Source organism: Trichomycterus rosablanca, chromosome 11, assembly GCF_030014385.1.
Source record: "Trichomycterus rosablanca isolate fTriRos1 chromosome 11, fTriRos1.hap1, whole genome shotgun sequence".
NCBI classification, from domain to species: Eukaryota; Metazoa; Chordata; class Actinopteri; order Siluriformes; family Trichomycteridae; genus Trichomycterus; species Trichomycterus rosablanca.
Window position 1 is genome coordinate 33,167,147 of NC_085998.1, and position 72,089 is coordinate 33,239,235.

A 72,089-nucleotide genomic window follows, 5' to 3' on the forward strand; every position below is an offset into this window, starting at 1 on the left:
TTCAAAAATGTTCTTTTTGTTGATTTTATACCTAAACATAATAACCTCACATTACCAATTCAACTGGTTATTGTGGAATGTTTCAAAACAGTGTACCCTAAACATTTTACTCTTATTTAACCCCTATCCCAACTTTAAGTGTATTGCCTGCAGCAATTCAAAACGTTTATATTTTGACATAACCATCGTCATTTCTTTGTATTTTTTGTTTGCTAAAAAAGGTTCAAGATAACTAACAGATCACAGATTCTTCTTTTCATTGCACTTTACAAAATTCCCACCTTTTCTGGTAATGGGATTTGTATGTTCAAGTTAAGCACCATAGCAAGATTTAGTTTACAGTAGCATAATGTTGTGAAAGCATTGTGGGCCACCCATAAATGTATTTTATCAGAGACGCAGCAGGTCAGAATAAATTGTTGAAAACAAAACATCACTAGTCCAAACATTTATTATAGGTTAAACAAGTTGTTACGGTATTGAATGGCACCTATTGCAGCTCCACTACCACTGAAAATGTTTAATAAACAATATACTTGTAAGAAAACAAATAATTTAATTATAATGTGGTTTGACCTCGAGGTGTGCTTGACCAGTCTTGCCTTGCTGCAACACTAAAATTTAAGATTTATCGCCCTCTAGCGGCAGCACACCTACAAAACAGCGGTAAAGCTGACAAGAACTTGAGGTACACTGTGGCCAAAAGTATTTGGACATCTGACCATGAGCTTGTTGGATATCCCATTTCAAAAATTAAGATATTAAGATAGTGACCTCTATGTGATTTTTTCAGCTACAAGAGCAACAACTTCAGCCTTCTTCAGAGAAGTTCAGTTTGGTTGAAATTTAGTTTCATCTGGGCATCGAGAGTGTTACAGAAATCAAATTATAAATCAAAAGATATTAATAAAAAAACTATTTATGCTGCTTTTTGTTTTCAGCTGCATTTTATTTACCATCCCAAATTTTTAGATTTGTGATTGTAAAACTGCCTGCTTAAATTAAGCTTGACAAACAGGATTCCAGTGAACAATACATTTAATAGGCAAATTAATTTATTTTTCTTTCTGTTAACATGTGTATTCAATCACAAAACCTTGTCTACATTCAAAAACTGGAAACACAACAAATTACTTTTTTAAACTTTTTTTTAACTCTACAAAACACCTTAATGAGACAGATCATCAAAGCAGCACTTTAATCACTGCACCCTTTAATAATAACCTTATCAAATAAGAGCATGTGTGTAGCATGGGACAGTGATATTCCTAAAGCTACTCTTACATTCACATTGATCATGTATGCGCTTTAGAGAAATACACAAAGCGAAGGTAGTACATAAGTGTGAAAGGAGATAGGTGGATTAGTCTCAGTTTAAAATGTGCACTGCTAATTCAGCAGAGAAAAGGCCAAACAGTTGTGCAGAGCAACTCCTCCTACTGGCATGACCGTTTCATAACAGAATAATTTATAAAAACGCATAGAACAAAGTATATTTAGTTGAAACTGACTGAACTGGCACAAAAAAGATGGCACAGAAGTGCAGTACAGAGCGACAAAGAGAGCAGCAGGACGAAAGTGTAGAACTAAAGTCACGCCTAGTATTACAGTCGTTCAAAAAGAATTGAAAAAGGAACTGTTTGATCTCAAGGGAATCACTTCTGTTGCTGCCGGGCAGCTTTAAACTTTGACACCCTCTTTGGCAGCTCCTGGGTTGGTTCTAAGCCCAGCTCTTCTTGCTTTCTTTCAGGTATTGTTGGTAGAGCAGGAGCTGCGATGGTCAGGTGAGGTATCACTGAGGGCAGTGGATCCTTCTCAATCACTGTGCCTGAAAATGCCTATAAGCCAGAGAAGAGGTAGCATATGAAATTAGTTAGCATTTTAGTTAGCCCTGTACCACCGAAGTGCTTTTTTGTTCATTTTTAAGGGTTAATTAGCATGCAAAAGCATGTCAACAGTATAGTTCAAGTTAAACTGACAGAGCTACAGTGTTCAGTACCTCAAATCGGCCATTAGGGTAAAGGCTTATGTTAGCTGAACTGTCCTCTTCGGTTATGCCGTCACTGTGAGTGGCATCATCATGGCTGAGTGAACGGTTAACAAAAGCGCGACGCTCCTCAAAATCAGCTGTGCTGCTCTCACTGGTATCACTGCACACACTGTTCTCCCGGCTGCGTGATTTTAAAATCGATTTTCTCGGGACTGGCTCACCATTCACCACGTCCACAAATACCCTGCATGCACACAAACACCAGTGATGTTTTTAAGAATTTTTCAATTACTTATTACTAATTACTATGACTAATACCTGACAATAGTGTGTGCCAGTTCATTGCTTTTTTTCCAAATGCAAGTAAGTCCAGTCATAACATTTTTTTTCACTGCACAACAAGAAGCAGTGAAATAAAACTTACCAAAGTTGCTACCTGACAGGGTTTTTGCATTTTGTCAACATCAAGCAAAAACTAGCAGGTTAGATTAGCACCATTAATGATAAAAACAAAAACAGATACACTATATATACAAAGGTATTGGGACACCCATTCTAATTATTGAATTCCTGTGTTTTAGCCACAACAATTGCTAACATGTATAATGAATTATATAAAGGACAGTATATCCTAAGGTCTATAAAGACATAAAAAAGCTTGCTTTAAAGAAACTCCAGTGGCCTTTACAGAGCTCTGATGTCAGCTTTACTGAACAGCTTAAAAATGAACTGTAACATCAGTCAAGGCTTACTTGAGAAACATCAGTGCCCAGCCATTCAAATGCTCTTTCAACAGGCACAAATTCCTACAGACAGTTTTTTTTAGAAGCCTTCTCAGAAGAGTGGCTGTAGCTAAAAATGATCACAAATAGATCACTATTTTAATACCACTTGTTTTTGAAAGGAGATGTCCAACAGGCGTCCATACAGTGTATTTCTGTACATGTGCTTTTGCACTGTGTTACAATAGGTTTTCATAAATGAGACAAAGGAAAATTGAAAAGAATAAAACTAGCTAAAATTAAACTTAGGTATCCTTAAATCCAGTTGCACCTTAGTACTAAACCTTTAGTAGAAAACACATCATTATATAAAAAAAAAAAACTCCCCCCACCACACCCACACAATTTCAGTTTTCTGGCCTCAGTAGTTCCAGTTTTTAGTTGCAGTGGAAAATGCACCCTTAATTCGTCAAAACTAAAAATGGACTCTACCTGTAGATATCAGATGGAGTTGTGATTTTATGATGTTCATGAAGGTTGTGGCCATTGCTTTTGCCATTCTTCTTCTTCCGCTTGGCTTGTTCTTTCTGCTCTTTTTTCTCACTAAACTTCAGAGTCATGTTCTTTCCTGTGTTTATTCGCACCTAAACCACAGAGAAGATAAACACTTCATAACTTCTCCTACAACCCAACACAGTCAATCAGTCAGTTCCTGGTTTACTCTGCATCATCTGACTAGAAAATAAAGGTATTCAAGATTTCTCACCTTTTTAGGCTCCACTGTGTGATTGAAGTAAATAGTTGGCAGACCATTGCTTTCTTCCATTTCAGCTATGTCTTCATCTTGCTCATCCTCATTAAGGTGTGGTATGATGCCATTGACCTGGTCTGTGTGAGAGGCAGGAGCATGGTCCTCGTGACCATTAACCTTGAATGACTCGGCTGAATCTGCCTCCTTCTCTTCCTCTGATGATGAGGAGGAGGAGGAAGTCGTGTCCTCTCCGTTAGTATCAGTGCTGTCTAGCCTAACACACAAAAACAACAAAGAAGAGTAGATGCACAGTGAATAATCAGCAAAACATTGGCACCCTGAGTAGAGATGGGAACAATGAAGTATTTGTGGTTAATTCAAGTTATACCGACGAAGATCGAAACCCTCGCTGAAGGCACTTTAGTGGGACATTGTATGTCATCCTTTAAAAAAGTGTTTACTTTCAAACAGGAGATGAGTTTATCTCACCTGTCTCTTTCATCCTGCTCCTCCTCCAACCGATCCAGCTCATCAAGTCGAGCCCACAGCTCCTCCTCAGACAGTTTTTCTTTAAAGCTTTCACCATTTTGTCTTGTTTCTTCCTCTAGCTGCACCACATATTCCTCCTTAGGCTTAGAGTTGGGCATATGGGCCATCCGATGCTTACCTGACAAACATCACAAATAAGAAACATTTACTGTATAGCAAAGGAAAGCATTTAAGCTTTTTCTATAAGGCGTCCCTATTATGTCTGGTTCCTCTTAAGGTTTCTTTTTTGTAATATTTTATTGAGTCTTTCCTCACATGCAGTGGAAGAAACAGTCCAAATATTCATAATCCATGACAAATATAAACTGTGCGGTTCGGTCCAGCAATTTCATGTTCAGCGTTACCTTTGTTAACTACTTTCTCTTTTCCAACTTCTTCTCTGATGTCAATAAAATCCCCTGTGTCCTGTAAAAAGTGATAGCATTGTTAGACCACAAACACACCAACCAACACACAGACAAACAAACAATCACTTGATAAACTAAGGGGCTTACACCAGTCATCCGTTCAAGATTTTCAGTAAATCCAGCTCTGTCCTGAAAGTTTTTCATTGTTTTGTGCAAATCATCAAGTTTATTCTTGACATCTGAAGGAACAGAAGACATTTGTGCTGTTTTTCATATCTCTCTTTCTGCAGAATAATGTATGTTTCCCATTGCGTATTAAAAATAGTATTAAAAAAATCAAGTCTAACTCACATATCTTTCTGTGTTCTACCAGTTTGTGGGCCTGCTTAGACGAGCACTTTGCAAACCAGTTATCACCCAGAAGAACTGTCAGCTCATTGGTGTGAATCAGCTTCCCAGGCATGAAAGCCAAAGAGCTGAATGGTACCTTACAGTGTCAAAACACAGAGCAAATACCTTACATACGTTCATCAAGCACTTTATCAAGGCACCTCCATAATTCACAGCAGAAGAGTTACATAGGAATGTACATAACATAAAATACAAAGTTATAATTTTGTGTACATTTTATATACCATTATATCATAAGAAAGCTTATCGGGCAAGGTGGTGAGGCGCTCCTGCAGACTGTTATAATCATTCTCCACCTTTTTCCTGGTATAGAAAAGTAAAATGTGTTACATAGGATAGGTTACACAGTTACAATACAGAATATTATTTATTAGACAGCTCATGAAACTGTATCTTTACAAGAAACACCAAACACTTGAACACCTGTGTATGCACAAAAACTTTAAATACATTTTTTATTGTAGCTGGAAACTTAAAACACACTTATTAACCCCTCTAGGAATATGCAATAGCATAATTTATCTACATTTTCAAATGCCACACCATATCCTTATTAAATGTAAAGACAGATAAAAATGCACACCATGCAACATTAATGTGGACCACAAATGAAAGTCTTGTCCTAGAAATGTCTTTTTTCTTCCCTTTACAAATGATAATGTTCTTTGCTCATAATTTTTCACTATAAAATGTAGCCATCATAAATATTTGTTTCCAAAAAAGATCTACACAATATGCATCATGTATACAGGACTGGGTTTACATGCTTAATAAACATAACAGTGCTCAGTAAATAAGAATGATACATTTTAAAAAAGTGATAAAAAAAAAAGAATGAGGGGCTTGAATGACTTACCAGTGTGCTATCTGACTTTTGCAGTCTTTCACCACCTGTTATTGGGACAGTTACACATGGTTTATAAGTAAGTCACTTCTGGGATACTTAAAGCACTAATGGAAATAAATTCTATTTTCCTTACAAAGTAAGCTATTTTAGAAAAATCAGCCAATTGGTAATCACTTACCGCTAGAAAATGTCACATTTACCCTGAAAAATCTAAAATGAAATGTGAACTTCCCAGTAGCATGGTACAATGTAAATGTACAACCAAAGCTGATATTGATTTAAAGAACACAATTAACACTATTTTACTCATTTATACATTTCATTTATGTGAAAAATACCTTTATGTACCTTTGCTTGACCAAAGTGGGTTTATATACAGTATGTTTGGGCACCCCTGGTCATATAACATATTTGGTAATTTTTCTGTATTAAAAGAAGCAAACATAGATGTTAAAATAAAGTTAATTTAACCACACCGCATTTTTAAACACTTATGAAACCAATCAGAAGCTTCATAGATTTGGTTGCATGAAAGTCCAAGTGTAACCTAACATGATCAGGATCAGCATAAGCAATAGCAAGTATTTAGTTGGGGTCATACACCGTTACTGAAATCTGAAGCGAGAGAGAAGCATTCCCTGGAGTTCTGAATCACATTTTATCTGGTGCATAAATCCAATTTTGCTGGATGCCAGAAGAAGTGAAGGTCAAGTCTGGTTTGTGGCAACTTTGATGGTTTAGGCTAAGCCCTCCCGAGTTCCTCTACAAAAACACCCCACACACAAAGAGTAAAATATGTTGAATATGTTGGGGTGTTTTGTAGAGGAACTTAGCCTAAACCCTTTAGGGCTTAGCTTAAACCATCAAAGTTACCTGGTCAACTGGTCAACCTATGAAGCTGGTGTGGTTTTAAATGTTCACAAAACAACAAAACACAGTTTTAAGCATTGCTTTGTACCTCAGATTGATAAATATTAGTAAGTGCAATTATTTATTTAGTATATTTAGTAATCAGAGCTTATTTTATTTTATTTTCTATTTATGAATCAGAGCAGTGTCGAGCAATTGTACTAAGTTAAGGGGCGGCACGGTGGCTCAGTGGGTAGCACTGTCGCCTCACAGCAAGAAGGTCCTGGGTTCGAACCCCAGGTGGACCGGTCCGGGTCCTTTCTGTGTGGAGTTTGCATGTTCTCCCCGTGTCTGCGTGGGTTTACTCCGGATGCTCCGGTTTCCTCCCACAGTCCAAAGACATGCAAATGAGGTGAATTGAAGATACTAAATTGTCCATGACTGTGCTTGATATAAACTTGTGAACTGATAAACCTTGTGTAATGAATAACTACCGTTCTGTCATGAATGTAACCAAAGTGTAAAACATGACGTTAAAATCATAATAAACTAAGTTAAGATTCATTTGACAAACGCCCTCCTACACTGCAAGCACAAGTTATCTGGTAACGGTTTACCTTTATTAAAGCATGGGACAACTGAAATTTTAATGAAAATGAAAATAAGCATTTGTCTTTAACAAGTCTGTGTCCCTTCTGTATTTTTCTGTACTGGTTTCAGTTTTTGGATTGGAGTCAGAATCGGAGTCAGAATCGGAGTCAGAATCGGAGTCGGATCCGAACAGCCCTACTACCCAGCCTGCCTGGCTAACTGTGCAACGTGAGAGTACCTGGAACTTTCCAGAAAATCCAAATCCAGCAAACAACCCGTAAAGTAGCATGTGTGCAAACTCTGACAAAGCTTTTAAAGGATTTAATAATGAACATGTCCAGGTTGAGAAACACACTACTGCTGCAATCTCTCCCTTTTAGAATTGCTTTTAAACAGCTCAAGCAGACATGTGCGTCCCTGCGTGAAGTAAAAGTAAAAATGATGTTACCTCTCTGTGTTCCTCTTTTAATCTCTCTATGCCCTCCGGCAGATTGTTCCCAGTTCCCACTTCTCCGGCCATACTTAACTGTAATCCTCCCTCAACAGAGTAAAAATGTTTAAATATCCGAAATCACTCAGGGGTTTGAAGTCCTATAGAAATGTTTATGAATGGCCTTGAATGTATTCCTGAATCCTGATCGCTGTTTAGTCATCAACGAAGCCGTAGAAGCGATCCAATCCGAGATTGAGACCATTTCACACGTGCATTGTACAAAATCGATCTTTATGAAGAAAAATTCTTTTGTTGTTATCGTCTAGGTCCTCAGCAGCGATCAATCTGCGCCATGTTCGTCTCTCAACAACAACACCGTCACAGCCACGTGATGTTGTATCGAGAAGCGTATAGGTGCGTTCAATTTACGCAGACTTGTGCGCGACAAATTACAATCTGGAAATTGGTCGTGTTGTTTGTATTTAAATATCAACGATTGTATTTATGTTATCTTAGAACTAATCTTAGAATTAAAGTTCTGTACTCAAAAATTGCAAGTAAATATAGCTTAACGACCAGGAGACACATTAAACAAAAACATACAGCCTTCACACCATGTTACAGGCCTACTTTCCAACGTTTATCCATCAGCACATATGGACATGCAGCTATATCCTGGTAATATATTGCAAAAATGACCAGAATAATACCACACATTGCAATACTGTAAAGTCATCAAGTAATTCACCAAAATGTTTGGTGGGAAAGTCAATAATTAAAGTATTGCTGAATCCTGATCGCTGTTTAGTCATCAACGAAGCCATAGAAGCGATCAAAAAGTTTGTTGGGAAAGTCAATAATTAAAGGCTGTTTTAGGGATACACATATTGACCTTTATCACTGGTCTACAAAACCCTAGACCAGTTATGGTTGGAAAAAAAAAGAACACAAATAATTCTGGTCAGGTTGGGTCCAGCACCCTCTGGAAACACTGGGCACAAGCCTTCTCATTGGACAAGACAATAATTCATTACAAGGCATTACACACACCTGTAAATGTATTCACACATTTACATCTAAGGGCACTCTGGATTCACTTTCTGTGTATAATACTACATTTATTAACAAATAATGAATCATTCATTTTTATTCTGATCCTGATAGGGTGCTAATCTATTGCAGGACACCACATGCTTCCACTTTCACTCCCTCACTTTTTCCCTTTACACTATTACAGACAGTAACCAGGATGTTAAGTGCATCATTGTTCATGCAACTTCCTTAAATAAATAAATAAATAAATATTGCATTAATATTGTGATAAAACTAAAATAATTGTTTCGGCTGTTCCCATTAAGGGTGGATTATTTGTCTGCCTTTTTGATGTGGCACAGTGTTTTCCTGTTAATCCGGGCTTGGGACCACCACCAAGTGTGAACTAATATGTGTTCCCCAATGCCTGGGTTCATATAATGTCATGCTGTTTTTTTGAGCCCAGCTTGGAGTTTAAATCCCTGAACTTGGGCAGTGTGGTTCTTATCATTAAGCCACACCAAGTTCCTATACATTTATTGTGATAAAATTATTTTATAATCTAGTAAAATATTTCTAATTTTGGACTGTATCCTGCAACTCTTTTAGTAATTTGAGTAGCTCATTATACAAACTTAGGTACTTTTATTTTGAAAAGTTGAATGACCGTAACCTCTGGCCATGCTGGATATCATGGAAGACATCAGGCAAGGTAAATGAAAGAAAAACGATTTTGCAAATTGCATGCTCACGATTACTCACAGTGAAATAATATATCGTTCTCAGACTTGCAGTTAATTATTTAAGTAAAAACAAAGTTAAATAATCAAAAACAATAGCTTTGTATCTGATGTTAGCTTTTCAGACATGTACAGTTCATTAATGTGAGCCACAATTAAACTAACAGATTACAATTAAAAAGAAAAAGTTTCGTATTTTCATATCGACTTTTCACAATTTATTTTTTTAACAAATAATTCTTAACAAATGTATTAATTAAGATACCGGTTGCACTGTTCTGTTTGCACTGTTCAACCATGTGTAAATATCCATATTGTTTCACCATGTAAATTCACTCATATTTCTTATCATTCTTTTTTTTATAAATCTATTAATCTACACTAGTAAGATAGATGTATGTATGTTTGTCATGGCAGTTTTTAAATTTCCATGATGTCATTGAATAATTCTATCAAAATTAACAAATCTAAATCCTTTTATATGGTTATTGTTGTTTTTTTGAAAATCTGCTGGTGATAAATATACATGCAGCCACTGTCCAAGCAGCAGAGGAATTGTGTTAGGAAATGGGGAAAATAGGCTGGGAGGAAAATGCAACAGCAAAAAATACACAGAACAATGGGCAGACTAAGAACTGTCACCTTATGCTAAGCTAAAATTTGTAATCCAAAATAGTCATACCAGATGGTTTACAATTCTTATTATTTTATGTTTTCTTCATAGTAAATCTACGTTATTCTATTGTCATTTTTATTGAAGTTGTTTCTCTAACTATTTATGAGAAAGCATAATAATGTGTATTATATTTAAACAATACTTTGCCAGTTTAAAGTGGAACACATTCAGGTTGCTGTTTGTAGTTGTAAACGTTTCATATTTATGTATGTGTTGTGTATTTTTGTACTATATCACATATGACCATTGGCATTTTAAATGTGGTATTATCCAGTAGCCATTTTTCTATGTACAGTGGTGTTCAAAAAAATAGCAGTCCAACACCATTAACCTGATAAATCAATGTTTTTAGTAGAAGTGATATTTCTACATAGCAAAAAATTTACTTGAAAGTGTAGTAGAGTAATGAAAACAAAACAAACCCAACAATTAGGACGTGCATGCTGCTCATTCTGAGTAATCGAAGCATTGATTGAAAGGGGCTTGTTCAAAATAATAGCAGTGAGGATTTCAATTGGTGAAGTCGTTCATTCTGCAGAAGAATGGGTGTCAATTTTGTCCCTTATTTAAGGTAGGAGGGTGGCAAATGTTGGTCATAGCGCATTTCCTTCTGAAATACTGGATAAAATGGGTTGTTCCAGACATTGTTCTGATGAACAGCGTACTTTGATTAAAAGGTTGATTGTAGAGGGAAAAACATACAGAGAAGTGCAGCAAATTATTGGCTGCTCAGCTAAAATGATCTCAAATGCCTTGAAGAGACAACCAAAACCTGAAAGATGCAAAAGGAAGTGTGGAACTACTGTTCGAATGGATCGAAGAATAGCCAAAATGGCAAAGGGTCAGCCAATAATCACCTCCAGAAAGATCAAGGAACATCTGAAGTTCCCAGTGAGTACAGAAGATGATTAAGTGCCAGCAAGAACTTCTTGCAAAGTCCCATTTAAGAAAAAGACATGTCCTGAATGGGTTAACATTTGCCAAGGAACACATTGACTGCTCCAAAGAGAAATGGCTCAACATTTTGTGGACTGATGAAAGCAAAATTGTTCTTTTTGGGTCTAGTGGCCGTAGACAGTATGTCAGACGACCCTCGAGCACTGAATTCAAGCCAAAGTTCACTGTGAAGACAGTAAAGCATGGTGGTACAAAATGATGATATGGGGATGTTTTTCATACCATGGTGTTATGCCTATTTATGGCATATGAGGGATCATGGATCAGTTTAAATATATCAGAATACTTGAGGAGATCATGTTGCCCTATGTCGAAGAAGAAATGTCCTTAAAATGGGTGTTTTAACATGACAATGACCCAAAACATCTTGGTTACAGACAAACAAGATTGAGGTAATAGAGTGACCAGCCCAATCCCCTGACTTCAATCCCATAGAGAACTTGTGTTCTGATATCTGAAACACGTTTTTTTGAGGCAAAACCCAAAATTGCAGAAGAACTGTGGAATGTCGTCTAATCATACTGGACTGGAATACCTGTTCAGAGGTGCCAGAAGTTGGTCGACTCCATGCAACACAGCTCTCAGAAACAATTGTTATGCCACTAAATATTAATTCAGTAATTTAAAGTAAAGTGAAACCTCAAACATTTTCAGTTTATACAAAAATTTTTTCATGTTATAGATACATTTTTTTTTAAAAGTTTTTAAAGAAAAATGCTGGCACTGCTATTTTTTTTGAACAGCCTAATATTCTGTAAAGGATTAACACAAACTGGCTAAATTTTGTTAATGTTTTGATTTCAGAATTGGAAATAAAAGTTATTATAATGATTTTGTGCTTTATTCACTTTTTTAAAATCACTATTTTTTTTAACACCACTGTATGTATGTACAGTATGTATGTATGTATAATACTAATTCTTGGATATTTACTGCCTGTAACAGGTGCGACAGAGCTGCAGTGTCGTTTATGATCATGACCAGAAATCTGAGGACCTTTTTTCCTTGTGTGTTGAGGATTCCAGTTAGCAATGACTTTCCCTTCACCTGGAATTCTTCCTCTTTCACATTCACTGCACCTGTACGCGGACAGTCCACAAGCGTGAAAACACGCTCATACCTGCAGTATCTGAAACGAAAAGTCATAGCGCCACCTGCTCCTCCTTACAGTCATGTTTGTCAGGTTGGAGATCCAGTGTTGCGGTGCAAAGCTGCAGCTGTGGACCCTGCAGCTATAGAGGGACCTGAGGTCCAGCGTGTGATAAAAAAGATGGTAACAGTAATGCAAAGGCTAAAGTGTGTGGGAATAAGTGCACCACAGGTCGGTGTTCCTCTGCGCATCATCGCTATGGAATATTCAGATAAGATGCTGCAGGACAACTCGCCTGCTACCATCCAGGCCCGGGGTCTGGTCACGGTGCCACTCAAGATATTTGTGAATCCTGAGCTCTCTGTGCTGGATGGACAGACTGTGAGCTTCCAGGAGGCTTGTAAGAGCATCTCAGGCTATTCTGCTTCTGTGCCACGATACATCTCAGTAAAGGTTTCAGGTAATATATTTTTATTATGGTAGGACTACTATACATGACAATGTACACCGTATGGTCAAAAGTATGTGAACACCCGAACCTTAGTTAGCTGGGCATCCCATTTAAGAACCAAAGGCATGAATATGGAGTGAGACAAGAATTTGGAGGGTTTGTTAAAATGGCTCGTCATTTTAAGTTGGAAACATAAAAGTTTATTAAATTGTTTATTTCATCAGTTAGTAATTTTAGCTACATTTAAGAACTGACAGGGGTGTTCAAATACATTTGGCCATATAGTGTAAATCAACAGCTTGTGATTGATGGACATCAAACACAATCATTTTGCTGCTGTAACAGCTTCCTCTGTTCTTGAAAGTCTTTCCACTAGATTTTGAAACACAACTGTAAATGTATTTTATTATTTAGCTATATGAGCATTAATGTGGTTGGGTGATGAGGCCTGCTACAGTTTAAATGCTTTGATATTTAGTAATCTTGCAGTATAATAATTGTCTCTTTCCAAAGGGCTGAATGAAAATGCTGAACCTGTTGCCTGGCAAGCAAGTGGCTGGCCGGCGAGGATACTGCAACATGAAATGGATCATCTCAATGGAATTCTTTATGTTGACCGAATGGACTGTAAAACCTTTATTAATGTGAACTGGGAGCAATACAATGAATAGCAGTTTTATAGCTTCTATTTTGCCATTATTTTGTCTACCAATGTTCTGTTTATTTGTGCTATATAACTGGCCAAGTTATAAGACATGTTGGGTGATTTTCAAACTCAGTGTTGTGTGTTACATAAAATAAAGTAGGTAAACCAGAAAGTTTTGAGGAATGTTTGATAATTTTAATACATTTTTCAAGCACCTTTAGGGCACTCCAAGATTTACAGTGAGTGACAACAATTATTCTGCTGTTTTTGTTATTTAATATAGTTCCAATGCATAAATCCAATTTACATCTATCAAAGAATATGAATATGAAAAAAGCATTTAGACACTATTAAAAATATTAATGTATGTTACAAAAAAATAAAACACATTCCAGATATTATTTATGTGCAAATTACACCTCATGTTTGGAGAAACAAGAGTTAAGTGCTTGATTCAGAAAACACCAAACCCAAGTTGAAGTAAGGAGGTGGGGGCATGATGATATGGGGCAGCTTTTTCTGCAAATAGTTTTGGGTGGGGCATAACATGTTATCAAAGGAAACATGATTAAAGTGACACACTGAGACATATTAAATAAAACTAAATCTCACTGGCCAAGAAACGGAATCTGGAAAACAGATGAACAATTCAACAAGAGGACCTTAAACATACAGCCAAAATAACTCAATACTGTTTTTGTTAAAAAAATGAATAAAAAACCTAAAGAGGTAAGGTGCTTAAATGAGCCAGTTGTTTAATCTTATTTAACCCTTTTCTCCATATCTATTTATTTGTTTATGCTTACTGATAAATGCTACAGTATAATACTATAGTACTGTACAAAGTAAAAAAAACAAAAAACTGGAAGCATAATACATAAAGTGATTACATAATATATACATACAATTATTAAATTAACCATATAGAAACAAATGTAAGCGGTGTAAATAATATATATATATATTTTTTTAACTATTGTAAATTAACTACATTCATTAAAAAGTCATTTAGAAGCAAAATAAACTACAGGCTTATTATGGCAGTTATTACATAAGCCTTTGTGAATGTTAATCCGTCCACCACGCTCATGGTCATGTGTTCACATACTTTTTGGCCATTTAGTAATTATGTCTGCTATTGTGTGGAAACTGGAAAAAAGAATGCATTTTCAATATATATATATATTTTTTTTTCAAAACAAGAAGCAATGAGATCTTGAGCGCTCAGGTTTGAATCTCAGCTCTGCTATTGCCCGGCCAGGTGCTAGCAGACATGATTGGCTATGTCTGAAGGTAAGAAGGCTGAAAGGATTCCTCATTTGTACTGGCTGGTTGAAGGGGCCTTATTTAATCATATTTTTAATAAAATCTTAAAAAACAGCTATGGAGCAACAATAAGCAATTCCAGGATTAGTAAACATAGGATTGCTATACATAGTGCAAACCTGGTTTCTCTATTTTATAGCTCACTAGTCGCTATGTTGTATATTTCTCACAATCCCATGGTTCTAGTTTAAACTGTAATACAACATTTCAAGGTTTTGTGAAAATCAGTTTCTTCCTGCCATGTCTGCATTTCACTCCTGACTACGTCATATAATAAATTTGTCTCACCGGCAGTACTTTGATCAGCAAGGGACAGCAGAATATTTGACTTTGACTTAACTTTGAGCTTAGCAGCAGGAGGTAAAAGTCCAAGCATCAAATCACAAAACAGCACAATGGCAAGAAAAGCAGTACTGTGCCTCTTCATAGGAAATAATGCCACAGCCAGTGCAAAAGTGGTTTGCTGTCTATCATGTGAATGGGAATAAATAAAGGGAATAAATGCACAAATGAATATACATTTAAAACAAGCTAAATAATACAAGAGTTGTTAGTTTAAACATTGGTGGACATAGAAAGCGGCTTGCCACATTTGCACTGCATGGGGTTTTTAAACCAACAATTTTTACAATATTGTTTGAAGCAGTACCCGCATAAAGTGCAAAACTCATGATTTAAGCATTCTGTGCACATTGGTTTAAGGAACTTCATTTCATGCCCTTTGCACAGACTATCACTGCAGTTAGAGGAATGAACTATTCTGCAAGCAAGGCAAAACAAATCAGGCTGCCTGGAAGAGCAGCACTCGTGATAATGCACAAGCATGGATAAAGCCTGGGTCTCTTGTTTGTTTGGTTCTTTCGGGTATTCTAAATCATGACCAGACTTTTGGCAACTCTCCTTTTCCGGACACAGGTGGTCATGGTATTTGTTACAGGTATTGCAGATAACATAGTATTTATCATCTACCCCAAGACACCAATGTCTTTCTGGTGCTTCTGTCATTTTGTCTTGCGGGGGCAGCTGAAGTTTTCCTGTACTGCAATCATGATCAGAAACAGGCATGGATGGAGCCGTGGTTCCTTGTTGGTTTGATTCTATCAGGTATTTCACATCATGACCAGAATTTTGGCATCGCTCATTTTCTGTACAAAGGCAGTTATGGTATTTGTTACAGGTACTGCAGATTACATAGTATTTATCATCTTCCTTAAGACATGCGTGTCTTTCTGGTGCTGCAGTCTTTTCTTCTTGAGGCAGCTGAAGTTTTCCTGTAGGCTGGATATTATGTCCTTGACTTTCACACTTTAAGAATTCATTGCATTTGAAATCATGGATATAATGGCAATCATGGCATACCAAGAAGAAGTCATTTGTGGGGCTCTTCATACAGCGGTGCTGCTTCAAACTATTTTTTGATGTTTTTTCTTGGCCCTGTGGTTGGTCCTCTGCTGTCCTCAGCTGGCACTTTAGCCTAACATCATGTCCTTGCTTTTGGCAATGTTTAAAACAAGGACAGGACTCATCATGAATTTCTTCACACTGGATACACTGACCAGGACATGAGCTAGATGACTGTAAACAATTACACACATGTCTACCTTTTGATGAAACAGCCCCTGCTGCTGGAATTTGTTTTTCATTTTCAAATTTGCTCTGCTGTGTTAATGAGAGCTTTGAAATTTGATCACAGGCCGCCGCCGTCGAGAAGCAAACAGCCTGGGAAGTGTTTTCATTCTTCTCTCTTTTCGCCTGGGACGTGTTACTGTGGGACATGCTAAATGACAAGGCAGACTCTTTTGGTGGAATGTAAGGCAAGCTAGGTGGTGAAGCTAAACTGTCATCTGTGTATATATCAGGTGCATCTACATCTGTCAAATTATTATTAGAACTAACTGGCACAGCCTCTAACATTTTGAATGCATTATCCAGTGCTACGTGAAGGCTGTGGCCGCCCTTCCTATCCTGAATGAGCTGGAGTTCGGACTTAATTGTGCCACCCAAAGTAACCACTGCAGAAAGCAGCAGCTGGCACTCTATACGAGCAGTAAAAAAGGCACATGCCAGCTGGAGAAGAACATCAGCATTAACTGGTTTAGAGCATAGTCTTAGCTCCTCTTCCTCACCAGGACCTGAAGGCTGGTATCCCAACAATCCAAACAGCTCTTTTGCTTGCTTAGATGTAAGAGCAGGTTTGACACTGTGGGTAAACATACCTGAGTACATCTGAAATGAGAGAAGTTGGACTTTTACTAATGATGAAAGGACACAAAACAATAAAATGTATAATTAAACAAAAAAAAATTTCCAGTAAAAAGTCCTGTGTGGCATCCAGTATATCTAAGGTGTCTGAGGAAAAAATGAAGGTTTTAATAAGGTTTAAACCCTGCTGATGGCACCTTTTGATTATTAAAAATAATTTGGAAATTATTCAGGCCACTTGACTTTTTGCACGCTTTATTGTGGTTTAGGTGATTAGGATAGAAAGTCAGCCCTGATCTAAACACCTTGGAATTCAATTGAAATATCCATTGTGAGCCATACCATCTATCCATTGGACGTGCCAGTTCTGGTGTTCTCTGGTGAATGCCAGTCAAGCTGCACGGTGCCTGGCTGTGAGCACAGGTCCCACTAGATTCTCCGCTCTCATTGAATCTCTTTCCAGCAGTTTGTCAAAAAATGCACACCAGTATCCCACTGGTGGTCATTTTGTTGGGCTCTGGCAGTTTTCGCACAAAGGAGCCGATACTGGTACTGCTGCAGGGTCGATGCCCTTCTACGACCCTGTCCAGCTCTCCTTGTGTAACGGCCTGTGTCCTGGTATCTCCTCCATGCTCTTAGACTGTGGTGGAAGACACAGCCGTCTGCAGGGGGCTGCAGGTACTGCCTTATGCTACCAGTAGGTACAAGAAAACTAGCAAAATGCAAAACTAGAGAAGAATCAGTTAGAAAGGATATGGAAAAAATTATTGTCTGTGGCCACCTGCAAAACCGTTCCCTTATTATGGGTTGTCTTGCTGTTGCCTCTCCAGTGCACCTGTTGTCACTTTCATTTGCACTAAAAGTGAAACTGATTCAATCACTTATGCTTTTTAATTGTACAAACTGATATTACTGAAGTTCAATTGATTTGGTGTTATACAGTGACGATTAGGTGTTCCCTACTTTTTGTAGTGTATAAAAAATTAACAGTCACTCAGTTTTAGTGTGACATTCTCATAATTTGCCAACATACCTTTACCACCTTGTATTCTTTCCGCCATGGACACAGATAGAGATTTAGTGCTGCAAGCTCTAGCACCTCAAATGCCTTGGCAAGATGTTCAAGTTTATTTTGGCCTAATACAGTGGGTGATGCTCTCACTGATGCCTCCACCAATGACAGCGTGTCAAACCCAAGTTGGGGATGAAAGTCCTGAGCATTGCCTTTAGACAGAAGTTCCTCCATTTCCTTACACAGTTCTTCATCCTTGCACACCAGATTCCATTGGCCTTGTCGAATCCGCTGGTCCAGGCTGGCCTGATAACGTTTTATATAGCCTGTTGCGTTTCCTCGAATTCCAGTGGTCATACTTTAAAAGCAGAAAGAAATGATTGAAATTCTAACAACCATTTTCACCAGATTTCCTTGAAACTAACTAAACCATTTTCACCAAATTTCCTTTAAACTAACTCAACCATTTTTACCAGACTTCCTTTAAACTAACTCAACCATTTTCACCAGACTTCCTTTAAACTAACTCAACCATTATCACCAGACTTCCTTTAAACTAACTCAACCATTATCACCAGACTTCCTTTAAACTAACTCAACCATTTTCACCAGACTTCCTTTAAACTAACTTAACCATTTTTCACCAGACTTCCTTTAAACTAACTCAACCATTTTTCACCAGACTTCCTTTAAACTAACTTAACCATTTTCACCAGACTTTCTTTAAACTAACTTAACCATTTTCACCAGACTTTCTTTAAACTAACTTAACCATTTTCACCAGACTTCCTTTAAACTAACTCAACCATTTTCACCAGACTTTCTTTAAACTAACTCAACCATTTTTCACCAGACTTTCTTTAAACTAACTCAACCATTTTTCACCAGACTTCCTTTAAACTAACTCAACCATTTTCACCAGACTTTCTTTAAACTAACTTAACCATTTTCACCAGACTTTCTTTAAACTAACTTAACCATTTTCACCAGACTTTCTTTAAACTAACTTAACCATTTTCACCAGACTTTCTTTAAACTAACTTAACCATTTTCACCAGACTTCCTTTAAACTAACTCAACCATTTTCACCAGACTTTCTTTAAACTAACTTAACCATTTTCACCAGACTTTCTTTAAACTAACTTAACCATTTTCACCAGACTTCCTTTAAACTAACTCAACCATTTTCACCAGACTTTCTTTAAACTAACTTAACCATTTTCACCAGACTTCCTTTAAACTAACTCAACCATTTTCACCAGACTTTCTTTAAACTAACTTAACCATTTTCACCAGACTTCCTTTAAACTAACTCAACCATTTTCACCAGACTTTCTTTAAACTAACTTAACCATTTTCACCAGACTTTCTTTAAACTAACTCAACCATTTTCACCAGACTTCCTTTAAACTAACTCAACCATTTTCACCAGACTTTCTTTAAACTAACTTAACCATTTTCACCAGACTTCCTTTAAACTAACTCAACCATTTTCACCAGACTTCCTTTAAACTAACTCAACCATTTTCACCAGACTTCCTTTAAACTAACTCAACCATTATCACCAGACTTCCTTTAAACTAACTCAACCATTATCACCAGACTTCCTTTAAACTAACTCAACCATTTTCACCAGACTTTCTTTAAACTAACTTAACCATTTTCACCAGACTTTCTTTAAACTAACTCAACCATTATCACCATACTTTCTTTAAACTAACTCAACCATTTTCACCAGACTTTCTTTAAACTAACTTAACCATTTTCACCAGACTTTCTTTAAACTAACTTAACCATTTTCACCAGACTTTCTTTAAACTAACTTAACCATTTTCACCAGACTTTCTTTAAAGTAACTTAACCATTTTCACCAGACTTTCTTTAAACTAACTCAACCATTTTCACCAGACTTTCTTTAAACTAACTTAACCATTTTCACCAGACTTCCTTTAAACTAACTCAACCATTTTCACCAGACTTTCTTTAAACTAACTTAACCATTTTCACCAGACTTTCTTTAAACTAACTTAACCATTTTCACCAGACTTTCTTTAAACTAACTCAACCATTTTCACCAGACTTTCTTTAAACTAACTTAACCATTTTCACCAGACTTCCTTTAAACTAACTCAACCATTTTCACCAGACTTCCTTTAAACTAACTCAACCATTTTCACCAGACTTCCTTTAAACTAACTTAACCATTTTCACCAGACTTTCTTTAAACTAACTCAACCATTTTCACCAGACTTCCTTTAAACTAACTCAACCATTTTCACCAGATTTACTTTAAACTAACTCAACCATTATCACCAGATTTACTTTAAACTAACTCAACCATTTTCACCAGACTTCCTTTAAACTAACTTAACCATTTTCACCAGACTTCCTTTAAACTAACTCAACCATTTTCACCAGATTTACTTTAAACTAACTCAACCATTTTCACCAGACTTCCTTTAAACTAACTTAACCATTTTCACCAGACTTCCTTTAAACTAACATAACCATTTTCACCAGACTTCCTTTAAACTAACAACCATTTTCACCAGATTTACTTTAAACTAACTCAACCATTTTCACCAGACTTTCTTTAAACTAACTTAACCATTTTCACCAGACTTCCTTTAAACTAACTCAACCATTTTCACCAGACTTTCTTTAAACTAACTTAACCATTTTCACCAGACTTCCTTTAAACTAACTCAACCATTTTCACCAGACTTTCTTTAAACTAACTCAACCATTTTCACCAGACTTCCTTTAAACTAACTCAACCATTATCACCAGACTTCCTTTAAACTAACTTAACCATTTTCACCAGACTTCCTTTAAACTAACTCAACCATTTTCACCAGACTTCCTTTAAACTAACTCAACCATTATCACCAGACTTCCTTTAAACTAACTCAACCATTTTCACCAGACTTCCTTTAAACTAACTCAACCATTTTCACCAGACTTTCTTTAAACTAACTTAACCATTTTCACCAGACTTTCTTTAAACTAACTTAACCATTTTCACCAGACTTCCTTTAAACTAACTCAACCATTTTCATTTTCACCAGACTTTCTTTAAACTAACTTAACCATTTTCACCAGACTTTCTTTAAACTAACTTAACCATTTTCACCAGACTTCCTTTAAACTAACTCAACCATTTTCACCAGACTTCCTTTAAACTAACTCAACCATTTTCACCAGACTTTCTTTAAACTAACTTAACCATTTTCACCAGACTTTCTTTAAACTAACTTAACCATTTTCACCAGACTTCCTTTAAACTAACTCAACCATTTTCACCAGACTTTCTTTAAACTAACTTAACCATTTTCACCAGACTTTCTTTAAACTAACTCAACCATTTTCACCAGACTTCCTTTAAACTAACTTAACCATTTTCACCAGACTTCCTTTAAACTAACTCAACCATTTTCACCAGACTTTCTTTAAACTAACTCAACCATTTTCACCAGACTTCCTTTAAACTAACTCAACCATTTTCACCAGACTTCCTTTAAACTAACTCAACCATTTTCACCAGACTTCCTTTAAACTAACTCAACCATTTTCACCAGACTTTCTTTAAACTAACTCAACCATTTTCACCAGACTTTCTTTAAACTAACTCAACCATTTTCACCAGACTTCCTTTAAACTAACTCAACCATTTTCACCAGATTTACTTTAAACTAACTCAACCATTTTCACCAGATTTACTTTAAACTAACTCAACCATTATCACCAGACTTCCTTTAAACTAACTCAACCATTTTCACCAGATTTACTTTAAACTAACTCAACCATTTTCACCAGATTTACTTTAAACTAACTCAACCATTTTCACCAGATTTACTTTAAACTAACTCAACCATTTTCACCAGATTTACTTTAAACTAACTTAACCATTTTCACCAGATTTACTTTAAACTAACTCAACCATTTTCACCAGACTTTCTTTAAACTAACTCAACCATTTTCACCAGACTTCCTTTAAACTAACTCAACCATTTTCACCAGATTTACTTTAAACTAACTCAACCATTTTCACCAGATTTACTTTAAACTAACTCAACCATTTTCACCAGATTTACTTTAAACTAACTCAACCATTTTCACCAGATTTACTTTAAACTACACTACTACTACTACTTGCTCTGCCACGTAATTTCTTGAAAGCTCACCTGTTTCCACAGCTAGTGAGAAAATATGCTACAATCAAACAGGAAATTATCTTAGTCTACATATTACTAATAACACGTGGGTAAAAATTTCCACCTTCAATACAGTAAGAAAATTTATTCGAAAATCTTACACAATACATATCACACACATAAAACTCAATTTACGATAAACAAAACAAAACAAAACTTGATGGTGTGCGGAACACCGTGACCTTACCTTAAGTTTGGCTAGCACAGTTAGCAAAAAACGAAAGTGTGAACGAAAATGAAATTATTTATAATTTTAAGCTCTGACTTCTATCTACAGCAAGAACTAATACATTTATAAACAGTTCTAAACACTTATTTAGCTGTTATACCTAAAAATAGTTTTACGCTTCTGACTTTCTTTCCGTTTTATCAGTTTGATTAAAACCAGCCCGCTGAATCAGAACCACTAATCGATACTGAAAGTGTTTAAAACGTCGCTAACATGATACACGCATAAAATAAATAAAGCACCTGGGTTCCGATTGAAGTAGTCAACTCTTCTAAAAGAAAACCTTCAAAAACACAAGTCCAGTCAGACCAGCTCAAACTGAGGTAAAAACAGAAACAACTTTTTCACAACGCAATTTCCGCAACGCGCGTCACAGCACAGCCGGACCAATGGACGAATTCCAAATCCCTCTGTGTTAGAAATCTAGTGTACTACTATATTGTTATTTTATACATCATGTAGTGCACTAGCGTACACATTGTTAATGCATTTGGAAGTAAACCCAACAACAAGCTAGTAAACTACTTTTTTGTCAGACCATAAATTACTAGATAATTTGGAACAATGCAAAAATAAACAGCATGAATAAATAAAGTACCAATAAACATGACCTTTTATTATTGATAATATTATTGCTATTAAAATGTATATACTGTTTGTGTCAGTTAATGTAGAGTAATCCAAAACTAGTATGAAACATCAAGTTTCTCTCTCTCTCTCTTTGTAGCTTTATTAGCATGACTGTTGAACTAGTTACAGTATTGCCAAAGTATTGAAAAGACTCTCTTTCTCCGATTGTTAGGGTACAAATGGTAACCTAAAATATAAATTTAATTTAGACTAATGAAACTATTCTCCACAAGAGGACGCCAAAACACAGAACGCAGGGTTGAAGTTTATTCTACTTCAAAATAATTTATAACGGCAATCCTCGAACCTCTGTGTAGACTAAATGCAGAACAGAGTCAGTAATGAACTAATGATACCACACACACACACACACACACACACACACACACACACACACACACACACACACACACACACACACACACACACACACACACACACACACACACACACACACACACACACACGGTCAGACAAAGAATTCATGAGATTCACGTCTTCTAGTGGGAAGCCCACCACCATGACGCTTAAACAGAAAGAACATGCAAAACTCGTCAGAAAAAGCCACTAAAAGCTAGGACAGGATCCAAGCTGTTTTGCGGCACCCAATTACTCAGCTTCACCATCGTGGTTATTTATTATTATTATTATTATTATTATTATTATTATAATTATTATAATAATAACAACAATAATGACAATAACAACAACAACAATAATAATAACAATACTACTACTACTACTAATAATAATAGTAATAATCATAATAATAATAACAACAATAATAATAATAATAATAACAATAACAACAACAATAACAATAACAACAACAACAATAATAACAATACTACTACTACTACTACTAATAATAATAATAATAATCATAACAATAACAATAACTATAATAATCATAATCATAATAATAATAACAACAATAACAATAACAATAACAATAACAATAAGAAGAACAATAATAATAATAATAACAATACTACTACTACTACTACTACTAATAATAATAATAATAATAACAATAATCATAGTAATCATAATAATAATAATAATAATAACAATAATAATACAGTAATAATAGTAATAACAATAATAATAATAACAACAATGATGATGATGAGATGGGCAGGGCAGTTCAGTATATGGGCGGGACTATTTTAACAAAAGGGTGTGACTGCTTGCCCACAATCTTTTTAAAGCTCTCCATTAAACTATCATGACCGCTATATTCCTAATTCCACACAAGCATCTGCTTCAGTGTTTCGTGTGTCAGGGTGTGTTTGTGTGAGATGGCTAACGGGGAGCGGGTGGTTCTGGCGCTCGGTGGAGCAGGTACAGTGGGATCAGGACTGGTCAAGGCACTCCTGGATAGAGGTAAGCACAAAAACCAAATCAAACAACCAGTACTACAACAACTGACAGTTCACTGAGTTCACTGAGTTTATACTGCGGTTTAACATAAAGCTGCTTAGGCAGAATCATTACCACTACCACACAATGTCTGAATGAACTTTTTATTGATGCACCTGTACTTTGTATACTGCTAACAATAATTACACTGTTTTTACTTAGCACAGTACTTTAAGTGCACAATTAGAGCTATAAGTATTATCCATTATCAAAACTAACTAAAAAAGAACTGTATATAATTGTTACTATACACATATTACTTGCTACTATATTTTTTGCTACATATATTTTTGGTGTGGCCACCCAGACTTTTATTATTATTTGACCATATAACTTTAACTTAAATACCCACCTTGGCAGAAAAGTATTTCTTATTCTTGTAATATGAATATAAATGCACTTAGCACATATATTAAATGCACTGCTACTAAACTGTGTATTTTAAGTGCTATAAAATTTTGTGGTACAATAAATAATATTGCACGTCCTATTTTTACTCGAATGCATGTTAACATCACTTTTTTGTCAATGTTAAAAAGAATTTACACATAAAATGAATAAAAGAGAAAACTCACACAAACATAGAAAGAACACACAAAACAACTAGGGTCCAGGACCCAAACCTGAGCCCATCATGGTTATTTCAGTACCACTAATACATAATTGATTATTATTATTACATAATGTATATTAATGATGCTACACAAATAAAGTTTATATTATGATTTGTAAAGGTTTAAAGGTTGCTGTGATCTCCAGAGACAATGCTAAACTAGAGAAGCTCAGAGAGTTTGTTTCACCCAATACCAGAGCCAACCTGACCACTCTGGTGGGAAATGTTGGTAAGTCTTTTACTTTCTGTGCATATGTACAATATTCCTCACCAGCAAGAATGGAAGCTAAGTGTGTCTGTCCTCAGGCTCTGAGGAGGGAGCTGAAAAGGTAAAACAGGCTTTGTTACAATCGGTGGGGAGGATCACAGATGTGGTGTCATCTCTGGGCTTCAGCTGGTGGCAAGGAGGACCACCACACACCCAGCCTCTAAAAGAACTTCAGTGGGTATGTTGATATTTTTTACTAGAATTGTAGTCAGGACCATATTAGTTTTGTTCTAGACATATTTCTAACCAAAAAAGCCAAGATCAAGTGAAGGTTAAATTTAAAGAGGTTCAATACCAAGTAAACACAATTTCCTTACCTGTGGACATGCATTGCATGTCTACAAAGCGTCACCATTGTAGCTCATACTGAATGAGGCCGGCAATATCTTGCTGAAATGATCATGGGCTTCTCGGATAATGACGTAGCTCTGATGGCAATATGTGTCTCTATAAAATACCAATATTTGCCTCTGCATCAATAGTACCTTCACACAAATGCAAGTCACCCATGTGGTGGGCACTGATGCACCCCCATGCCATGACAGATGTTGGCTTTTGCACATTTCACTGATAACACCATGGATGGTGCTTTTATTTTTGGCACAGATAACTCGACATTCGTTTTTTTTTCCGAAAACATGGACTCAACTAACCACATCACATGCTTTCACTGTCTTCTGTTCCATCTGAGATGGAAAATAGAATAGAAACATATGTACATGTGTGCCGTATTCATCCTTGACTGAGACTTTTACTGACCTCTGTTTAATAGGTTCTTGAGACACTGCTGTTTAGCACCTTTGTGTCATGGAAAACATTTTTTCCCCTGGTGAGAGACGACCCAAACTGCACCTACACATTTATTACAGGCAAGTTGAACACTACCAATAAACTGGCAGTTTTTTTTTACTTTATATACTGATATAAATGCAAATCATACAGTTGAAGTCAAATGTTTTCATACACTTTTAAAGAACATGCTTGTTATTGTCCTGCACAATTCTAGCAGAACAATAACCCAAAACACACATCAAATCAGATTTTTAGAATGGCTGAGTTCCAAGGTCGTGGTTTTAACCCTATAGAAAATAGGTGGACTGTACTAAAGTGTCAAGTCCGTGACAGAAAACGAACTAACAAATTTGGTTAAACTATACCAATCCTGCATGGTTAAAGGAACATCTGATTTAGATGACCATAGCTAATATAGATATTTGTTCTCTATATATTTTTGTTCAGCGGATTCTGTCATGAGATCAGAAGCAGGAATTATTTAAAAAAAACTTTTTTATTTTATTTTATGCAAACATTTGACATCATTTGTAAATGAAAATGATCACATGCAGATATTAATTTCTGCATCACATGAAATGCACTTCTACATTGTTGTTGTTTAAAATAAATTAAGGAAAATTTTCTGTCCTACAGGGGGTGCTGGGGAGAAACTACTGATGCCAGGCACAGGATTCTTGACCGTGGGGGCAGCCAGCGTCCTTGCATTTTGTCAGGTTCTGCGAGAGGAGTACCCTAAGATTTCCTGCAAACTTAACCAGGTCTGCCTTGCAAAGTCTTACATGCACACTTCTGACTTATATAAATACCCCAGCAATTTACATTTACACATTTGGCAGATGTTTTTATTATTGTGACCTACAGGATCAGTGGCCTTACTTAGGGTCCCAACAGCGATTTGAAATGTCCAACAAGCTCGTAGTCAGGTGTCAACATACTTTTAGCCATATAGTAGGTAATGGCTATTAACAAATTATGAAGACAATATGTTGCAGAGATTATAGGTGGGTTTACAAGTAAAATCTGAATATTATTTAAAATAATGCACATTTTTATAGACCAGCTGGAAAATCTAAACTTCATATACATTTAAAGCATATATGACAAATATACAGTTTAGTGGCTGAATACATGTTTTAAGGTACTGAGAATGGTAAACCAATTTCTTTAAAACACTCATGCAACAGTGTTTAAATACATACTTGTAATGTAATGCAAATTCACATTACACTGCAAAGCCTGGATTATGTTTTCTTTAGATAGACTTCTGTAAGGCCAAACAGATGCTTAGAAGAGAAAGTAGGACAGTGTCTTACCAAAATAAAACCTGCTGACCACCTGTGTGGATTTAACAGTAAAGATGTGCACGGGTGGGAGCTTCAATTTCTGATGAAACATAATTTAGGCTTATGTCTTACACAAGTTGGTCTTATGTGGACTCATCAAACTTTCAAGAAGTGAAGCAATACAAAAAAAGCTTACTTTACTTGCTTAAATAGGATTTCCGGTAAGCATAAGTAATCAGACCCAGTCATTCCAATCTTTGACATGGTAAATCCTTCACAGTTAAAATGCGTGGAACAGGAATCACAAGAGGGAATTTGGAACAACACGAAAAAAGGGGGGAAATGTGGTACTGAACCCACTGCAACCATGACCAGAATGAAGCCACTCTATTTTAAAAATAACCCAAAATATAACATGTATTCCTGCATTAACAAATAATATTTGACTATAAATTTGGTTTCTTTGTTACAAATAAAGTTTTTATCTGACACTGGGTTTTCTGGCTCTTCTTAAAGATCAAGATCAACGCTGGTGTTGGAACCCCAGAACGGATGGGACCTGGGTACATAAATCACGTGGAGTTAGGTGAAGCTGTGGCTACACTGGTGGAGAAAAGGAACCTCTCTCACAGAGTCTTCTCCATCAACAGCCCTGCTGACCTCAAAACAGTCATCCTGGAATGAAATCTATAGACCCCCGTTAACATTTTCAATACTTAAAGCTCTTTTAGATTCTCAGAAATATAGCACAATGGTTATAATCACTTATACAGTTACATGTTTTATTATTTTATATCTAGCATGAAAACCTATGCATAAGTCGCATATGGACAAATCTAAAAATGTAAATTTTACTAAATAATTTCATCTTTGGATAAATAAGTATGAATACAGAAACACTTGAGAATCAGGCACACAATGACAGCCAATTTGCACCGCTTGATGATTTAAATGCTAAATGTGTAAGTATTTAGCCTCTGGCTCATAACCTGTTTCAGGCTCCACAGGAATTTACTTATGGAGCTTCAGATTATATTTTGGTGGTACTTTAAACCTTTATAAATGTTTTTTATACACCCGTACACCACAAACCTCCTGGGCTGCATTTCGTTTTATTCCAAGGTTGAATTTTGTGTTCTTCGTAATGCCACTGTGAGGCTACCAAAACACATTTTTATTTCCACTTTTCACTGGTAAACATTCTTTTGGATTTAACTATTTTTTCCCCATTTTCCTTTTATTTTGGATCACCATAATCTGTTTTATAATTCGCTACATATGGAATCTTAGGTTGCAGGTTATGTCAGATAAGAATTCTGTGTAAACCAAAAACAAGGGCACCTTACAAGGCTGATGCCAGTTATCATGTTTTCGAATAAGTGGCTGACCTGCACTTGCTTTTATGCAACTGTGATGAATAAGGGCCACTGTAAAATTTTGTTTTGTTTTCTTTGCATGTGAACAACTAATTCTTAAAAGAACACAAACCTTTATAATTGTGCTTATTATTATCACTCCAGTACAATGCATTTCAATTGTATCTAGGCTTCTTAACATATCATAACAGCTAAATTATAAAGCTGATGTGGAGAGTGGTGCAGTGCAGAGTAGAATTAGTTTCAAAATAGCAGCCTAACTCATGTCAAGAGATTAAAAGATAAAGAAATAGACTGGACGAGAGGCGGACACAGGAACATGAGATTGAGACCAGTTTTTCATTTTAATCCAATGTTCAGTTCGGTGTGAGAGTAGTGAGAACTGAGGAGGGAACTGATCTCCTTAGCGTGACTCCCTGGCCTGTTCGCAAACATTCTTTGATTCACATCACTGCTGCTTATCTGGCTTTAATTATGTCAGGCCACCCTGTCTGAAAATTAAAGTGAGAGACAAAGTGAGAGGTTATGGCCCATTGTTAAAGAGTTTACAGAGGACACTGTTGTCTTTCTTATTTTCTGTCCTATTCCTAATGTTCTTTAACACCATAAATGTATATGTCATTCCAATAAAAAAAATTATATCACATTAAGAAAGTGGTTGGTGAATGATTTCAGCATATTTATTCATTTAAACCAACTGATTTGTCAAGACAAAACACTGGGTGCAAGGCAAGAATAAACCATGGACAGGGATTTACACAATTACATACTTGCATCCAGGGGCTATTTAGAGAAGTCGGTCCATAGTAAATGTTTTTAGAAGGTAGGGGGTAAGAAAAGTATGCAAAAAAGACCCAAGCAGATGCAGAAATCATGCAAAACTTAATTTATAGACAAGTACCACAAGCCAGGATTGAACCCAGCTTCCCAGGCTTTCTGAATATGATTCAGATGCAACAGAATACTCACCACAAAATTGTACCTGAAGAGAAATAAAGGAATGAAAATACACTTGAGTAAATATACCTGTTTTTTTCCCCATTAATTAGTCTCCATATAAACTTTTATTATTTAAAGTCTATATAACAAAAAGAACAATGAATCCAAAAGATCACAGCCCAATCAATACTACAAGAGTTAAGCCTTGACGGGGGTGAGTCACCTAAGATGGATGAGAGTACAAGGGTGTGACTTCTCTTCTCATCTGGATTTCATTAAATCCGAACCTTTGTGATCTCCTTAAAAGGAACAGAAAGTCAAAATATTGGAGTGATTTAAAAAAACAAACTTCATTCTTGGAGACTCAGTGGTTCCTTTTCCATGAGACAATCCAATGGCTATGCTAACAATGGCAGGACTATGGGTCCGTTTCTGAAAAGTAGCATGACAAAAATAATAGCTGTTCTCTTTGTTAGGTCTATCGGTATTGACAAAAATGAACTATTTTAAATCAAGGTCAACTCAAAGGATCCTTTAAATCACAACACAGATCAAACAATAGAAAAGCTTTAAAGATAATTAAATCACTGAATATACCAGAGCTTAGTCCAGTCTTTAACTGGAAGAAATACATAACTACAGCCATGCTAACTAGGTCAGGTCACCACTTAATCTAGGAAGACACTTGTTAAACCTGCAACTGTGACAGCAACTGCTTCAAAAGTTGCACGTCTGTGGCTGAAAAAAAATATAGTGGTTTTCATAGACAAACCATATCCAAATTGCTACAATAAAATGCCTTTCAAAAGATAGAACTGCAAGAAGCATCTTCTATAGAATCATATCTTGCGCATACCTTTTCCAGAAAGCTTAAACATTTCAGCAAGACAGTCACACCAAAACAAGTTATTAAAAAGTTACAGGGCCATTTCAATTAATTTTGAGTTATAGAAGCATGAATTGACTATAACCTACCCATTGAAAATAGCAGGGCCATCAAGTCCCTCTGTTAAATACCTTTAATTAATTTAAAACAATGCAGAAAATTCATGTCATTAGAAGTACTGAAAAGCCCAACAACAGTATTCGGCAAAATCTCAACCTTGCTGTGTACCACTGCCCAAAATGAATTAAAGAATTTATTTTCTGTAATACTCTCAATCTGTCATTAGAAACCAGCGATGTCTGCTAGCTCTCCTAACAAGCCTGTATCATATCTCTAGTGAGTCAAACATAGCCAGTGAGTAAGAGCTTCAACTCACGCGATGTACTGCAGACAAATGCCCGGCCCGATACATGACGACTTCATTTAAATGGTATGAAAGAATATCAGATTTTATACACAAAGTTCTATTTGCAAGAAAGGTAAACTAAGTGTTGATTACTCTGGCAAAAGAATGTGCAGAAATTCAAAGTTCAAACCTAAGCATGGTAAAGTTCCAAGTTGATTAAAGTTAATATACTTAAAACTTAGCAAAACGACAGACTTGAGATTTAAAGGTCTGCATGATGTTAACGCTTTGTATATGGGTGCTGGTCTGTCTGGAAGTGCAGACTGTTCCGCAATGAGTTGGACAAGCTGGAGCATACATGGAGACGAAACGAGGCCTAGAACATATTAAAGTCTACAAGTTGAAACAGTTACATTACCAACAGCATTAGAGACAGGCATACTGGAACATAAAATATTGGGAGAACCTCCCACAGGAGTGACATCTATCTGTGAGTGCAAAAATCAGGGAAGCAAATGCAATGTGGTGCCAAAAAGTTTGATTTTAGAAAAAAACCTGCATTTCAAATTAGCATCATTTTCAGAATCAAAAAGTCTGTTTTTGAACAAAATTTCCAGTGATTCTTATAGAGTGAGACAAAAAGCATTAAAAAAAAAATGTATATATTCTTAAGTTTAAATTCAAATGTCAGTGAATCAAAGATGCCAATGTACTTTCTGAAGAACCCTGTGCCACTTAGCAATCCTCATTGAAAATAATTCTAACCACTTTCTCCAGTTCTTTCTCCTACATGCTGCAAACCTGGAGGCAGCTGCTGAACCTGGACCACTAGACATTTGTGGAATCAACTGGGCACAAGCTCAATCAACTAGTACACTTAGTTTGTATTGTAAATCTTAAATAAGGACAAACCTAATTTATATGTTATTTGTCTTTATTATTAGAAAACCCAATATACTTTGTCAACTCACATTAACAGTGATTTGCACCAATACAGCACAAACATAACTCATCATTGCAGCAACTGTAAAATACATTGTCACAGAGATGATAAACTGAATAAACATTTTTATAATTTAAACACAGTTTTAGACAGTCCAGTTTTATCTTATAGTGAATTAGTAGCTAGATGCTACAGCAATTACAGGATTGCCCCCAAGCTGTTTTTAAGACTTAAAAAAAAAATTCCCTTACTAATCATTTTGTGACTCGAGTAAAATAAATGTTAACAAAAAGGCATCACATAAAATGTATAAAATAATAACTGGACATAACTAACCTGTTGATTTTTTTCCAGACAACTCTTTATTTTATAATAAATACAAATTTCTTTTTTTTTCTCCAATAGATTCAAAAAAATCCATAAAAGAATATGTACGCATAGTTGGAGTTAAGTTTTGAGCAGACAGTCATTTAAACAGGACTAATTAGATTAGCATATAAAAACCCTATTGCAGCATAAATAATAAAACCTAAGATGTAAAGTTGAGAAATGTGTTTGATGGACTATTATAATTACACCCTGTAAGCCTATAATAAAATGTTCAGTTTAACGACTATTCACTGGTTCCTTGGCTGATCATGAGGACAGGGGCCTTGCATCTCAGTGCTGATAAAGGATCACCCATCATGATGAAAAGGCTGCATAAAAACCACCTTTCTAGATCTACACTTGATATCTCAGTCTGATGTCTGACACTCCCATATCATTGCAGTTTGCGTGTGACTTTCTATTTTTAGTATAAGGCTCTGGCAGAGCACAAGAATATCACTGCGTTCTGTTCCAACCTGCATTAGTGACTTGGCAGATCATTATTCGCACAAATATTTTCCAAACTAAAGTCTGCAAATAGTATATAAATTAACATGGTATACTTCATACAGTCTTATCTGCTTCAAGTTATTTCTCAAGAATACTTCCAACTACATTACATTACAGTGGTGAGCAGTGTACCTGCCTGCTTTTTCATGCATGCAGTCACCTTCATTTATTTTTAATGGCACATTATTCAGTACAGTTCAGTCAGATTGCAGTGTCTTCACCTTGGTGCACACAGTTTATTATAAACAAAGCAACGGTGTTAATACACACCCTGAAAATTCATCAACAGTAGCCCGTTTACTTTTGGGATGACAGCTGCTTTAAATGTTAAAGACTTCCACATACTTCTAGTAAAACATTTTAAATGAGGACTTTATGAGGAAAATTAATAGAATAACAAGAATAAAATCAGATTTCTTGGCACTTCAACATTATACACAGAACTTCCCAACCCAATTCTCTTCCTGGCATAAACTTAAATCCACTCAGGTCTGGGACATGATTTTTTAACACAGCTGGATTCGGAGCTTCTCAGGCTCTCACGTCTCTGAGCCGACTGAGCTCCCAAGTCACCCAATGTAACCTCCATTAGAATTTGTATTTAATGGAAAGTGAAGGTTTCATCTTACAAAACCCTGATGAGGAGCAAGGATGAGCTCATTTCCTGGACTGAAGAACTGAGCAGTATGCAGTTTGTAGAACATTCATCTTCTTACCACTGTTTAAAAACAAGAAAACAAACTGTCACAAAATCAGCTGAACCACAACAACAATTCGTCTACATTGTCTCCATAATAGCATGGCAATTAGACACAATAAAGATTTGCATTAACCCTTTTTTTATTAAGATCAGTGTTTAAGTGCTATAAAACTTTTTACATAGTAATACTGTTTTAATCTTTTTCTGTGTCATTTAATTATCTTGTGACTTGTGAACTATTTGGCCAAAATTGTTGTCTAAAATTCTTTAAAAACTACATTTCTATAGGCTTTTGTTGAATCTGTATAATATTAAGTTGTCTATTTGCTGAATTTAAAATAATGGTACTGGTTAGACAAAAGGTAACTGACTATGCCTTGTGATGATTCATTCACTAAACTGAACTTTTATACAAAAGCACATCAATGAATTTTTGTTTTTCTCTCTATACTTTTCTTTATTTTTACCATTTATAGGTATGTATTCCGAGTGCATTTCCCCTAAAATCAGATCTTTAATAAGGCAAAGAAATGCCAAAATTAATCCCTTCTTTTTCTTAAAACTCTTCTGACATAGCGAATAGTTATTTTTATTTTAATCCAGTTATGTCCAAGGTACTACAAGGTTTTTGCCACTCAGCTGGCCCTGTTGCAAGAGGACTATGATGTCCACAGCAGTGGTTTCTATACATTTCTATGTTCAATGAGATTTGGTTGATGCTTTAATTAGTACCTTATTAAATACAATGAGGTGTGTATGTTGAAATTCAACTTCGTAATTCAGAACAAGCATTAAAATGCCATAATTAGGGGTCCAATACTGGCATAAATTACAGTATTTCAAATACTTTTCAAATTCTCTAGACTGCAATTATTTTATTCAGATCTGCAACTTAATATAAAAATGTAACTAATAATGTTTTTTTACTTTACACCATTCTGAAGTATTGATGTGTACAATATAAACAATACCAGCAGCACAAAAGCATTAAAACAGATTCTACAACAAACCTGGGTTGTAAAATGTAAAGTGCCACTGTGTAGTAATGAACTGAACAAAATCTGGCAACACAAATGATCAGCATAATTAAAAAAAAAAAAAGCACTTTATTTGTAATGGCCAACAACAACAAAGAAGGAAAAGAGTGAAAGTAAACAAAACCGTAATTAAGGCAGGGATGGTATGAGTACTAAACCATAACTGGTTTAGAGTTGACTACACCCTTATAAGCAGCCTGTTACATACTTCAAATGGTGCACCATCTCTGAAAAATTGAAAGATCAAAGAAAACAGATCAACTTTGTGAAACACCTGGCGAAATGTCTTCCTATCAACCTTTATTTTTTATTGAATTTGTATTCATAGGTATAAATTGACGTACTGTTTGTATAACATTATTTAAAGAAACATGTTTAAACATTTTATTTACTTCTTATTATAAACAGCTTTTTAAGGGCTTAAGTGCTTATTGTCTTTGGCATTTTGAGTTGGTCAACTATTTTAAATGTTTAATGTACTTGAATTTAACTTTAAAAAGAGGTAGCAGCAACTAAACACAATAGCTGAATTAAATGCAAGTGTACATAATTACATGAACAATAGTCACCAAGCAATTACAATACAAACAACACTATCAAAATACCTAAGTATAAGTAGTTGTAAGGTACATTCGTAGGTGATCAGATTGCGAGAAGATATCTATACAAAACACTCAAAACAGTTGATAGGATCTTGTAATAAAGCTAATAAATACTGTGTAGATGAAAAACACTAGGTATTCTCAATAGTTTACTTGGTTAGTGCAACAGACTTCACTGTAACTTGTTTGCTATGATATATGTACTGTAGCCAATAACATTCTAAAATGTTCTGTGAGTGCATACAGTGTATCACAAAAGTGAGTACACCCCTCACATTTCTGCAAATATTGTATTATATCTTTTCATGGGACAACACTATAGAAATAAAACTTGGATATAACTTAGAGTAGTCAGTGTACAACTTGTATAGCAGTGTAGATTTACTGTCTTCTGAAAATAACTCAACACACAGCCATTAATGTCTAAATGGCTGGCAACATAAGTGAGTACACCCCACAGTGAACATGTCCAAATTGTGCCCAAAGTGTCAATATTTTGTGTGACCACCATTATTATCCAGCACTGCCTTAACCCTCCTGGGCATGGAATTCACCAGAGCTGCACAGGTTGCTACTGGAATCCTCTTCCACTCCTCCATGATGACATCACGGAGCTGGTGGATGTTAGACACCTTGAACTCCTCCACCTTCCACTTGAGGATGCGCCACAGGTGCTCAATTGGGTTTAGTCCATCACCTTTACCTTCAGCTTCCTCAGCAAGGCAGTTGTCATCTTGGAGCTTGTGTTTGGGGTCGTTATCCTGTTGGAAAACTGCCATGAGGCCCAGTTTTCGAAGGGAGGGGATCATGCTCTGTTTCAGAATGTCACAGTACATGTTGGAATTCATGTTTCCCTCAATGAACTGCAGCTCCCCAGTGCCAGCAACACTCATGCAGCCCAAGACCATGATGCTACCACCACCATGCTTGACTGTAGGCAAGATACAGTTGTCTTGGTACTTCTCACCAGGGCGCCGCCACACATGCTGGACACCATCTGAGCCAAACAAGTTTATCTTGGTCTCGTCAGACCACAGGGCATTCCAGTAATCCATGTTCTTGGACTGCTTGTCTTCAGCAAACTGTTTGCAGGCTTTCTTGTGCGTCAGCTTCCTTCTGGGATGACGACCATGCAGACCGAGTTGATGCAGTGTGCGGCGTATGGTCTGAGCACTGACAGGCTGACCTCCCACGTCTTCAACCTCTGCAGCAATGCTGGCAGCACTCATGTGTCTACTTTTTAAAGCCAACCTCTGGATATGACGCCGAACACGTGGACTCAACTTCTTTGGTCGACCCTGGCGAAGCCTGTTCCGAGTGGAACCTGTCCTGGAAAACCGCTGTATGACCTTGGCCACCATGCTGTAGCTCAGTTTCAGGGTGTTAGCAATCTTCTTATAGCCCAGGCCATCTTTGTGGAGAGCAACAATTCTATTTCTTACATCCTCAGAGAGTTCTTTGCCATGAGGTGCCATGTTGAATATCCAGTGGCCAGTATGAGAGAATTGTACCCAAAACACCAAATTTAACAGCCTTGCTCCCCATTTACACCTGGGACCTTGACACATGACACCAGGGAGGGACAACGACACATTTGGGCACAATTTGGACATGTTCACTGTGGGGTGTACTCACTTATGTTGCCAGCTATTTAGACATTAATGGCTGTGTGTTGAGTTATTTTCAGAAGACAGTAAATCTACACTGCTATACAAGTTGTACACTGACTACTCTAAGTTATATCCAAGTTTCATGTCTATAGTGTTGTCCCATAAAAAGATATAATGAAATATTTGCAGAAATGTGAGGGGTGTACTCACTTTTGTGATACACTGTATGTAAAATATTGACTTAAAAATACTTTATGAACTACATCTACCATTTAAATGCACTGTGTAGGTATACTATTACTGACTGTAACTGCAACAATACTGCTGCATCTTATATATTCATACAACACTCTACTAGGTTATTAACATGTCATATTAGTGTCATTGCAGTAATGGTCACCTACCCACAGGGTATATGGTCAGTAGTGGTGCTATGGACGTCCCCCATTAATAAATGAAGTTGTACAGAGCAACAGATGGGCTACAGCAATTGTATACCCACAATCTACATCTATATGGTAGGTGTAGACCATGAAATGGCCAATAAATGTATGTTCCAAGACAGGTGGACAGAGCTATCTGTAGGGTGAAATATAGTGGTAGAATCATGCTATGGGGGGTGCTTCTTTGTGACAGGGAGACAGATAAGGATTTATGAATGGATCAATGCAGCGAAATACAGGAAACTGTTTGAATAAAGTATCCTCCAGAGGACATGCAAATTCAGACTGGAATGACAAGTCACATTTCAACAAGACAATGATCCAAAACATATGACCAAATCAACACTGAAGTGGCTGCGAGGTAAGTCTCTGAATGTGGTTGGGTGATAGGCTAAACTGCTCAAATGCAGATGTGCAAAGCTTGTAAAGATGCCTCAAAAAAGACTTGCCCCATAAATCACTGGCAAATGGACTTCCTCAAAGTATTGAGAGATAAAAGGGTCTGTATACTATTGTAAATAAGAGACAGTAAAGTGAGCAAAAAAGTTAAGGGGTCTAAATACTTTTAAAATCCACTGTTTAAATTTGTGTTGGTACACTCCTAGTTACACGGGTTTGTAATGCCACGTCATGCTTCATCATACTTTTACCATCCACCTCTACTGTGACTCAGAGTGAAGTGTACTTTGTCTCTTACCTGACTCAGGTGGGTTTGGCAGCCTACTGCAAGGATCCACCCAAGTGCAATGATTCCACATATGTCAGTGCACTCTGCATTGAGGTTAAGCAGTAGCCCTCCTCTCCAATCAGATACCTACAGAACACAAAGAAGAAGGTAAAAATTGATCAAACTGAATGAGTGGAAACTTGCTCCACTGTTTTCATATAAGACCACATAATGTAGTCAAATGCACAGCACCTCCTACATTGGATGCAAATATGATGTTTGTTTGTTTGTTTCCTAATGCCATATCAGCTGCTATGACCATTTGTATGTCCTTAAAAATCAAAGTGGGGGTCGATTTGTTTCTTTACTTGTGTGCGTTGGGATTAGGCCGTTGTTTGCAAGAATGTGAGGGTGTAGAGTGTAACTGATTTTTCATATCTTATATGGCATTTTTAAGTCATGGAGGGGAACTGAGGTGAAGACTTCCTTATAGTTGTTTGTACTGGAGAATTTTGTTCTGGTGGTATGCATACAGGATGTGTTTTAGAGAGATCTTTGATCAGTAGGGGCCTGTAAGAATTATGTAAAAGTAAACTGAGACTTTCAAATGTACTTTAGTCTGTAAAAATCCTGTGCTGCAGGATGTCAACTATTTATCCACTATGAGTATGAGTTGCCTTGTTGGTAAGACTATTTGCACTGTATAGCCATTTGTCTTCACTAACCACTTATCCTGATTAGGGTGGCAGGGGTGTTCAGAGGCCACAGATTAAAAACACTGTACAACAAGTCAGTACATCACAGGGTACCAGACACTCATTAATAAGGACTGTGCAATAATATTTCCCCTGATATTTTTCCTTTAATGTGAATTATTTAATTTTCCTCTGCTGGTGAAAATCACAAATCCTCTTGATTAAATGAAACACACAATTTTCTTTATAGCTTGTAAGTGTTACTTTGGGCTAGTTTCTATCCCCAAACCAGGTTGCGGGCCCATTCAATGTTTATAAACATGATAAATGGTTTATAGAACTCTCCTCGTGCATAAAGCACTCAGAGTTACTGCTGTTACTCCCTTTTTCAAACCACCGAGTTACATAAACATAGACATTTTATTTGTATTTTTATAGAAAGGAAAAAGACAGACCAGAAACTGATGGAAATTCCCACCTCTCTGCCAATTCAACCCGGCTGTAAAAAGCTTGGCTTTTTACGCAGACAAACAGTGCTCTGGGCTGTGGTCTTAACAGGCACGCAATGACACCCATGCAACCAGGAACAGGGCAATGTGCAATTAAGGCCAACAAAGGCAAAAAAGGTTGCACTTAGGGATGTTAGCTGTAAAGGGGAATTTCAATACCTGTTCATATTGATGGCAGATATTGCCTAAAGTAATAATGAAATGTCTTCATCTGAAGCACTTACCATTGAGATAAAACAATTCATAGTAAATGTAAATATTTATAACGGTATTCCCCTTTTTCTTATTATACTATTCATTTATATTTATTAAGTGCTCTTAACCACTGTGCCACCTGAACGTCATTAATAAAATCCTAATCCACAACTTTTGGTCATGTGTCGACACAGACATGACAAACATGTCTGAGGAGGAGGATGGTCTAAGCCCTGCAAAGGATTGGCACATTATTCAGGGTATTCCTGCCTTGCGCCCAGCGTTGAGCACGCTATACTGCCATAGCATTTTTTTTTTTTGCTTGACGTCAGTGAAACCATAGCATCCAAAAGAAGTAAAAAGTTGCTGCCAGCGTGAACGCAGGGTTAGTGTTGTGGATTATTATGGACCTACCCCTCATGGATAAACTCTTCCAGTGCAGCACATTCAGAGACCAGCTGAGGCAGTTCACTGCGGAGGGCCACAAACGACAAGATCGGCAGTAGATCATCAGCCCCACTGCAGGAGACAGAAACAGCAATTTGAGCTTTCTTTTTAATTTTCAGTAATACTCCAGCATTTGCTAATGTTCAGAGGGCAACATGGTTCATTAGCATTGCCTAGGGTGCATTCATGCATCAGTGTTAATACTAGTTAATACTATTCCCTTCAAGCCAATACCACACAGGAATTCACATGCTCCTTCAGCGGTGAAATGCTTGCGTGACAAAGTACCAAGGTGTCCCATTTCCCACTGGCCCAAATGACACCTGATAGCTTTCACCTACGCACTTCAGCGTGGACATAGCAACAAGACTTACACACTGAAGCCATGCCAAAATTAGAGCTATTAGAGCCAGGCCTAAGTAGCTATTCATTTTCAAATGCAAGCCCAAGTTTTGAAGTCATGCCTGAAGATTAATTAAACGTGACAAAACGTGATCATGCAATTTCACATTTTTATGGATCATGAACTAACAGGTGAGCATTATGGTTTGCCAAAATAAATAACAACGTTTTTATGTCAGTCTTTAAAAATGTGGGGTTAAGAAAGAGAGTAAAGGTTCACAGCAGGGTGAAAAGGCCTAAAGGTAGAAGACTAAAAACATAAGAGGAGGGGAAACATCAGAATGTAAATTCAGTGCAGAGGTGTTACATTACAACATTTCTATATTATCTTCACAAAAATATTGTGTTTAAAATTTAGAAAACACATTTAAAATCAGATAAGAAAGTAGTGAAAACAAAAGGGAATTGTTTCAAAAGAAATTTTGTTTACATTTGTGGTTTACAAACCAGGCACATTAAACTTAGGATGGAATGCAAAATAAGTACATCACAATTAATGAATAAAACTGCATCAAATGTTCAAAAACTGTACAGTTTAGTTATTTAAACCAAATTCACATCATAAACCTCCTGTCATGTGACTAATTAGCATTCACAGTATACTCTTTTGGTTTGTTCAACCTTTAATGATAAATTCACGTAAACATGACTTTTTTCCTCATTTGCTAACAAACTAAAGCATATTCAGTTCTTTTATGTTTTATAAATAAATATATAACAAACGCGGTAACAGACCAAAATCTATTTATTTTTTGAAAGCTGTCGCTGAGGTAAGTCATGTCTTATACCATGAATAACACAAGTATAGTTTCCATCACACTATTGAACTATTAAGCCAGTTTCAAACATTTAAGACAATATCCAAGCCACCCACTTGGTTATAAGACATAAAAAGAATGAACAAAATATTAAAAGAAGAAATTCCTGCTGTTCATGAGGAAATCAAGCTGTGTATATAAGTGTGCAAGGGAAAAAATAAGTGATGAGAAACAAAGGAATGGAATGCTTTAGAGAAAATAATCAAATTGTTTGTGTGCAGACATGCATTACGAAAATGTATATGCCCTAACTGTCAAACACAAGCTGAGCTTATTATTTACAGATTTCAGAATAGCAAACAACAGCCATAAAAACTTAAGCAAATTCAAAATTATTTGCATAAGTTTCAGTTACAAAGCAGAAAAAAAATCCTCTAACCATGCCCTTAACATTTCTAATTGAACACAAAATATAACACAGATTTAAACATAATAAACAAGCATTTTTATACAATTTAACCACAGTTTATAAGCTTTTAATCACCAGAACACTTCTCTTAATTACAAGCCATAATTGAAGACGACGCGCACATTTATGACCTTTAGTTTAGAAAAAAAAAAGTTTAGAATAGTTTAGAAAAATGCAGATACTAAAGAGAATAGAATAACAGAACAATACATTCACTCAGGCCTAATTTCAGGCTAGTAATTGTTAACTGATAAACTAAAGTGTTTTTTGTTTATTATTTAACAGGATTCCTGTTGCCCGAGTAATTTTAATTCTACTGTCCTGATACATTGATTAGAGGAAAATAGACTTGAAAAAAGCCCACACAGAAAGAATGCGTGACCTGCTTAAGAATTAACAGACACATCACTCACAACACACAAACATCTCACACACAAGTTTTTTTTCAACAGCCAAGCCTGCAGATTCCACAGGGAGTGTGGAGAAAGTTCAGACACGCTAAAACAATTAAGCACAGCACATGAATTACTGTCTATAGCTTCTCTATCAGAACAATGCTCTATAAACATGAACAAGTTTTATGAAAAGCCTTTAAATAGGTCATTGGATAGCTGGTTTTAAATCTTTAATCACCAATGGACTTTTGGATTTCACTACATAATTATATTATTTGTATATATTAATGAGATTCATGATTGAATTTATTATTAACTCAATTGATGTCACATTACATTGCGTATATAATAAATAGCCAACAGATGAGATTTAAATAAAAAATGGTGCTTTAATCTTAATACAACACTAAGATGCTCTCAGTGCCAGTCTCAAGCCTGGATAAAAAATAAGGTCTGGTTAAGAAGGACCACTAAATACAAGAGCAGCCAAACACACCAAATGTAATGATTTATTAGATATTTTAATACAGGGTACCATTGATACAATATCTCAGTGTCACAGCAGTGTCAATAGATTCCCTATGTAGGAAACATCCCTCTTTTGGGAAAATGAACAAAGGCTTATCTTAAACCATGGGACATAATTTGTTTTAATATTACAAGTCATACTGCAATCACCTGGCAACTTAATTACAATGAATATAGTACAAATAATATAATAGAATTTAAAAAAAGTAATCACTAGAATCATGTCCCCTATTACTGCTTTCAATAGGTTAGTGTATAATAAAAACCAAACTCAATACCAAGTAGATAAAACATTTTACTGGTTACTTTTGTCTTTTTTCATTCCTTCAAGCAGCAACTGACTAAGCCTCAGATGCAAGTGTTTGTGTCATTTTACCCTGGCACTGTCAAGGCTGTTTCAGACAGGGTGACCCACTTGCTGGCTCAGAGCATCCTGCTGGGGGGTTGCAGGCCTGCTGTGCTTTGGTCTCTGCGAGGTCTGATGAAGTCTGACAGCAGGGCCGAGCAAACATGCAAGATCACGCCGGATTAACTAAAACTTCCTCACATCTATGTCCAACTATTATCTCTTTTACATCTTTTGCAATGAAAAGTAAATACCCAAAGAGAGACTAAGCTGCAGCTACTTTCAACATAGTGTGGTTTGGAAAAGCAGAACACTTACATGGCTGCTGTCTTGGGCGTTGGATCATTATCCTGAAGGAGACGGTAGTGCTCAGCACAGGCACAAATAAGCCTCAAGGTTCGTACTGCAATGAAAATGGAAAAAATGGTTTTAGTCTAATTCAACACAGACCAGAACAACTGCTAACAGAACACTGTGGAACGTTGTTTAAGTTGTTTTTTTTTTTTCAAAAGACAACACATCAATTATATAAATTACAGAAAAAAAAAAAATCTAACTAATGTTTACTCAATTTCTATATGGGTAAATGCCACATCCAGTTTACCTATCTAACTCACTTAAATAGAAAATTTAAAAGCAGTTACTGTGGAAATCAGTATTTATGTAAAATACATTTTTGTTAAAATACATTCTTTCCTGATTGGTCTCTGTCTAAATTGCTTGACAATGATTTCACATATCAGATTGCTAATAAAATACTCTTACATATATGTTACACATGCATACAGACCCACAGTAAAATACACTTCTGTATTTATCTCAAAGTCTTACCCAGCTATTGATAAATTGACATATAATAAGGATTTCTTGAGCAAACCCAATCACCACTTCTGTAGCCTGACTTAATGGCCCATTCATCCTGTTAACAAACTGATCAAATGGACCAGGTGTTGATTACAGCCAATCAAAGACTCATTTCTCATTTCTTTCTGGGTGCAGTGAGGACCTATGAAAATTTAACACAGTCAACCAAGCATTCTCCCCTTGTTGTGTATTTTTATCAGTCAAGAAAATCTCACCTATGCATTCCAGCTTCTTTTGTGGACAGCAGTCTGTACACAGCATTTTTAGTTCCTGCACTGCACACTCATATGGATAGGAACCATGCAGGGCAGCTGGTTCTTTAGGGTATAGTTTGGTTGCCACACCAATATCACCAGGTGATGCATTATGGTACAGTTTGACACTGCTCTCGATAGCCAGCTCTCTATCCCGATGCACCCTCCTGAAAAATGCATTGGTAAACTGTTTAACATTTAATATAAATTTAATAAAAAAATATGTCTCTAGAAATGTACATCTCTGGGTTTTTAAATGCACTATTAGGGATGCTGTTGCCAAGTCCGGCTTTTTAATCACTCTTTTATTTTTGTATAGTCCAACACTGTGCTTTTAGCTTAAGTGCACCATCTACTGTTTAGAATAAGTCAACACATTTCAAGAGATTTTATTTTCACTACAGAATTACATTATATTATTATTAAACATTTATAATATGAATTTTTCCGTGTGTCTTGGAGCTTCCTAACATTGACAATTAATAATCATTAACAATAATTAGTATCACTTCTAATCAGGGTTGCAGTGGGTTCGACACCACCAAGAAACATTGGGTGCAAAAAGAAGGTTTATGACCTGGAAAGTGCAGCAGTCGATCACATGACAATTACTTTCACCTAGAGGCAATTTTATAGTAGTCAATCCAGCCTCTGCATGATTTGGAGAGGTGATAAGACACCTAGCACCCAGCAAAACACCACGCAATACGAACGTGTGACAGTGACCAAAGACAAGAATCAAACACTCAATACAATTTGCTTTGGGGCACCATCACTGCTACTAATGCTATATTGTTTATTCATGTTAGACTGCATATTCAGACTAGACTTTTCTGCTACCTGAGCACAGTTTATTTATTTTTATGTTTGGGGTAGAGTGTAATACATAGGTTCAAATAGTTCCTATTTAACTCCTATTTACAACTTTCAAGACATTAAACCAATTAAATTTTTTTTCTCTGCTTGCTACTGATCCAATGGTAGTGCAACTAAACGGGTGTTGAATCATTTAAACAGAAAAAGTTTCCTATTATGGCAACTTTACAAAATGTTATACCTAAAGAGTGCCAAAAGAGGACTCCAGATTGGGGTGAAGAAGACCTCCTCTATGCATGCTACACACTGGTCTTTAGAGCTTGCAGTGTTGAGACATTCAAAAGAAAGCAGGCACAGAGACAACAGCCGATCTGTGCACAAAGAGTCAAGCATTACTTGTGCCATTTAATAGAACAATGACATTTACACCGGCTTAAGATTTAAAAGCTGCATTAATAGGACTCTATTTCAACTCAATTATAAAATCAAGCTGTTCTTACCAATAGCATTATGAATGTCTTTAACAATAACTTTTAGGTGTTCCTTCAGAGCCCGCTCCTCAAGATCCTCAATGTGACAGTCAAAGTCTCCATGCGTTGAGTCAAAGGTCGTATCAGAAATCATCTCATCAGCACCTGAAGCTGAAGTCCAGTCGTGCTGGGTCAGAAACTGCTCCAAATCTTCAAAAGAGTTCTCCCGGTCTGGAGGGACTGGAATTGGGAATTCCTCTGTATCAATCTTGCATGCTGTGTCGTTGGCATTAAGGTCAGGTAAGGATGAGAGGGAGATGGAGGCATCAGACAGGCTGTGGACTAGACCAGGTTTGCGCTGACTGTGCGGGCTGTGGGGAAGCAGCAGGCTCTGGGCGCTGTGTGAAGCCTTTAAGGTCATGGAGTGAACAGGCATTGGACTTGAAGGCACACTTTGACTTACTATGGGGTACAGCCTATTATACACGTGATACTGGAGCTTCTTTAACAGCTTCACGACAGGATGGTCTGGTCGACTAAAAAACAGAAATTAAACAATTTGTTACACCAAACACAGAAAATCTGAAATGATAAATGTGTGTTCTTAAAAACAGCCCAGCAACAGAATTTGTCTAAAGACTAGACTAGTATAAATAAAGCTAAATTACTTGTCATGTTTACATAATTTTACGCAACTTTGCAAATGTGTAAGTGTGTTTACATCTAAAATCCATTTCATGTTTCAAATCCTAAACTTTGAAAATAGAGCACTACACAAGGAAAAGTACAGTGAGACAAATCTGACACTACAAATGTTTACATGCCCATAATAATCAATAACTTAACAGCACTAAAAACTGCATACCACAATACTAAAAATACTATGTAAGTGTACCAATATTTTTTACTATATACCATATTTAGCATCCTATATTGTTTGAACTTTGAACATGTGAAAGACTGCATGTTTATGTCTTATTTACAACACAGTTGTAAGAATCTAATAAATATTCAAGAAGATTCCATGCTCCAGTTAACCCACAGCTGTCCTCTTTGAACAGCTGACCCCCTTGTACTCTTCACAAGACAACTAAAGTTTGACCTCTTGACTAAACACTTAGGTTAAAACTAGCCTTGTGCTCACTAATGTCTAATATTTTTTTTACCTATACTTCTAACAGGGTTCAAACAGGGTTTTATCAGATATATGTGCTTAGACTGTGGTCTGTTTGTACTAGATTAAGGAAATATCTACTGAGGAAGCATTCTGTAAGATGCTCTGGATAAGAGTGTCTGCTAATTGCTGTAAATGTAAACAGATTAAAATCCAGTTCTCTTAAAATAATTTCTTGAAATAAGAGTATGACTGATTTCTGATTCAAATAATTAGTTTAAGATAACTGAAGTTTTAGAATATTTAGTTTACATGACCAAATGCATGATTATTAGTTTGTATGTAAATGCACTTGCCTTTAGTAGCCACCCATTAATAAAGCTGAAAATGTGCACTCCTACATGTATACTCCTACAAAATGTTATTATGTAAAGTTGTTGGGAAAAAAAGAAAGCAAAGCTAAACCCAAGCTTATAAAACGGATAGTTCCGGTCCTAAAATCTGATTGGCTGAGCCGCGTTCGAAGCCGTTGTAAAATCCCCGATAAACGCACACCTAGGACCACCTCACATCATTCCATATTAATACGCCACTGAAAAGAAAAAGTTAATGTTATTTTCGCCCTCATGTTGCCTAGCAACACTGTTAATCGAACTACCTTGCGTCGCGGAAGAACGCTTTATTGTAAGTTTATACACAATAAATACATTTATGAATTAAACATTGTTGTATGTATTGTATTTTATGTTGACCGCCGTTTTATAAAAGCAATAAGCCACTCGAGACTGCTATGATTTTAGCACGGGGAAAGAAGTTTTAGGCACTCTGCTTCGCGTCGTGCCAAAAACGTCATCCCTGTGCTAAAATCACAGTAACGCACGGCCTCTCGTGGCTTATTGCTTTATTAATGAATAATTACAATTGTTTTCTAACTACAGGTTTTTCAAAATATTAAATTATTACAACTAAGCACCTCATACCTAAAAAGATAGCTGACCAGGCCAAACACCAAAGTTGCATCATTTGGGTTCTTTTTCAGGTTAGCTTTCCAAACTCTAGGCCAATCCTGCAGAAATACACATAAAAAACAAGTGTCATGTTTACACATTTAGATAACTTACTCAGATAACAGTAGACCAGTGATACCTACATGATCTTGTTCATATTCCAATATATTTGCGTACAGAACCCGCTGCTCCTGTTCCTCAGGTGTCATAGTTACAGAAGATGAAAACTTCCTTTAATTAAAAAAAATCAGCAAAACTTAGAATAGCTTTATTTTCTCAAACACAGTATTATATACTGTAGGTCCTAAATAGCAGACTCAAATTCAATTCAAGATGTAGCATTTATAAGCAATGTATTTTTTATGTATTTATTTACAAATTTTTGTCTAGAAATAGAAATTGGTAGGAGTAAACTTTTAAACAATCTGCTATCTAACATTTTAATCAACTGACCAATATGTTACAGGCTTAACTATACAAATAAACTAAAAGGTCATAAAACTGACATGTTGGCTTGTTCCTGCAGTCTGAGTCTTCGCTCTTCCATCTTTCTTTGGAGCTATGGCCATTAAGGATAACTGTGTTACTTGTATAACCGTAGTCTTACTTTGCCTTTGTCCAAAGTTTTTTTTGGTGGTGCGTTTTAGAATCATGTGTCACATTCTACTGTTTTTAATTTTACAAAATACAATTAGGTTTGTCAGTAAAAACACTGAAATGTTTTCTTTTGTACTTCAGTTAAATAACAAATGATTTAACTGATATTCAAGACGGTCAGGATGTTGTTGATGTCATACTTCCAACAATTTAATATTTACTTTTCTTTACTGACCGGTCAATCAGTCTGACCTATTATGTCAAACAGATGACTGAACAATATTTACAATGCGTGCTTTGATAGTCAGCATTAAGCATACGTGCTGTATTGAGACCAAATATCCACTTTGCTACTATATTTGGAAGTGTTAATGTGGTTAAAAAATAATAATGTAGCATAATTTACAGCATTTGGACAAACCAAGTTACATATATGTCATTGGATATTTTAAAAGCGGGACTAATTGAAATGTCACAGTTAGAGCTTGTTTTTTCTTTTACTTGTTTTTCTTTAAAGAAATGTAATCACACACAAAGGATACAGCATCTTGTCTGGCTCTGGCTATAATTAGGTTCTCCATCATTTGTCTCTGAAGAGAGAGCGTCTGGTTTAAGGAAAAAAAAAAACCAACAAATATGAAGCAGAAGAAAGCATTCATGCAATTTCCAACAATTCAAACAATCATACAGTGCATTTATTTTTCTGCTTAATTCACAAATGTGCATTATACAGAATTGATTGCACTGACAGGGAACTAATTGTGCGACCTTAAGTTCAGTGACATATTCCATCCTTTGTGGGCAGCCACAGATTAAGTTATGGCAATACTTCTATGCTATAGACCAATTGTTTCTTTAGGGCTAGCACAGTCCTCATCTACCATATGTAAAGTTAATAAAAAGGTAAAGAATCACTATACAAGATTAAAACCTAAAATGCATTCACTTGCTAATTTTGTTGCAATTAGCACAATTAACTGTTTCTTTGTTTAACAAAAAAATCCCACAAATATATTTACTAAAATGACAGATAGATAAAACAGTTTGCATGCTCTTCATACAGTTTCTGACCCAAACACAAATCAGTTTGTACTTATGACTGAATTAAAGTGAAAGCTTTCAAGAAACATTTAAAGACAACATTAACACATTACATTTTATTCCTGCCAATAAATAAACAATTAAATATGTTTAATTAACAGAGTTCTATGGTGCAAGTTAACTGCAAGACCATGTTTCTGCAAGACAGCTGCACATTGCAGCTTTAAAACTGAGAGTTAAACAAGAGAACCAAAATATCTGGATTTTAATACAAGCATGTTGATAAATATGCATTTATATTGGAATATTCTTTACATGTAGAGTTTGATTTGCCATGCCATTATATTCAGAATGCTTTGTTAGAAACAGTAACATGCAAAATGAACTGTTAAACGACTCAGTTCAACCAATGAGTCAACGAAAGTGTCAACACTAAAATCAAAGCAAATTAAAAAACACGGTAATACGGAACGAATTACGCTATAAATCATACAGTGCTGCTTGTTAACATCCTTAGTGAAACTACACACTACCTTTATAAAGGTTTTGAACTTTTTCCAGTAGGCAGGAAGATCCAGTGGTGTATGTTTGCGTCTCTGCCACATCCTTCTAGCTTCGAGGTGAAACGCTGGACTTAAAACTTACTTTAAACTGCGAGTTCAGGTTCCCACATACAAAACGAACCGATATGTGTTGAATTTCATTAAAACTACAACTGAATGGATAAAACCACGACTAATTTAACCCCGGCCAGACATACATAATCCACTACCAACAACACAAAGCCACAAACTGAAGCGCTGACTGAGTGAATCAGCTGTAAATCAATGGCGTGGCTGCTGCGTCACCTGAGAGCCGCTCTAGCCACGTGCTCATTTACATAAACACAGCCAGCTAGCGAGGTGGCAACATGGCATCGAAAATACAAACATGCTAGTCATGGACAAACTTTCAAACCTGTGTAATAACAAACCAATTCAAGTGTAAAACACATAAATCTGTTCACAGCTTATATTTGTTTAATGAATATAATACCTTTATATTAGGTATTTAAAGCAAATGCTTTATGTTTAATTCCAGAGACCAACACCAGAAACTAAACTAGCATTACTTTGCCTAGTCTTGGCTCCACATGAAAACACTCCAAGAACCACCATGCACCACCATGTCAGTTGTGCCAATACATTTGACATTAATCATTCATTTATTTCTATGCCTAAACATTTTATTCTTGTAAGTGTTATGGTTGGCTCGCCCCATTCAAAAAGACCATATAACTAATGCTTATTTGCTCAAATGTTGAAAAGTCCGGTCCCTGTATATGATGTGTTGACTAACTTTTACCTAGCTGAATTGTATTCATCTGGGCGTCTTACAGAAAGAAGGTCCTGGGTTCGATCCCCAGGTGGAGCGATCCAGGTCCTATCTGTGGAGTTTGTGGAGCATGTTCTCCCTGTGTCTGTGTAGGTTTTGTCCGGGAGCTCCGGTTTCCTCCCACAGTCCAAAGACATGCAAGTGAGGTGAATTGGAGATAAAAAATTGTGCATGACTGTGTTCGATATAACCTTGTGAATTGATGAATCTTGTGTAACAAGTAACTACCGTGTCTGTCATGAATGTAACCAAAGAGTGTAAAACATGACGTTAAAAATCCAAACAAAACAACATTCATCCAAATTGTGACAATGTAGAAAATAGTTAATAGCAATTCAGTTCTTATATGGCACTGCAACAGAATGTGGCTTAATCTACTCTACACCTCTCTTTTCATTGTGAGTGTTCTTTAAATTGTTGTTTCTAGGTTTTTAAAGCATGACATGACAATGTAAGAATATTGTAGTATTTCTGATAAAGCAGTTGGCTCTGTTAACAAAAGGAAACACTTTACCAAATAAAAAAGTTTATAATACATGTTGATACTACCAAAGTAAATCAAAAAGAAAATTGTTTGGGAAAACACACTTACCAGTGATGTTTTTTGGGTGGCCTGGCCAGGGGCGAGTCTCGCTAGACGTGCCTCATAACTTGCCTTTAATTTCTGGTTAAGACAGGAAGCCTCCTCAATCGGAGTTAATTCTCTGTAACACATGGTAAATAAGGTAAAATATACAGTCAGGTTCAAAATGATTGGTACGATTTGAAAGACTGGTAAATATTTGTGGATTATTAACTAGAATGTATACTGATAAGTGACTTTTTATTCGAATACATTGATTTTAACAACAAGAAAAAAGATAAGATATGATTTATTGTTCCCTCTGTAAATTTTTTTTACTCAAACAAACACATCATAAATCATTTTTTGTGTTTTTTAGCATTTTACATACAGATTGGGACTTTATTGGAACAGAGGTTTGTACTTTAGTGTATGTTGCTTGGCATCTTTATACTGGGACTAGCAAAGTTAACAGTCAACTGTAGGAACGTTGCACCTTAAACACATTTAAGTGCAAAAGTTATAAAACAACGAGTGACTCACTTTTTGCAGTCTTGTGACTCCATTTCTTGGAGCTTCTGAAACATTTCGGGTGAAAGGAAGGGACATTTTTCACCCCCACCTTCAGAGAGCACTCTGCCGTGTCTAGAGTTCTGCACAGTCAGGCCTGTTTTACTTGGACTCTCTGAGTTCATTGTTGCTTTATGAGGGGTCACTAGGAAAGAAACAGTAAATGCACATTATTTCTGTTCTACAGTATATACAGTGTATCACAAAAGTGAGTACACCCCTCACATTTCTGCAAATATTTCATTATATATTTTCATGGGACAACACTATAGACATGAAACTTGAATATAACTTAGAGTAGTCAGTGTACAGCTTGTATAGCAGTGTAGATTTACTGTCTTCTGAAAATAACTCAACACACAGCCATTAATGTCTAAATGGCTGGCAACATAAGTGAGTACACCCCACAGTAAACATGTCCAAATTGTGCCCAAAGTGTCAATATTTTGTGTGACCACCATTATTATCCAGCACTGCCTTAACCCTCCTGGGCATGGAATTCACCAGAGCTGCACAGGTTGCTATTGGAATCCTCTTCCACTCCTCCATGATGACATCACGGAGCTGGTGGATGTTAGACACCTTGAACTCCTCCACCTTCCACTTGAGGATGCGCCACAGGTGCTCAATTGGGTTTAGTCCATCACCTTTACCTTCAGCTTCCTCAGCAAGGCAGTTGTCATCTTGGAGGTTGTGTTTGGGGTCGTTATCCTGTTGGAAAACTGCCATGAGGTCCAGTTTTCGAAGGGAGGGGATCATGCTCTGTTTCAGAATGTCGCAGTACATGTTGGAATTCATGTTTCCCTCAATGAACTGCAGCTCCCCAGTGCCAGCAACACTCATGCAGCCCAAGACCATGATGCTACCACCACCATGCTTGACTGTAGGCAAGATACAGTTGTCTTGGTACTTCTCACCAGGGCGCCGCCACACATGCTGGACACCATCTGAGCCAAACAAGTTTATCTTGGTCTCGTCAGACCACAGGGCATTCCAGTAATCCATGTTCTTGGACTGCTTGTCTTCAGCAAACTGTTCGCGGGCTTTCTTGTGCGTCAGCTTCCTTCTGGGATGACGACCATGCAGACCGAGTTGATGCAGTGTGCGGCGTATGGTCTGAGCACTGACAGGCTGACCTCCCACGTCTTCAACCTCTGCAGCAATGCTGGCAGCACTCATGTGTCTATTTTTTAAAGCCAACCTCTGGATATGACGCCGAACACGTGGACTCAACTTCTTTGGTCGACCCTGGCGAAGCCTGTTCCGAGTGGAACCTGTCCTGGAAAACCGCTGTATGACCTTGGCCACCATGCTGTAGCTCAGTTTCCGGGTGTTAGCAATCTTCTTATAGCCCAGGCCATCTTTGTGGAGAGCAACAATTCTATTTCTCACATCCTCAGAGAGTTCTTTGCCATGAGGTGCCATGTTGAATATCCAGTGGCCAGTATGAGAGAATTGTACCCAAAACACCAAATTTAACAGCCCTGCTCCCCATTTACACCTGGGACCTTGACACATGACACCAGGAAGGGACAACGACACATTTGGGCACAATTTGGACATGTTCACTGTGGGGTGTACTCACTTATGTTGCCAGCTATTTAGACATTAATGGCTGTGTGTTGAGTTATTTTCAGAAGACAGTAAATCTACACTGCTATACAAGCTGTACACTGACTACTCTAAGTTATATCCAAGTTTCATGTCTATAGTGTTGTCCCATGAAAAGATATAATGAAATATTTGCAGAAATGTGAGGGGTGTACTCACTTTTGTGATACACTGTATCTTCAGCAGTGTCAGGATGTGAAAATAACAGCGTACCTGATGCTTTTATACTGGTCTGGGTATTAGAAAAATGAGTGCTAGTCTGTGGAACAGAAGATGCTTGGCATGTGGTTGCAGAGGTATTAGAGATTTCATTTATTTTTCCTATGAACGACTTTACTCTTTCTAAACACTGCTCAGCTAGTTTCACCATCTTCTCCACTTCCACTTCCTCCAGCTCTCCTTCAGCTGTCAAGGGGAACAAAACATTAACAGAGAACATTTTTTAATGTGTCAAAATGTCAGTACACTGTGCATTGATAAGGCAAGTTTTAGGTGTCTAATATTGGCACTGCATCGAAAATGGTAAGAATGGGAACAATGCCATACCAGAATTGTAAGGGTGTACTACTTTTACTTTCTGTTTGATAAGTACATGCAAAATGAACAAAACGTGTACTCTATCGATAATGAAGGTACATCACTATTTGGAATACATCAGGGGGTACACAAAGGTCAGTTGGGTCATTTTGTTCATGAATTTTGACCACATCAAATATTTCCTTGGTTACCTTTAAAAGCTGCATCCTGGAGTAGAGCATTTGAGATGTAGTTGATACTTCTCAAATATTCACAGTATGCTTCCTGGACAAAGAAAAAGACAATTTATAGCCTGCGATATTTGGAGGTGCAGGCCACACTTCTGTACAATATACCTGTTTGTCTGTATGTAAGACTGGTTTTTGGTCACTATTATGGCCTCAAGATGTTGAACTATAAAACCACAGCCATCTGGTATAGATCAGGCAGTCACTTTAAACTTCAACAAATAAGATCCCAACTTTTACTCTGACTGAGTTGGACAGATAAATAAGGACAGAAAATACTTTTTCAGCAAGACAATACCCACTGCACACTGCTGAAGTAATAATGAAGTAGTGTAAAATGAAGTCGAATTTGCTTCACCCCACTGGGCAATAAATTAACTTTGCCCAGTGGTTTATAGATTAACTTTAAAATGGTTTATCCAAAGGGTCTAGTGGCTGTAATAGTTTCCGAGAATGCCTATTAAAAGGAATTAATTTCTGGAATATAATGCTGAATGTAAGTAAGGGGTCAATTTGCAGTTTCAATGTGAAATATCAATGAGTTTAGACTTAACATTTCTTAATGCATGCACAAACGTTCATCTTTTTTCATGTAATCAGTATAAGGACGTTTTAAGGGTCGTAATGTATGGATTTTGTTTTATAGTGATTAGTTAAAACTTGACTTCAAACAAGATTTAATAATGTTAATAAATGCTATTAAAACAGTGGCAAAGTGCACGAATTTAGAACCTGGAACCAAGAAAAGCGGCAAGTGTAACATCTGTTAATTCTATCTAAGCTGTCGGCTTTATGTAACTGAGGCAGATCCTTCACTGGATGTGTTTGTTTACACCTGATAGGTGTGGCATGAATGCGACAAGGTCCATCCTGCATATTAACAATATTAATCAGACTTAACATCGTTATATAGTTATAATATAATAGAATTATATTACATAAATATATTATAATATATTATATAAAATGGAAAGTAATTTACCTTACATCTGTTACCCACATCCAGCTGTATGGCAGCCTTTACAAGTCGCATAGCATTTTGAAGAGGTCTGAGATTACTGTCATTGACAGATCCAGCCATTATTTATTATGAACATTTAAAACAACCAGAATTACCACCATAAACTATTACACACTGGTGTAAATAAACATCACGGCCAGAGAGAAAAGTGAAGGTACTGGTATTAGCAGATACGCTTCTGATGTCAAACATTTCAAAATAAAAGTCACTTAGCGATTCTGATTTTCACGTTACATTTTACATTTCATTTTGTTTTGTGATTTTACTATTTAGTTTTGTTATTTTAGTTTTGTTATTTTACGTTTTAGAAAACCATTTAGCGTGATCAAAATAAACAGAAAGAATTTTAACACCTAACAAACAGTAACTCCATGAAGAAAACAAAGCCAGGTCCCATGGGCTCATACTGCTATGCGGCACCTAGTTTATTCGACCTAGTAGATTCACATATAGCGTTAAGAAAAGGGTTATACATACTTATATTGAAATTTATAATATAAACTTAAGATTTTTACATAAATGTCAAATACTTTCTTTAATGTGAACTTACCACTAATAAGCTTATACTTAAAGCTAATACTTATTCATTAATAATTATATATTAATATAATTATAATTAATTAATATATAATATATTAACATAATTAACTATTAAAATTAAAAGACAAAATACACCCTAGTAGCAAAAGTGTACAACCCTTTCCCAGAGTTATGCTTTTAAAAAAGCACATTTTGTAATAATATGGCTCTATACATTTTGTAATTTTTTTCTCAAGCTCTGTGAGACATGTACAATACCTTTACATTTAACTTCAAATCAAACCACCTATTTATGGACACACATAACGCAGCCCAGAACAGAATCTTTCCCCAAGTAGTTGCCACCGGCTGAAGTCATTTTTATTATAATTAATATACACATAGTAGGGTATGTGACTGCAAAATGGTGTAAAGTTAAGTTACAAATCGAATGAAAGTCTTCTGTAATAATAATTAGGTGTTTATTACCTGCTCATAATTTACTATTTCCATGTTGTTTTAGGGTGCCCTAGCTTTCCTCTTGTTTAAGTACTCACAGATGTCCAGAGCAGCTATTGTGACAACCAGTTCACAATTTTTTGCTGTCCCTTTTCTGTTTGCTTTCTCTCTTGTGGGTTGTGGATATTTTGTTTCTTTCATTTGTTTGTTCTATTATTTTGGCTACCATATTTGTGTTTATGCTGTTTTTGTTAGTGGGTTTTTAGCCACATTGTTCTACCTTGGTTAAGCATCCTGCTTCTGGGTACATTTTCAATTTCTGCAGGTGCGACCCACCCTGTTACACTCTACATATCCACAGGTCAGCCTTTTGAAGCAGTGTTTTTTTGTTGATGTGTACTGTTGTGTTTGTTTTAACAGAGATATCAACAAGTTCTACAGATTTTGCATTTGCTCGTGGTCCTTGGAGTTCATGTGTTATCTTTGTAGGATAACCACCTGTAGGGAGGTTCACAGCAGTAACAAAATTGATCCCATTTGTAAATAGTGACTGTTATTTTTTAAATTGCCCTTGCACAATACTTTTAACATCCTCTGAATTGTGTTATAAAGGCATATCTTACACAAAGAAAGCTTTGTCTGAGTTTTATAGGGAAGGGTGCATCTGAAACCCACACTGATACCAAATGAGAAATTCATTTGTAGAATACTGCCTATTAATTATTGTTCTTGTTTAAAGCACTGGTAAAGTGTAATCCTAGGCAAATCCATAATCATAAGCCAGGCCGATCATTGGAGTAATTAGGACAGAAACAAAGCAAGCCAATCCAAAACTAAACTGAATAAAAGCTTGTTAGTGCACGAAATACAGGAAAGGTGTAAATAATTAACATGTGGTTAATAACTGACAAGGGGAGTTAAGGAGACAAATTGTACACATTAAGACATAAACAGAAAAAAATACTATAAGCATGTGCAGCATTCCCACTGTGATGACACTGATTGACAGGAAGATTAGAGAGGATGTTAAACTTGCCTTATCAACAGTAAGTGAAATATCATTCAATAAATATTTACAAAATACATAAGTAGTATAGTGTATAACATGCTGGGTGTTTAGCTTTACTATTATTATTATTATTATGTATAAAGTAATTCATGGAAACGTGTAGATAATTTCAAATGGTGCACAGCTTGCAGCTGTAAGCATACAAAGCAAAGTGTATTACAATCAGCTAATGTCCCTACCCCCTGCTGACACCAAATCATAATAGTCTAAAAGTTTTACTTAAATGATCAAAGTAAAATTGAACGGAAACAGTATCACTGGTGTTGCCCTCCTTATTACTTTCATAATGAGAAATTAATTGAAATTGTTCATCATGCAGCGGTTTCATACAGCAGTTGGTAGTGGGTAATAGCCTGTTTAAATTGGAACAACGAATGCAAATAATGATACCGTGATTGGAAAATGTTGAAGCTAATATGCTAGAAACATCAGTTTAATGTTTGGATTTCATTACCAAGTTCAATTGAGCGTGTTGTTAAGTAGTACAATATGCAAACAGAGTCATTTTATTAGGTCTGTCTGAAACATCAGACAGGACTTGACAAGCTGAGAATTATACCTAGGCAATATAAACTGACCATTTACAGCATGGTATGAGCATTAGACTTTAAAAATATATGATCCTTGGGCCTAATGTCCTACAAATATTTGCATTTAATAATTTATTTGTCTTTTCTGTTCACTATATTTGCCTCTTTTGACAAAAGATTAAAGAAGTATGATGTGTATACCACATGAAGAATAGCCTTAATCAATATGATCTTGAATTTTACCCTGCATAGTCAGTGCAGACATCAAGCCATGAAATCTACGGAACTCATTAATGCAATATAGGTTAGAGACAACATATTAACATGTGGGCTCCAGGCAGTAAAAGTATACCTACAAAAGGTTTAAAACTACCAATGAATGCACACATAAAACATACAAAGGTCCGTCTAATCAAGGCATTAAATCTTTAGCTAAATAAATAATATAATTCAAATGTTGTGGCATCCTTTTGCTGAAGATTCATGTATAAAAGCATGTTCCAGCATGACTGTGCCTCTGTGCACAAAGCAAGGATCATAAAGACATGGTTTGTCAAGTCTTGTGTGGTAAAACTCTAGTGGCCCACACAGAGTCCTGACATTAACCTCACGTTTGTGATAAATTAAAAACACTGATAGTAGTACCTCATATAATAATGCAATTGGACTGAATGAGCTTAAATTCCTCCAGGTGATCAAGTTGTCTTCTACCTCAAAAAATGCATATTCCAAACTAGCTACTCTAAAATTGCCCCTGTTGTGAGTAATGATAAAGTGTGAGTATGCGTCACCCTGAGATTTATTGATACCCTGTCAAGGCTGTCAAAATGATACATGCCTAAATACATAGTGCCAAGTATAAATTTTACTGGAGAAGAAATATTAGTCTGGCTTTCGCTTTATCACTACAGATTTTATATAATACTAAAATCTGCCATTCTCAGTAAGTGTTCACATACACCTATGTAATGGGGTGCCAGGTGGAGCCCACACCTGCAAGGTCATAATATGTGCATCACCCAAACCTTAACTGCAGGACACTTAACCAGGATAGAACAATGCTGTGGCTAAAGAGACAAAAACAGAAAAGCAGAAAAACTGTTATTAAAATACTTATCTAAAATACAGTACAAAGGGGCCAAAATCATGAAAAAAAAAAAATTTGAGCAACAGGTTGCATAGAAGTTTATACCGGGGCCGAATTATAAAAACCCTGTAATAATGTCAGCACAAATTTTTTAATTTCCTGCTTAAATATGATAATACTGGCAACCATGCTGATAAGAAAAACCTGCTGACAAACCAGCACAAACCAGCAAAACAAACTAGCAACGATCAGCAAAACAAAACTAGCAATGACCAACTTACACTGGCACTAAACTTAATTATTAAAAAAAATGGGTAATTCTGGTCTTTTTTCCAAAAGTGTGGAAAAGAATTTCATTAACCACCACATGATGGCAGTCAAAGAAAAGAAATAGCATTGTGATCTATAATTCGTTTACAGTACACGTTTAAGCACCCCAGTGGTACTATCACATTTAGTGCTCAGTCACCTTTCCATTATCATAATTATATAAATGTGTGTTTAATTTTTTGTACTCATTAAAGTTTGGTCTAATATCCTTTTAAGATGTTAACTGCCCTGTGTCTTACAGGCTGGTTAATAAGATCTACATTAGAAAGGCATCTGGCTCTAAAACATTTCATTTAGACACTGAATTTATTTACAAAACTTTGCACCTAATGTTCTTTCATTCATTTCAACACACCACAGTATTAAGGTCGGTTGTAATAGGTCTGAATATATATATATATATATATATTACAACTTAAATCAACTTAAATTATTTATTTCTTTATCTTTAATAATTGGTTAATCCTGGGTTGATGTGGTCTTACTGTCCCATGAACACTGGGTGGAAATCAGTGGCGGCTGCTGGTCTTTCAAAGAGTCGGCTTACATCACAAAATTTGTCAATTTATTTATACGTAAATTCTGCCCTCCGTTCCTTTGCAAGAAAATGGCCTGTGATCCTATCGAAGAAATGGGTTGCAGTTTGTCTTTCGACTTCACTCGCAAAATCCGCGATGGGACTGAAGCTCCCAGTGATTAAGTGACGGCGTAGATCTCAAAATAGCTGTCAATCAAAGCGGGATTCAGCCTTTCGACTGATCCTCCAATCATCTTGCAGAAGCTCCGCGTCCAGACCCGCCCACAGCTCCATTCACCCCCAGAGACGCTCAGCGTCCGGGGGTGGGACAAAATCGTGGCATTTATCCAATGACCGACGAGTTTCGAAGCAATGAAAAAAACCCTTCCATGCAGTCCCATTGAAGTGAATAGACGCTCAGCTTCTACGGGCAAATGCATTGACGCTACGGGAATGTATGAGAAGTTAACAAAATCGAGTCAGTCGATTTGTGATAAGTAGCTGATTCCGAACGAACTCGTCTTCGAGATGAACGTGTTCTAACGCATTTGTAGTCAATGAAATGTTAACACCACTGTACATATTTGACCATTTAATTTTTGACATTTTAGGGGAAGCTGAGCTTCCCTTGCAGTCTTAGAGAAATCGCCACTGGTGGAAATACACCTCGAACCTTGGCGCCCAACTACTGCATGGCATTACTTACTAGCTTATTAACATTTATAACATCAATGGACAATTAAAGCCAATCTACCTACTGGCTTCTTTTGTGAGGTGAAAGGAAACTGTATTCCACACTAGTAAACCCATTTAAACATGGGCATAACATGCCAAACGTAAAACGACCACTAACTGAAGGTGAGGATTAAACCCAGGTCTCTAAAGCCATGTGACTTCAAGACTACCTGCTGCGCAACTGTCCTGCCGAGAGCAAAAACTGAAAAAGGGTAAGGAATTGACAAAAGCACCGTGTAAGCTCTGAATTTTTTGGTTAGATCGGTTTTTAAAAGATGACAGCGTTCACATGTGCCTGTGTAATTTCACTCCATTAACATAATTACAACTCATTATTTTAACTAGGCATGTAGAGTTGTAAGATGATAAAAAGTGTTTGTCAGTGGTGTAAGAGAGCAGCATCTACCCTGCTGATGGTCGTATTGTATATGTCTGGAAGTCCAGTAGAACGTAATTTAAAAAGCTCCATGGGTGGTTTGGACAGCAGTCCTGCCCAACCTTTAAAAGAGAGTGACAAAGACCAATCTTTAGACTTAAAATTAAGGGGGCAGTCCACCATTTAAAATGATTATGCTCTATATGTCTCAGCACATGCACATGCTAGTCCTTATTCTTTCAAGCGTTGAGTAATGGTAATAAATTAATGTAAAAAATCAGAGTTGAAATAGAAAAAAGGTATTAACGAAGGCACAGTGTGACATCTGAATGGGGCTAAAACAGCTTTCTGTCTTTCTTCTTCTTCATTTTTTATATAAATGATAACGTTTGGGTGTTCCTTAAAATCTGACTTTGTAATTTCACCCTGTCAGCATGATTTCAATACCCTACTTCTGCATTTAGACCACCAGTGAGAGGCAAGGAGAATGGTACACTTTTTAAAATTAGAGGCCCCATCTAAAACCTGATTAGCATATTCAAAGAATTTCACTTTTTACTTTAAAACAAAACATTTCTAAACAACAAAGTGAAGGTCGAAACATCATTGAGAAGAACGTGTGCAGTGCCACTTCATCTTTGTTCAGCCTGATAGCCAGCATAAATGTTTCATAAGTAGCTCAGCTCTGCACATTCAGACAGATAGACAGAATAAGAGCACTCTCAAGACACAGACTGACCCAAATAAAATGTAGTAAAACCTGCCTAATTCTCACATTTGTCATCTGGATGTCAATCATTTATAATGGTAACACTGGTAGTTCTCCTAGTCTCTTATTAATCAGCGGGGAGTGCACATTCGGATTCAGACATTTGTATCCTTTTCATCATATCCTTGTTCTTTCCTCAAACTCTTATTAGATATTAATGGGTTTTCAATGCAGTTCAATAACCTCGGCCCTTCCCTGACTTGTCAGGCTCTACTGCCCATAACCAGTGGTATTAATTACAATTGATTAAACTCATTTCCAAAGGAGCACATCCCTTATCTAAAAATAATTCACAATTTCTCATTGTGCTCGAAATGGAGAAAAATTTAACAACCCATTGCAGAGAAGATTGTCTGATAAATGAGAATATTTTATGCTACAGTGATCTGGGCTTGGAGGGACTGGAGGTTTAAATGCACCTTTGTCAGAGCTTTATAACATTAATAAGGATTTACATAAATTTTCTTTGATTTTACTTTACGTTTCATTTGTGTTACAGTGTACAGTAATTGGTGTAAAACTCATGCAATTAAGGCAGCTGTCAAATACCACATTGAAAGTAACAAGATGTGTATTTTTATTTTTAATTATTAAAATATTATTGTTGTTACCAGATGCATACTACAGATACAGATACTACAATGCATATTTGGATAAATTCATCATTAAGTAACTTCTGCCATTTTTTAATGAAACAGCCACTCTATATGGGAGTGTTTATTGGGATTTTAGTGAGACATATGCTGCCATCAAGGGAAGTCTATGGTTATGTCAACATGTCCTACACAGTGTGGCTTTATAGACACAGAGTGTGTGAGCTTGACTGGCTTGACTGCAGTCCAGTTCTATCTTGTATTGGAAATTTATGGCACATCAGACAACTGCAACCACAAAACGTTGAGCAGCTGAAGTCTTTTGTCAAGCAAGAATGGGCAAAAACAATTAGTTTCTTCAGTTCCCAAACAATTAAAAATTGTAATCAACACAGAAGCTCATAACACAGTGGTAAGCAATATGTACAAAATACAATTAAGTTAGTCAGCAGAAACATTGAAAATGGTAAGAGGCCCATCAGCTGTTTTTGAAAACTTGGCCTGTCATATGCTGTTGGATCAAGCAGTGGGCATATACAGTGTATCACAAAAGTGAGTACACCCCTCACATTTCTGCAAATATTTCATTATATCTTTTCATGGGACAACACTATAGAAATGAAACTTGGATATAACTTAGAGTAGTCAGTGTACAGCTTGTATAGCAGTGTAGATTTACTGTCTTCTGAAAATAACTCAACACACAGCCATTAATGTCTAAATGGCTGGCAACATAAGTGAGTACACCCCACAGTGAACATGTCCAAATTGTGCCCAAAGTGTCAATATTTTGTGTGACCACCATTATTATCCAGCACTGCCTTAACCCTTCTGGGCATGGAATTCACCAGAGCTGCACAGGTTGCTACTGGAATCCTCTTCCACTCCTCCATGATGACATCACGGAGCTGGTGGATGTTAGACACCTTGAACTCCTCCACCTTCCACTTGAGGATGCGCCACAGGTGCTCAATTGGGTTTAGTCCATCACCTTTACCTTCAGCTTCCTCAGCAAGGCAGTTGTCATCTTGGAGGTTGTGTTTGGGGTCGTTATCCTGTTGGAAAACTGCCATGAGGCCCAGTTTTCGAAGGGAGGGGATCATGCTCTGTTTCAGAATGTCACAGTACATGTTGGAATTCATGTTTCCCTCAATGAACTGCAGCTCCCCAGTGCCAGCAACACTCATGCAGCCCAAGACCATGATGCTACCACCACCATGCTTGACTGTAGGCAAGATACAGTTGTCTTGGTACTTCTCACCAGGGCGCCGCCACACATGCTGGACACCATCTGAGCCAAACAAGTTTATCTTGGTCTCGTCAGACCACAGGGCATTCCAGTAATCCATGTTCTTGGAATGCTTGTTTTCAGCAAACTGTTCGCTGGCTTTCTTGTGCGTCAGCTTCCTTCTGGGATGACGACCATGCAGACTGAGTTGATGCAGTGTGCGGTGTATGGTCTGAGCACTGACAGGCTGACCTCCCACGTCTTCAACCTCTGCAGCAATGCTGGCAGCACTCATGTGTCTATTTTTTAAAGCCAACCTCTGGATATGACGCCGAACACGTGGACTCAACTTCTTTGGTCGACCCTAGCGAAGCCTGTTCCGAGTGGAACCTGTCCTGGAAAACTGCTGTATTACCTTGGCCACCATGCTGTAGCTCAGTTTCAGGGTGTTAGCAATCTTCTTATAGCCCAGGCCATCTTTGTGGAGAGCAACAATTCTATTTCTCACATCCTCAGAGAGCTCTTTGCCATGAGGTGCCATGTTGAATATCCAGTGGCCAGTATGAGAGAATTGTACCCAAAACACCAAATTTAACAGCCCTGCTCCCCATTTACACCTGGGACCTTGACACATGACACCAGGGAGGGACAACGACACATTTGGGCACAATTTGGACATGTTCACTGTGGGGTGTACTCACTTATGTTGCCAGCTTTTTAGACATTAATGGCTGTGTGTTGAGTTATTTTCAGAAGACAGTAAATCTACACTGCTATACAAGCTGTACACTGACTACTCTAAGTTATATCCAAGTTTCATGTCTATAGTGTTGTCCCATGAAAAGATATAATGAAATATTTGCAGAAATGTGAGGGGTGTACTCACTTTTGTGATACACTGTAGGTGACAAACCTTTTCTCATTCTATGTCTATGTCATCCTCTCTTGGCTGCGAAGTATGGTTGTCTACTGTTACTTTCATATTTTGGCCAATTTCTATTTCGTTATTAGTTTTTCTCTTTTTTTTTTGTTTTGTTTTTTGCATTTTTCTCCCAGTTTTCCTCCCAATCTAGTCGTATCTAATTACCTGATTGCATTACACTTCCTCTCTACTGATGTTGACCTCCACTCTGACTGAGGAGAGCCGTGACTAACACACACCCACTCCGACACGTGTGCAGAAGCCGACTGCGTCTTTTCACCTGCATGAGGCGAGATCATATGCGGATCAGTTTTATGTATGGAGAGACACACCCTGATCCTCATTATCACTAGTCTCTGCAAGCAGCAGAAGTCAAAATTGCACCAGTTATGAGGAATCCCCTCTGGCACCCCCTAATCGTTGCCAATCGTTGTTCGTGTAGGTGCTCAGCCTGCCGGTAGCAGAGATGAGATGCAAACCAACAAATTTGAGATGTCAGCTCTGGTGTGCTAGTGTATTTTACCACTGTGCCACCTGAGTGCCCCTTTTTCCTTTTACGGTTCCTCAGCTACAGTATTGTTCTGCCTTGGTTGAGTATACTGCAAGTAGGTTCATTTATCACATCCTTGCAAGTGTTGAGCAAAACCTCGTTACATGAAATTACAAATTTATATTTTTGTCAGTTAAATAAAGGTTCAAGTAAATCGACTCAACAAATCAGATTCTTGTTTTCCAGCTTTTTCAAAAATTAGGGTTTGTATAACATTTACATAGAACTATGTGTATATTATATTTAATTGATAAGAAAATTACAATTTCTGCTAGCAGACCACTACAAAAAGCTCATCAACCTACCATTTTCTTTCTTGAAGCAGGTTGTACCAGACATTTTGACATGCACTTGATGAGTAATGGCTACTCTGTTTCTTAGGTACCAAAAACAGAAGAAAACAGCTCATTCACCTGCACCACCTGCCAAGACAGATTGCTGGCTTCGTCCCATAGTGCTTCGACCTAAAATATTGGTGCCGAGTTCTTACTGTTGACCTTTGACAGGCACTGTGACTGTGTCACTGTTTTTTTTTCTTTCTCCAAGAGCAGCAGAATCCTTCAGTTTTCATTCAGTTCTGTCTACAGCAAAGTGGTTTCCAGCAATAAAAGTTCTTTGAGCAGAAATAACATACATGTATTCCATCAGTAATACATCAAATAGTTAAAGCTTTTCACATAACACGTAGGAAAAACATGTCAGTGTTGTGCGTTTTGCCTTTCGTCCAAGTACCAGCCACCCTGTGGCCACACTTTTTTTTTTTTAAAGTGATGTTTCCTATTGTGCATTGTGTATAACTCTTTTCCTTTGTAAAGAGTCTTGAATCAAAATGACTAAGCCTAACAGTGAAATCTACAAATCTAACTGAATTGCGATTATTATTATTTTTCTTTTACTTTTTAGCCAGAGTATATTTCTACCTTGATTAACTATCTGCTAATAGGTTTTATTTCCTTTTTTGCACGTGTGTCAGGATCACATCTCATGCTCTCTGCCCAGCTCGAATACCGAAGTAGCTGGTGAAGAACAGAACAAATTAGTGACTATAACTGGGAAATTTAATTTTTGGACTGGACTGGTGGTCCTGGTATTGCCTGTGTGGCCTCCCCCAGTGCTGCTGTTGCTATTTCTAGTTTTTTTTACTGAGATTGGTCCCACCCTAGTAATACTTGATTCACATCCACCTTCAAGCCAGAAGACTTTCATTCTTGTTAGAGATGAAGTCTGGACCCATGAGACTAATCATTCAGTGATCCCTCATAACCTGTGGATGGGGGCTTTGCCATCATGGAGGAGAATACTCCTATCAGAATATAAATGTTGTAGCTCATGGATCAAGTGAACAGACAGAAAAAAATGATTTTTGTGGCACCTTTTTTCTAAAAAGATACGTAGACCCAGCCATAACCATGCCAGCAAATTCCCCTCACATCACCTGCCATCTGTATGTATGTACTGTATGTTTACAAAATGTGCCCCAACGACCATGTACAGAGCATTAAAATACCTTTAGGTGTCTGGAAATGTTAGGAAAGAGAATGTGAGACAGAGAATAAGCCATGGCAGTAAGCTGTGAGGGAGGATTTATTAGTTTTTAGCTAATCCTCTCCTCCTTGGTGAGCTAGTCATCCAAGGCTGGGCTGTTTCCCTCCAGCACCCAATCTCCGAGTTTCTTCAAAGAGCTTTACAGTGTTTGGGCACGGGGGTCAAGCCATGATTAGCAGGGTTGTTGACCCACAGAGGGCAGTAGCACACTACAAACGCTAACCTATAGACTTAAAGGAAAATATTAAAAACTCATTTGCCCTTTCTTACTCTCTCTTTTTCTCACTTAAGAGTCTTCTGCTTAGCAATTGTAATTAATGGAACTCTATTTACAACAAGACCCCGTCTCTCCTCCCCTCCATTTCTCTCATGCTTTCACCTGACAGAGGAAAGTGTGAAGATTGACAGATCAGCTATTTCTGTTTAACGACTTTAATTAAAGCTAATTTGGGTTACTGATAGCATTTTCAACCCCCTCCGTCCATTCCAATTAGCAGCAGTATTGGGTTGTTAACATCTTGGATCAGACGAGACTGGTGGGATGGAACAAACAAGGGTAAAATGGCAGAGACAACAAAACCCTCAAGTGTCCCTGGATGCTTCAGAGGCAAGCAGAGAAGTTATGGATATTCTATAATGCACGATGGCTCTAGTGGTTTATTGACCAGGTAAATACTCAGAGCCCAGAATGCTATAGATTGCATTGAAGATAAATCCTCTTGTGCTTTGCCTACCTCCCTCTACCTTTCTTAATCTCTTCATCTCTTTCTTAGTGGGGATGGTCTGTCACTTTGATACCTACATTAGTGCATCTTGAAGTCACAGCGTGCCATTTCACACACCCCATGTCTCTTTATGTGGCCATTCTGAGATTAAAGCAGTACTCATCTTGTTGCTTAAGTGGTCCTCCATTATTTGTTCTTCTCCATTTTGTAAATAAGAAAAACACTGAATGGTGCTTTCTTATTTTATGCATTTTAAATCCTACTACCTAAAATTATCCGAGCATTATGTACAAATAAATTCACACTAATTTATTCGTACATGAAATCCTGATTTCTTTCTGTGCAGCTGTATGCAAACATTTGGGCACGCCAGGCTGCATTGCTTATTGTGTTGATATTTGAAGTGAAAATAAAAAGAAACACAAACACAACCTTTGCAGCAAACTAAATTAAAAAAAAAATCAGAAATAACAGCCAACTGGAAATTACAGAATGCAAACTAAGAATCTACTCACAAATTTTCATTCATTTTTAAGTTAGAAATTGTTTTTTTGTTATTAAAGTGTGAGGTATGTTTTGGATCATTGTCTCATTGTAAATGGCAGTCTGTTTTGGCTTCTGTTTCTTGGTCACATTTGCTTGTAGAATTTGCTGTTTTTTAGTGGAATCTATTCCATCTATCCGTGCAGTGTTAACACCAAAGCTTAACAGATTCATCCTCATGCTTAATAGCCAGCCATGTGCTAATCTCATCATATTGCTGCTTTTGTTTTTAATATGTCTATATTACATCACAATGTTGCATACTTTTGTTATGATGTTACAGGAGAGCCATCTTTTGATGGCTCATATAAAAATTCATGCAAGCACCCTTACACAGTAAATGGTACACCACCACTTCTGTGTTAGCTAAACCTTTATTTTTTGCTTTTTTGTTGTTAAAATTGACTTGTTTAAAATTAGAAGTTCAATATGTTCACTTTGGTTGAATGTGTTTATTTTATGTATTTTAATAAAGTTGAGGAAAACTAACATTTTGCTGAACTTTACTTTTATAACTCGGTGTAAACATTATTTATATACGTAGATGGTCCCTGGTGTTTTCCTTCAGTAGAGCTTTTACATTTTGGTTATGAATTTAACCCTTTATAAATCAGTCATTAACACAGCAAGCATGAGGTTTACTGGCTTTAATTAGATCTGCTTATTTACCTAACAATTCCAACAGCTGACCCAAATTACTACTGTAAATAGGTTCATTTCCCCAAAGAAGCCAATTACATTTATACACCTGATCATTGGAAGCTTGTTTGCCTTGCCCACCTAAAAACACACAAAAACATTTATATTCAATTTTATTTTAATACAGAAAAGAAAGAAGGATGGTTTTTTAATGGTTGCAACACATTTAGAAAAAGTTGGGACAGAGGCAAATTAACCACTGAGCTGCACCTTTATCATGTTTCAAAGCAGTGTTACTTTTTCTTATCACAACGTTTTGTAATCGTTTGGGAAACCAAATGTATTTGGAAAACTGATTTCTTCTGATTCCTGATTGATATAAAGATTATCTTTTTCCATTTTGGCATAAACCACTGTTTATTCTGTCTAAAATTTGAATTGTCAAACCATAGCACACAATTTCACTTTCAGTCCATCTTATACGAACATTCCTTGATATTATATAGTATAAGATATATTTTACTGTTTGCTGACAAGTTTTTTTAATATTTCTGAGCATATGTGATTATATGTGAGATGTGAGTATATTAATTACAGGTGTAGGTTGGTGTTTAATGCAGTACTATCTGAAGGATTAAAGGTCACTGGCATATAATGTTGGTTTTTGCTCCTGCACTTTATGCAGATCAGGATTTTTCCCCCAATATTATTTGAATCTTTTGATAATATTAGGGACTGTAGATGGTAATATCTACATCCCCTGCAACTGTTGGATTGTTGTAACTATTGGGTTGTTTGCTCATGCAGTGGAGAACTATGACTAACCCATGCTCTAATGCTCTATTTGTACTCGGTCATAAAAGCATTTAGTTTTTTAAAGTATATTTTCCTTATTTTTTTTTTTTTTTTCAGCATTTCTGGTCTTAACTTGCCCCATCCCAACTTTCGTGGAATGCATTTTAGGCATCACAATAAGATCACAATTTAGCATCTGTTTAGAAAATTCAGTAAATTAAAAAGGTTAAACATTAAATATACTCTTTTTTTTTGTTGCCATTTTTCATTAAATATCTGTAAAAACATGTTACAGATGACAAATATGACATAAGAAATCTATGAGATAACATTTATAATAAAAACAACTATTGTACTCTCTGTTAGTGATTAGAAGTTTTAAATGTTCTCACTTTTACTGACAAACATAGATGTAAATTTATAAAATAAATACATTTTTTAGAATTATTTCAGTTCATTGACAACATTATCTGTTTTTTTAATGTACATAATGTTAACATTTCCCATTTTGGTATTGGATAATACATTACGATTATTAAATGTTTGACTTTAATTTTCCCCAGATTCACACACAAAATCAAAAAATGAATAAAAACCCCCAATAACACAGAGATCATTATAATGCGCTGGTGAATGATTTTTTTCAGGCTTTAACACAGCTGAGAGGAAATGAAAAGGAATTAAGCAGACAGCTTGTCTCACTAAGATGTTCAGACATTTTGCCAGCACTACAGGCTCACGTCCAGTTTCATTCCATCAATAATTTCTGTTTTTAAACACTTTATGTTCTTTGGATGAACTTTATGGTTTGTTTAAGTTTTCCTAGAATGAATATTTTCATACTTTCCAATACAGTCAACAACACAATTAAAAATAATAGCATAAAATTCTTTTTCACGACAAAACGTTCCATTGTGTGCTTTTTAAAGAAAATTACAAAATGCTTGGATCAGCACAGCACAGTTTTATTAATTATATTTTATGTTTTATGGCACACACAACAAAACAGTGCCAGAGGACAATGATTATAGATACATACTGATATATCCATTATTTTATATCTGTCATTATTCAACCCCAACTGCAAATTAGGCTTATTAGCATAATGCCCAAACTTTCAGCTGTTTGCAATAAACCATTATAACAAGTGTTTTGTTGAAATGACCACTGCAGTCTCATTTGCAAATCAGGTGTTGTGTCAAAGGCTTCATTAGACTTCATTAGACTACCTGGACGTGGCAGACACAGGAAGCTATCACCGTCTGCCACCAGATTTTTGAGGATGCAGGTGGTCAAAAACACTTGAGTGACTGCAAAAGACCTGCAGTGAGATTTAGTGGCAGCAGGTGCTGAGGTTTCAAAACCATACTGTATAAACAGGCCACAGAAGTTTTGGTATTCTGTTCTGTGGACTGATGAAACAAAATTGGGACTTTTCTGGCCTATGGATCAGCAGTATGTCTGGAGGAGAAGGAATAAATAAATTTAATTTGTTTATTTGATATCTGATTTTGGTCATGTGTTGTTGGACTTGTTTATTTAATATCTGATTTTGGTCATGTGTTCATTTCATTTTCAGCATTTAGCAGATGCTTTTATCCAAAGCAACTTACAGTTAAGGGCCTTGGTCAAGGGCCCAACAATGGCAACCTGGCAGTGGTAAGGCTTGAACCAGCGACCTTTTGTTTACTAGTCCAGTACATTAACCACTACATTACAACTGCCCTACAACTGTGTTGTTGGACTTGTTTGATTATTTAGTGTCTAATTTTGATTGGGTGGTGGATTTTGTTTATGCACTGTTGGATTTTGTTTTTGAATTGTCTAGTATTGCTTTCGATCATTTAATTGTGTTTTGGTGGATTTTGCTTTTGTGTTGCTGAATTTGGTCTTGTTACTTTTAGATTAGTGCAGAAATAATTTTGTTATTTTGTTAATCTTGTATCCCCACCACTTTAAATAAAAAGGGATAAAACATTATGGGAACATTGCTATAATTAAATTCAATAATTTTAACAACCATGAATCAAATACTCCAGTTTAATAGTAGGCTATTTTATACCAAACAAAACATATGATTTGTAAATTTACAGGTGATATTGTTTAAAAGAATGGATCATATCTTTAAAAACTTTGTCTTTTGTAGTGGCTTGTCATTACCTCTCTTTTTTGATGAAACTTATTAGCATTACTGTATGAATAATTCATTGATTACACTGTGTTACTGATGAAACCTGTTCCTGTGCTGACAGGGGCCCAGCATGGCCCAACTTTTATGCACTGCAGAGAGGAAGGTCAGTGACTCTTTTGTTCAGAAGTGTGCATTTTAAATACACTCCAGTTGGACAGGAATAGACATTTATTTGTAGATTTCTAACAGCCGCTAAAGTGAAGAATTCTGCTCAGGGCATATTTTGATGTCCAGTTTTGCAGTGCCTATCAAAAATATTTTAAAATTAGTAAACAGATCTTTGAATGTGTGCTTGACTGCTTTGTCTAAGCTAAGCTGGCAGTCTGATCCTAACAAACTTCCTGACATACCTTTGCAGGCTTATCGCAATGATTCAGCAGAACATATGCAGTGATAATGATGTTTTGTACCTGATCGTGGTGTAAAGTAGGTAGCAAGGAAAGAAAATGCTGCTTTGGGAAGTATTCAGCACCCTTGACTGTGACTGCACATTTTAAATATAATAAATGTTTTTCTTTTCCAGTTTATCCATTAAAGATTGTGCATGCTTGAAAAGCTTAAAAAAGCAAGAAAGCAAGAAAACATTTGTAATTTATATGTGTATTTATTTGTAAGTCTAGCTTTAATCTCATGCATCACCTTACTAATTTAACCAACTGTTTATGGTTAACTCAACAGCTGAGGCACCTGAGACAATTGTGGATAAGCTGTTACTTTAGGATACTTTTTTTTCTATTTATGCATTTTCTCCTATTTTCTCCCAATTTAGCGTAGTCAATTATTTCTTCTGCTGCTGGGGGATCCCTGATTGCATTCTTCCAACCCGCGCGCAGTCCATAGTGGAACCGTTTTCCACCTATGCATTCTGCACAGGCACCTCTCTATCTGCCAATCAGGGTCCTTACACAGCGTTTGAAGACCCCACCCACATAGTCCAGTCATCCCACCCTAGCAGAACCGTGTCTGCTGCAGGCACTGCCAATTATGCCCGCTAGATGGCGCCCAGCCGACCGGTGGCAACACCCAGTTTTGAACCGAGGAGTTCAGAATGCTCGGCACTGGTGTGCTGGAGGAACGCCTTTATTTGTCATATATACATGTACATTTGTACAGTACAACAAAGCTGGGGTCAGAGCATATATGGTCAGCCATTGTACAGACAGGGTTAAAGGCCTTCCTCCGCCCATGTAAAATTAGCTGTGTTTTGTGTGTTTGTCTGTTTTTCAGCAAGCCATAAATAATCCAACTAATCCAGGTGAAATTTCATTTGGACAACTATTTTCTAAAGCATTTTATGAGCAATAAAATGTTTTAGCATCTAAATTTTCTATTTCCTTCTCTCTTGTAAGAAGACAAGAGCTATATGACCATCTTTTTCACCTACGTCTATATTAGGTAATAGATATTCTTATACTGTAATTGTGAATAGTAATTGCTCCAGTGTCACTTTTTGAGTGGGTGATAGAGGCGCTAATTTCCTCACCAGGTTTCTAACCCATCTATCCTGTTCCTGTTCTAAGACACCATGCTGAGATTTCCAACAGAGAGGTGTCTGACTTTGCCAGTACTGGCAAGAAAAACTTTCATATAAATGCTAATCCAATTCAAGCCATTCTGTCACTCATTCATTCACTTGTGCTTTCTGGTGTCACAA

General features: G+C 36.6%; 5 protein-coding genes across 7 annotated transcripts; 2 read left to right on the forward strand and 3 right to left on the reverse strand.

Annotated features, from left to right (window-relative positions):
• Positions 1–1,037: 1,037 nt before the first annotated feature.
• uri1 (URI1 prefoldin like chaperone) lies at positions 1,038–7,850 on the reverse strand. The gene is made up of 11 exons (XM_063004772.1): positions 7,506–7,850; positions 5,627–5,661; positions 4,995–5,073; positions 4,711–4,846; positions 4,507–4,598; positions 4,357–4,417; positions 3,953–4,130; positions 3,479–3,737; positions 3,205–3,356; positions 2,000–2,234; positions 1,038–1,838 (listed from the first exon to the last, which is right to left on the reverse strand). Exons 1-11 carry the CDS (start codon positions 7,575–7,577, stop codon positions 1,656–1,658), a joined length of 1,482 nt encoding a protein of 493 aa, XP_062860842.1. The 5' UTR covers positions 7,578–7,850; the 3' UTR covers positions 1,038–1,655.
• Positions 7,851–9,208: 1,358 nt separating this feature from the next.
• On the forward strand, positions 9,209–13,254 carry pdf (peptide deformylase, mitochondrial). 2 transcript variants are annotated; one of them, XM_063004217.1, is made up of 3 exons: positions 9,209–9,234; positions 11,841–12,445; positions 12,950–13,254. In XM_063004217.1, the coding sequence occupies exons 2-3, from the start codon at positions 11,866–11,868 to the stop codon at positions 13,105–13,107; spliced, it is 738 nt and encodes a 245-aa protein (XP_062860287.1). In that variant the 5' UTR covers positions 9,209–9,234; positions 11,841–11,865; the 3' UTR covers positions 13,108–13,254. The 2 variants fall into 2 exon arrangements, with proteins under 2 accessions (XP_062860287.1, XP_062860286.1); XM_063004216.1 differs by lacking the exon at positions 9,209–9,234 and adding an exon at positions 9,557–9,588.
• Positions 13,255–13,266: 12 nt separating this feature from the next.
• On the reverse strand, positions 13,267–22,379 carry spata2l (spermatogenesis associated 2-like). Of its 2 annotated transcripts, XM_063004218.1 has the most exons (3): positions 22,308–22,379; positions 17,644–17,980; positions 13,267–16,634 (listed from the first exon to the last, which is right to left on the reverse strand). In XM_063004218.1, exons 2-3 carry the CDS (start codon positions 17,977–17,979, stop codon positions 14,964–14,966), a joined length of 2,007 nt encoding a protein of 668 aa, XP_062860288.1. In that variant the 5' UTR covers position 17,980; positions 22,308–22,379; the 3' UTR covers positions 13,267–14,963. The 2 variants fall into 2 exon arrangements, with proteins under 2 accessions (XP_062860288.1, XP_062860289.1); XM_063004219.1 differs by lacking the exons at positions 17,644–17,980; positions 22,308–22,379 and adding an exon at positions 16,953–17,432.
• A 1,546-nt stretch (positions 22,380–23,925) lies between these two features.
• On the forward strand, positions 23,926–27,850 carry si:dkey-238o13.4 (uncharacterized protein LOC560780 homolog). The gene is made up of 6 exons (XM_063005055.1): positions 23,926–24,081; positions 24,852–24,959; positions 25,037–25,176; positions 25,771–25,867; positions 26,427–26,551; positions 27,593–27,850. Exons 1-6 carry the CDS (start codon positions 23,997–23,999, stop codon positions 27,758–27,760), a joined length of 723 nt encoding a protein of 240 aa, XP_062861125.1. The 5' UTR covers positions 23,926–23,996; the 3' UTR covers positions 27,761–27,850.
• Positions 27,851–31,560: 3,710 nt separating this feature from the next.
• On the reverse strand, positions 31,561–54,373 carry vps9d1 (VPS9 domain containing 1). The gene is made up of 16 exons (XM_063004223.1): positions 54,275–54,373; positions 53,257–53,329; positions 52,742–52,933; positions 50,891–51,062; positions 50,378–50,489; positions 47,913–47,975; positions 47,280–47,332; positions 46,917–47,004; positions 46,747–46,832; positions 44,683–45,188; positions 44,424–44,553; positions 43,328–43,533; positions 42,567–42,651; positions 39,318–39,422; positions 37,535–37,651; positions 31,561–33,163 (listed from the first exon to the last, which is right to left on the reverse strand). The coding sequence occupies exons 1-15, from the start codon at positions 54,371–54,373 to the stop codon at positions 37,558–37,560; spliced, it is 2,064 nt and encodes a 687-aa protein (XP_062860293.1). The 3' UTR covers positions 31,561–33,163; positions 37,535–37,557.
• Positions 54,374–72,089: the final 17,716 nt, after the last annotated feature.

Coding starts and splice junctions, on each gene's coding strand:
- si:dkey-238o13.4 (XM_063005055.1), top strand. CDS start 23,997: ATGGCTAACGGGGAGCGGGTGGTTCTGGCGCTCGGTGGAGCAGGTACA. Junction 24,082..24,851: donor CAAGGCACTCCTGGATAGAG/GTAAGCACAAAA, acceptor TGATTTGTAAAG/GTTTAAAGGTTGCTGTGATC. Junction 26,552..27,592: donor TTTCCTGCAAACTTAACCAG/GTCTGCCTTGCA, acceptor CTCTTCTTAAAG/ATCAAGATCAACGCTGGTGT.
- uri1 (XM_063004772.1), bottom strand. CDS start 7,577: ATGGCCGGAGAAGTGGGAACTGGGAACAATCTGCCGGAGGGCATAGAG. Junction 4,599..4,710: donor GGTAGAACACAGAAAGATAT/GTGAGTTAGACT, acceptor CTGTTCCTTCAG/ATGTCAAGAATAAACTTGAT. Junction 1,839..1,999: donor ACCCTAATGGCCGATTTGAG/GTACTGAACACT, acceptor TCTGGCTTATAG/GCATTTTCAGGCACAGTGAT.
- spata2l (XM_063004218.1), bottom strand. CDS start 17,979: ATGACCACTGGAATTCGAGGAAACGCAACAGGCTATATAAAACGTTAT. Junction 16,635..17,643: donor AAGAATACAAGGTGGTAAAG/GTATGTTGGCAA, acceptor CTCTCATTTCAG/ATGTACTCAGGTATGTTTAC.
- pdf (XM_063004216.1), top strand. CDS start 9,560: ATGTGTAAATATCCATATTGTTTCACCAT. Junction 9,589..11,840: donor TATCCATATTGTTTCACCAT/GTAAATTCACTC, acceptor TGCCTGTAACAG/GTGCGACAGAGCTGCAGTGT. Junction 12,446..12,949: donor CATCTCAGTAAAGGTTTCAG/GTAATATATTTT, acceptor CTCTTTCCAAAG/GGCTGAATGAAAATGCTGAA.
- vps9d1 (XM_063004223.1), bottom strand. CDS start 54,373: ATGGCTGGATCTGTCAATGACAGTAATCTCAGACCTCTTCAAAATGCT. Junction 47,333..47,912: donor CCAGAGCCAGACAAGATGCT/GTATCCTTTGTG, acceptor TAATGGCCATAG/CTCCAAAGAAAGATGGAAGA. Junction 47,005..47,279: donor CTGCAGGAACAAGCCAACAT/GTCAGTTTTATG, acceptor TTTTAATTAAAG/GAAGTTTTCATCTTCTGTAA.